Source organism: Polypterus senegalus, chromosome 2 (genome assembly GCF_016835505.1).
Source record: "Polypterus senegalus isolate Bchr_013 chromosome 2, ASM1683550v1, whole genome shotgun sequence".
Taxonomy (NCBI): Eukaryota; Metazoa; Chordata; class Cladistia; order Polypteriformes; family Polypteridae; genus Polypterus; species Polypterus senegalus.
The window spans coordinates 304246121-304318209 of NC_053155.1; positions in this window are offsets into that span (position 1 = coordinate 304246121).

The window sequence follows — 72089 nt, forward strand, 5'->3', positions numbered from 1 at the left end:
CTGCTAATCTTTTTGTCTTTTAGTTGTACAGCACTTTGGTCATTGAAAGTTGTTTAAAGGTGCTTGATAAATAAAAAATAAAAAAAAAGAAAACTTTTCGAAGTGTGCAGCTCCCCTTCTTTATTGTTTGCCGTGGTTTATAGACCTCCTGTAATTAATGATACTTTCATTTCTGAATTCTCTGATCTCCTGGCTGATATTACCCTCTCCCATGACAAAGTATTTATTGTTGGTGATTTTAACATTCACGTTTGTTGTCAATTGAAACCTTTGGTTAATGACTTTTTATCACTATTGGACTCATTTGTTTTTATCCAGCATATTAATATGCCAACTCACGCTCTCGGTCACACCCTTGATCTCGTTCTTACACGTGATATTTCAGTTAATAATATTGATTTATGCAATGCTTCATTCACTGATCACTTTTCTATAATGATGGATTTGAATATTACTGTTGATGTCCCGACTACTAGATGTCCCCCATGCTGCTCTCGCTTTCTAAATTCTTCTATTATATCCGATTTTAAAACCATATTCTTTTGTCTTGATGTACATGTCCAATTTGATGGTATCGGTGATTCTGTCTTAAAATTTAATTCTTCTTGTAAAACGATTTTAGACTCAATTGCTCCGCTCAAGATAAGCTGTAATAAGGGAAGACTTGTTCCCTGGCTAAATGAAACTATGCGATTGCTGTGCCGCACCTGTCGAACTGCGGAATGGCCTTGGAAAAAAGATGGTCTGATTGTTTCTAAACAGATTTTTAGGACTTCTCTATTCAACTTCCAGGCTGCAGTAAAGAAAACTAAACAAGATTTCTTTGCCGATTTAGTATCCCGTCATTCTAAGAATCCTAGGGTCTTATTTAATTCAATTAATGCGGCCATTTACCCTCATTCTGTGATGGGATTAAATAGCACTGTTCATTCATGTGAGCAGTTTCTATCATTCTTTGTCAGCAAAATTGATACTATCCGCTGTGGCATTGTTCAAACTGGCTATGAACTTCCTACTGTTAAAAAGGGCATTGTCTTAGAATCCTTTGATCTTGTCTCATTTTCACAGTTAAAAAAGAACTATTGACACCCTTAAACCAGCTCCCAGCCCCCTCGATATAGTAACACCACACCTCTTTGATGTTTTGAGCCCATCCTTACCAGCCATTATCAATGATTCCTATAAGTGCAGGGGTTGTGCCCTCATTTTTTAAACATGCTGCGGACCGTCCCCGTCTAAAAAAGGCAAAATTAGACTGTGGAGTTTTAGCCAATTTTCGCCAATTCTGGCTAAAATTTTAGAAAGAATTATTTATAATTAATTGGTCGATCACCTTGACTGCAATAATTTATTTGAGATCTACCAATCTGGCTTTAGGCGTTATCACTGTGTTGAGATGGCCCTCCTGAAAGTATTCAATGACATCTCTGTTATTACTGACTCAGGTTGCGCTGCAGTCCTTGTCCTCCTTGACCTGTCCACTGCCTTTTACACTTTTGACCATGAGATATTGCTGATGCAGCTTGAACATCTTGTTGGGCTTAAAGGGGCTACTCTTAACTGGTTCAGGTCATATTTAACTGGTAGACACTTTTCGGTGACTTTAAATTCCTCTTTTTTGTCTACTGCTCCTCTTAAATATGGTGTTCCTCAGGGATCCATTTTGGGTCCTATTTTATTCTCTATATACCTTCATCCTATTGGAGCTATTTTAAGGAAAATTAACATTTCTTTTCACTGCTATGCGGATGATACTCAGGTTTATATTCCTGTCTGCAACTCTGCAATAAATCAAATGCACAACTGTCTTTCTGAACTAAAATCTTGGATGGCTAATAATTTTCTTGATCTGAATCAAAATAAAATGTAGGTGCTTATAGTGGATTCATCAGCTAAAGTCCAAATTGGTCTTGAAATTCTCAGCTCTTTCTCTGTCTTTTGCAAACCTCAAGTCCGCAATCTTGGTGTTATTTTTGACAGTAATCTCTCTTTTCAGAAACAAGTAAATTCTGTAGTCAAGAGTTGCTTTTTCTAGCTTCGTCTATTAGGTAAGATCAAGACTTTTTTTAATCTTCTAGGGATATTGAGAAAGCTACTAATGCGTTTAATCTTTTGTCGCCTTGATTGCTGCAACTCGCTATATTCTGGGATTAGCAAATCCCTGATACGCAGGTTACAGTTGGTCCAGAACGCTGCTGCTCGCTTTCTGGTTGGAGCAAGAAAGTCTGATTTTGTTTCTCCTATTTTAGCTTCTTTACACTGGCTGCACATCAGTTTTCGAATTGATTTTAAAATCTTGTTGCTAGTTTTTAAATCTTTACATGGGCTTGCTCCTGCCTATTTATCCGAATTGTGTGCTTTATACCAGCCATCCAGAGTGCTTAGATCTTCTGGTCAGTAGTCTCTTGTTGTCCCTCATACTAAGTGTAAAACTAAGGGGGACAGAGCGTTTGCAGCTGCTGCTCCTCGCCTGTGGAACTCTTTACCTCATCACATAAAGGAGTCGTCTACAATTGAACTGTTCAAAACGAGATTAAAGACTCATTTCTATTCACTTGCATTCTGTGGCCTTCAGTAATACTGATGGTTTCCTCATTGTGATTATGTAACATTATATATATATATATTGCATAGTCTTACTGTCAAATAATGCAAAGTGTACTCAAAACGTGTTTCACCCTAATTATGGCCTCATCAGGCATACACACTCACTGCACCCTCTCTTGGGGATCGAACCTCGGATGTCAGCGGCGAAGCCTCTTTATGTTGCGCCACGGTGTGTGGTTCATTTGTTTTGACAGCATCGGATCAGGGTAATTACATTCATAATATTCGTAGTCTGAATCACTTGTCGTGTCGTGTGAACTTTGCATTATTTTACAGATGGGCACTGCGAACTGAAGAGGGCACCGTGGCGGATGTTTGCGGACTTGCAGACCAACCACAAGCATTACCTGGTAGGTAACCACCCATACAATCAGATTATGATTCAGACTACGAATGCCATGAATATATATATATATATATATATATACTATATATATATATATATATATATATATATATATATATATCCACCCTAATGAAAGGATAACTGTCTGTGTGTCAATCCAGTTGCCTTGTCTCTGTCATTCCAAAAGATGGTCCATCATAAACATTAACACTGCTTTTAAGAATCCCATACCAAATGGCACATAACAAAGACAAATACACTGCATGGCGCATTGCAAATATTAACACTGAGAACTAAGTTGATTACTTAGATTTCAACCCATCTTAGACAGGTGGCACAGCTGTTACTATACATATACATCCACCCTAACAAAAGGATGTGTCTGTGTGTCTGTCCGTGTGTCAGTCTGGTTACTATGTCTCTGTCATTCCAAAAGGTGGCATATCACAAGCATTTTTAGGAAAGGAATGAATTTCATTAGTCATTTTAAAATATGGCGCATAACAAACATTAACACTGCTTTTACAAATCCCATACCAAATGGCATAAAACAGAGACATATGCATTGCATGGGGCACTGCAAACATTAATGCCGAGATCTATGTTAATTACATAGATTTCAAAACATCTTAGATGAGTAGCACTAGTTTATATATGTATATATTTAGCCTTTTTCTTTCTGTGTCTCTCCTCTCCTCTCCATCCAATACACTGGAACGTGTTCTTTGTAGCAAAGTCTCTTTCTTTCTTCTACAGAACAGACTGCTTGATTCCAATCAGTTTGGATTCAAGAAAGACCACTCCACTAAGATGGCTCTACTCATTGTTGTCAACACAATATGACAGGCCAGAACTACCAACATGTCATCTGTGCTCATCTTTCCAGATTGCTTAGTAATGGTGCAGTTGACAGTAGCACCTTTAATTTAAGACATTTTTTGCCCCGATATTTACTGTGTCCTGAACCACCAGAGTAGTACTTATTTATTAATATGGATGAAAAGAGTAAAGCAGAAAGACAGGAGGAGATTCTCAATCATATTTCCATAGGGAGACATGCTGGTACACCATAGCTTCAAAACCATTTGATTTTTTCCCCCAGAGAAACAGAAAATTATGAAAGTTAAACCTCCATCTCTGTTTTTTTAAGAGGCAGAGATTTTACAGTCAAGTAAATTTCTCAATCCTAAAAAGCATAGTTATGTGTATTTTAAAAAAGGATGTAGTTACAATATGTAACTGGGCATTACACTAGAGAGTGGATTATATGAGAAGACACTCGGGTTTGGTTTATGATGGGCTTTGTTTTGTATAATGTTATATGCTCTTTTATTATTAAATTTTCTATTTCTGTAATATAATTTCTGTAATAATAAACTCTTTATCTTGAATAATCGTGCTCTGTCAGTTACAAACTACTCAAAAATAAAAACTGGGAAACCCTTAAAGAGCTGTAAGATTTTAATAATAATAATAATAATATATCATGGCTGTCTGTTGATCCATTTGTCCATCTCCGTTACTAAGCCTTCTGGTGGGAGAGCAGGCCAGTTCAAGAAAGGCAGATGTGGGGGCACGATGTGACATAGCAATTGAAAATTCATATTACTGTATTATACAATACTATATATTACTATACTTTGCAAAGATTTAGGGATTAAGACGCCTAACGTTCAAGGTGCTCTTAAAATTTGAAATATTATGGTATTCATCCTACTACATGTTGTAGTATTGCTTAGAATTATTTAAAGATGCATATCATTACCATAAAGAGATATTTGCAATTCTGTACTTTTTGCACCCTTGTAATTCTTGCTTATTTTTGCAAATAAAAAGTGGCCAAACAGCAATAGCCACTTGATTTGAGGACATTTGGCAGCTCTTGTAAATTTAAATGGGTCATAATTTATATACTTGTGTTGAACTGATGCGTTAAAATGGGAAAACAATACTTTAATATACCGAATGTAATTATTATACTCATGACACCATGTGACACAAATTTTCAAATAATCTAACAGGAGCTTTTATCAAGTCCAAGCACAGAAATATCTCAGGGGATTTAGATGAGAATTCAGATGCTACAATGTTCTCATTTGACCCATATAGTACCTTTGCCAACACCCTGGCATCTGTTTGTAAAAGTGACACTGGCCTCTAAGATTCACGCTTTAAGGGCTTTTAATTTGGTTTTGTTTCAGAGAAAGGCATACATAGATACCTGATGTACAATCAGTACCTTTTAATTTTGGTAGCCTAATGTCATTTGTAATTTTAGAGAGTTGACATCCGATCCAACTCATTCAAAACTTTGGTATATCTAAATAATTTAGAATTAAATTGTAAATGAAACTTTCATTTCATTACATTTGTTATTAATTGCTCTATTTTATGGATTGCAGTAGTATAAAACTGAATCTGTAGTCCTCAGAAAGAAAAACGATTTCTTGGTACACAGTGTTTTAGGTAAACTGTCTCCATTCGCTAGATGTAATGCACCGGCATGATGGTAAATCATGCCATTAATCCTAAAACAATACAGGACAAAACCTGGTGGAGATGTGATCCTGACATCCACAGATGCAAATGTTAAGGAGGTATTGATTGATCTTAAATTTTCTATAAAACGTTTTGTAAATATTTGGAATACGGTCATTAACTGTCGGTTGAAATTGTCTGTTCTTTGTGCTTATTGTTGCCTTCATTGATCAGATATTCTAGCCCTTGCATTACACTCTCTTTGTGCTTCTTGCTGTCTCTGTTTATTCAACATTCCAGCAAGTCTTTCTGTTTCTTGTTCCATTCATTTTTAACTTGCTTCTTATGATCTAATAGATCCTCATCTGAAGCAGAATTCAACCTAGGTTTTGTTAATTCCCGACGGGATTAATTCAGAATAATTACTTCTTAAAAGATATCAACAAGGACGCCGGGCGACTGCTGCAATGTTTACACCTGGGCACGGACAGATTTTGGACAGCTTACCATGTTACCCTTGGGTACAGATGGATGCTGGATGTTTTGTCTTTTTATTTATAAAGAGAAGAGAAGATCATATAATGGTTATGAATACTGTGTGTCAGATGAAGCAACATAAGGTCAATACATGTGTTTAGTTTTTTGTGTAAAATGTTTAATCTATACTAATAAAAGGCAAAGCCCTCATTGACTGACTGACTGACTGACTCACTCATCACTAATTCTCCAACTTCCTGTGTAGGTAGAAGGCTGAAATTTGGCAGGCTCATTCCATACAGCTTACTTACAAAATTTAAGTAGGTTTCATTTCGAAATTCTATGCGTAACGGTCATAACGGTTGACAACGTTCGCCATGTTTAACTTTCTTATTTATGGCCACATATTCACGAAATTTGGTAGGCGGCTTACCTGTGCTAACCGAAACCGATGTACGTACTTATTTCGGTAGTATGACACCACTGTCGGCCTCCATATTGAACTTTCCAACGTCACTAATTCTCCAATTTCCCGTGTAGGTAGAAGGCTGAAATTTGACAGGCTTATTCCTTACATCTTACTTACAAAAGTTAAGCAGGTTTCATTTTGAAATTCTATGCGTAACGGTCATAACGGTCAACGACGTCCGGCATGTTGAACTTTCTTATTTATAGCCCCATCTTCATGAAATTTGGTAGGCGGCTTCCCTGCGCTAACCGAAACCAATGTATGTACTTATTTCGGTGGTATGACGGCACTGTCGGCCGTCTTTTTGAACTTTCCAACGGCCTCCCACGTTGTTGGCTGCCTGCCTATATAAGGCCGTCCGTCACTCCAGTCTCTACATTCCCTTCTTTGCTTTGCCACGGGATTCACGTCTCCCTGCTGATAACTACAGCCTTTTTATTTAATCCACGGCTTCTCCACTGTTTTATTGTTTGTTTATTATGATTATAGTTATTGTGTAGGTATTTTAGACTTACTTTACATTGTTAAGGTACCCATTTCCTTTATCATTCCAACCGTACCCCTATTAACAAGTCTATCGAGGTGATCACCATCGATTAAAGAACTGTCACTTACCGAGTGGTTTCCATGCCCGGAGATGGCACCTGCCTTTTCCATTCTCTGTGTTACATATTGCACGGCCATATCAGGCTCACTCTTGATATCCGGAGGAACATTGTGTCTTATGTATTGAATGACTGGGACAGGTTCAAGGTGTGGACTGATGACGGTACAGGAGATAATTATACTACACAGGAGCACTAGAAGAGTGAAATGCTTAAGCCCTTCACCTATGGTTCTGCATGTGAGTTGATGGCTGCCGCTGAATTGTTCGGTTGTCGCTTTCAAGTGTACCGAAATGGCCAAATATTTTACACCTTTCGACAACCGCCAATGCCTCTTAAACATCTTAGATTCACAGGTGACGATTTCAGTAGTGGACACTTTGATGTTTATGAATGTTTAAATTCTCAAAAGCTGGATGCAAAGTTATCGATGAAACCGGCTGTATGCTTACAACGCTTGACAAATGTCGAATGTCACTTCAACACAAGTCCTGCAAATACTGTCGTAATTGAAACAAACCATGAAACTCAAACCGATTATGACAGTAGCAATCCAATCTGTGAGATTTGAGACAAGATTACTGTTCACATGGCCAATTGTACATTGTATGCTCAAGAGTAAGCTCAGCGCACAGCTTGGTCATATTACAACTAGAGGGCCGAACTCACAATGTGGTATACAAAGAGATCCTTAACAAATAATTATTGGTATATTTTCCCTCAGTTTAAAAAGATTTAATTTTCTTCTAAATAAAAATTTTAAGGCAGTTCTTCGCCGCTGCAAAGCATGGGTATTTTGCTAATTTCTTAATATATCAGCAGTTTCGACCCACTGGATGTAGTAGAGGAAACATTTATAAAGACAAAGTTGAGGGAAATAATGAACATTATTGCAAATCCCATCTCTGACACAATGACATGGAGGACTTCCATCCGAGGAATCATTTAGCAGAAGTGTGTCAAGAAACACGACCAGGGCTCCTTTATAACCAATGGCAATACGCCTGCATTATGCCTCACTGGGACTGGAACTGCTCTCTTATCTTTAGTCAGGCCAGATGTTTGTTTTTATTTTTTTATAATCCTGGCATGTTTTTGAGGGGATTGTTTCTGTTATTTTTTGTTCAGATATTTCTTGCACTTCTGTAACGAGCTATACTTCTCCACCGGGACAAAGAAAGATCTATCTATCTATCTATCTATCTATCTATCTATCTATCTATCTATCTATCTATCTATCTATCGTCACACACGTGCACTTGGAGGGACAACTTCAGGGCTCGTCAACTGGTAATTCCATGAGTCAAGGGTAGGCACTGTCACCTAATGCTTCTCCTCTTCTTCTGTCTGCAGATCTAACAAATAAAACATGACGATATCTGATACCACTTCTGGGTTCCAGCCACATGAGCTTACCCCTTTTGTCGCTTCCACTTCATAACCGGCTTGGCAGCCATTTTGAAGTAGTCTATTGTCTGATTTGCATCTGGAAAGATGTTTTCACATCTATTTTGTTAATTCACATTTATTTTTTTGTCTCATTGTCTTAATTATACAAGGATCACCTGCTAGTACCGCAAACCTTTATGATCTTATCTGTGTGTTACACTATCTATCTATCTATCTATCTATCTATCTATCTATCTATCTATCTATCTATCTATCTATCTATCTATCTATCTATCTATCTATCTATCTGTTTTCTTAAAGTACTTTGTATCCTCAAGGATGTTGAACAGCTATGTTTTGTTTCCCTGGCTTTCAGCCTCACTGGATAGAGAAGACCATTTGTGAGTGACTGTATTTTGTTGAATATTCTTTCTAATATCCTGGTAAATAAATTGAAAATAATAATATTAAACCAAAATATTTACACAACCTTCATTTGTGCCTTTCGTGCCATCCCAAGAAATGTGCAGATTTCTCCTACAATTTTCCACATCAATAATTGTATTCTGCAGAATTGTGTGTGTCCTAGTCTGGGCTTAGCTGGAAGTGTCCAAATCAGTAATTATTTCAACTGTGTTTTTAAAAGCACCTTTCTAGTTACTGTGTGCAGTTAGCATAGCAGTTAACTCTTCAGGATCACTTTGTTCTTTTTTGTGTTTGTCTTATTCATATTCATCTCATGCTTTACCTTTTAAAACTGCTGTTTCAACTTGACCTTGGATCAACTGTATGAGTTTTCTCTCCATTGCCTGGTCAAACTTTGAGAAGGTAACTTTTGCAACTCTGTCTCCAGAGCTCTTTGAGACCAACCTCATTAGGATTTGTGTCGGTTGGCAGTGGTCTGAAGAGCCACCCTGCATTTTTCAACTATAGAAGTTAATACATATTTCTTGGATAGTAATGAGATTTTTACATTGCTAGCAATCCCCAATAGCACCTATACAGTAAAAAGCCTAACAATATATTAAAAATACATTTTCAAACAGTGGAGTAACCTCACACAATTCCTGTTACACTGAGATAAGACCATTCTAGTTTGTAATAAATGAGACAGAACTATAGGAAATACAACAGTACCGTGTCATGTATGTGCATTGGAGGATCATCTTCCAGGCTCATCTGAGGTATGTAATGCCACCCCAGGGCATGAGGGGGGGATCTTCCTAACCATGTCATCTCATTCTCCCTCCACAGTCCAAGTCACGTCAAGTCAATTTTATTTATACAGCACATTTAAATACAACAGAAGTCAACCAAAGTGCTGTACAGCTTCCTTAAATACACCAATACACATACATACAGTAAATAAATTCACCAAAAGTAAATGCACACATACAAGTTTAAAAAGCTAGTAGCTAGGGCAAAAGAATAAGCTATAAAGTGGGATTTAAGAAATGACCAAAGTGTAACGGTTGTCACATATTACGTTTTTTGTGTACTTTTTAGCTGGATGTGCCTCTGTGGTGTTATGGGTCCACAGCTCGTTGAGAAAAGGCCATTCATTTTAAATAAATAATCGATGTGCTCGCGGCTTAGTGAGGGGACGTTGGGCCATAGTGGGCCGCGGGACGATCCGTAGGGTGTGGCCGTTTCTCACCTAGTGCACAGGTGAGGAACTGCCCACATTCATGATTGTCCCGTGGCTAATGCTGCAGCTGCTGTGGCCCTCGTCATTTTAAAAAGAAGCGCGAGTCGGTTTTAAAGGGTGTAAAAAACGATCGGAGAGAAAAAGGAAAGGAGAGGACGGAGGTTACCGGGAGCAAGAGAGGAAGCAGGCGGTGCGTGAGTGTGGTGAGCGCGCGATCGAGCGCTCGTGGACAGCTGCGTGGAAGCTGGGTGTTAGGCCGACACCCAGGCGTTTGTGTTGATGTTGCTCCCGCTGAGCGATCAGGTAGCGGGAGTGACCAGGGAAGGCGACTGGCCGCAGAGAGGCCATTGAAAGGCAGCGGAAGTCAGGAGACTTGGTGGTGGGAATCCCCAACGTGAGCGACCTGGCCGTTGTGGGAAACCAAGTTCTCCGGGACTGGGATGAGTGCCATACCGGAGCCAGGGATCGGGAGGTCTCCAGTCTCGAATGTGTGATGTAGGAGGGCAGCTGCAGAGAGCGTCTTGCCTGCTGCGAAGCCCAAACGGGATAAGCAGGTGAGACGCTAACAGAGACGCTACCAGAAAAGCACCGGATTTGTTAGTGTTTTAAGACTGCTTCCATAAGAAGATTTAACCTCTGGTTTTAAAGGATTGTTTTTTCTTATTGTTGTTTTAACCTCCACGTTTTTTTCTTTTTATGGATTATTTATTTAATGAACTTTGAGGAACTGCACTATTTATGGAACACTGTTTTTGTTGGTTTTTAAATAAAAGCACTTTTGCACTTTCTACCTTCCCCTTGCTCAGTAATTTGCCTCCATTGACTAGCTCACTCGGTTACATTATCGACGGTGTTGGGTTCAAGTGCTTCCAACAGCCATGGGAGTGTGGAGCCAGAACCCACATCGTCACAGCCTCTTGCTTCTTTCAGAGGGGTCCTAGAAAATAACTTACTGGGGATATCTCTTTAAGCGGAGTTAGGGGGCCAAACTATGCCTGTGGGTCCTTGCTATACGGTACGTTGGTGTGACGTAAAGGATAACTGACTTTAAAAAGGCAAGGAGGCGCGTATGGAAAAAAAAACAACAACAAGAAAAGAGACGGAGTAGAAGGTGAAGAAGAGAAAAGGAGATGGGAAGGCGTATAACAAGGAGCTGCAAGCAGTAAAGCAATCAAGACAGACTCTGGAATAAGGACTGTTGGGTGCACGGATAGGTTTTCCTTTTAACCTAAAAGGACCTTCGGAGTTCACGTCTTGTCTTGGCTGTATTGAAGCGGACTTCGGCCATGGACGAACGCTAGCGCGGAGACTCCCGGGTGTGACGGATTTTCATCCCTCCTCAAAAGAACTGACACTAAGCCGGTGAGATCTCTTCTTGTTATCCGATGTTCAGTAAAAGTCGCAGCGGCATCACTTCAGGATTGGTCGCTAGTGCTACTGCAGTTTTCCCTGGCCGAGTGAAGATAAACTTTTAAACAAAGTTAATAGAAAAGGGACTGGGGTACATTGTGGGGATTATATGTATGCATCCGTTGGTGTAAGTGTAATATAGATCTATGTAATTGGGAAGATATGCTGAGGCTTTAGAGCAGGGGCTCGATGGTGATGGAGGACTGCAGGCCGAAGAGTCCATGGTCTTGGGTCCACACGTCACTGTCAGGGCCTGTGAGAGTGTCAGAGAAGTCACGGGCATGTTGCAACGTTTGTATGAGGATGATACCCTGGGAACCAACACATCAGGCACTGGTCTGCCATCTCCGGTGACAGAGCTATTCGATAGGGTCCAAAGAATCGAAGAAAGGTTGGATCAGATGGTGGACACCCTGATGGCACGAGAGGAATCTCTTCGAGAGTATATGGATGCAACTTTTTCTTACCTTGAAGAGTCTATAGACTCACGGGCGGAGGACATTCTTAAAGAAACTGTGGCCTGTTTTGAACGGAGAGATAAGAAGTGGCAGTCAGAGTTGCAGGAAGTGGTTCGTCAGAGTATCCAAGGAGGGTGGCGTCCATTTAGCCATTTAACCCCATCGGGACAGTCCCTTTTGAGACCAGCAGTGTTGCCTGTCCCATCGGCAGCGTTGCGCATGGACTTTCCCAAGATCGGGGAAGCATATACAACTGATGACATTCTACAATTGGTAGAGCAGGGGGACGCCTTTATGGAGGTGCATTCCCTGACACCCAGTGAACTTATGGGGGTTTTGAATGCCTCTCTACAATGAGCAGTTGGTTGTTGGTGGCAGGCTGCGAAGCGGACTATTAATGATTGGGCTTCATTCGAGAAGGCCTTTTTGGATGCTTTTCTCCCCTCCGATTACTATGAAGAATTGGAACAAAGATTGCGGGAAATGGAGCAGCAGCCAGGGCAGGCCATTCGGGACTTTGCATACGAGTTTCAGGCTTTATGTCTGAAGTGGAAACCAGACATAACTGATGAAGAAATCTTGCGTCACTTATTGGGAGCATGCAACTCGAGACTGGCTGGGACACTCAGGGGCATGGTTCGAACGGTGGATGATCTAGTCAAACTTGGATCAATGGTGGAATGAGACTGGGCTACTAAAAGAGGGTTTAGGCCAACTAAAACAAAGCCGGGTGAACCAGCCAGCACAGACAGTAAATACCAAAAGAAGAAAGAACCAGTAGAAGGCCAGCTAGCAACTGTGGTTGGCCAACCTTCTCTTCTGGTGATTCCAGCCAAGCTGAGAGACTTATGGGCAGAAGCCATAGTGGATACAGGAAGTACTTTTACCCTCATGCGCCTCAGTATGTGGCAACAGATTAAGACCTCAGATGATCATCCCATTATATAAAAAGGGAGACAGGGTAGATGCAAGCAACTATAGGCCAGTAAGCTTAAAAAGCATCACAGGAAAATTAATGGAAGGAATTATTAAGGATAAGATTGAGCAACACATGGCAAGGACAGGAGTTATTCTGAACAGTCAGCATTGGTTCAGAAGAGGGAGGTCGTGTTTTACTAACATGTTGGAATTCTATAAGGAGGCAACAAAAGGATACGATCAAAGTGGAGCTTTGATAAGGTGCCACATGAGAGGTTGGGCATCAAGTTAAAAGAAGTGGCATTTCAGGGTGATGTTTTTAGATGGGTGCAGAATTGGCTCAGACACAGGAAGCAGAGGGTGATGGTGTGAGGAACCTCATCAGAACTGGCCGATGTTAAGCGTGGTGACCAGCAGGGGTCAGTGCTAGGGCCGCTGCTATTTTTAATATATATAAATGATTTAGATAGGAATATAAGTAAGAAGCTGGTTAAGTTTGCAGATGATACCAAGATAGGTGGATTAGCAGATAATTTGGAATCCTTTATATCATTACAGAAGGACTTGGATAGCATACAGGCTTGGGCAGATTTGTGGCAGATGAAATTTAATGTCAGTAAATGTAAAGTATTACACATAGGAAGTAAAAATATTAGGTTTGAATACACAATGGGCGGTCGGAAAATCGAGAGTACACCTTATGAGAAGGATTTAGGAGTCATAGTGGACTCCAAGCTATCAACTTCCAGACAGTGTTCAGAAGCCATTAAGAAGGCTAACAGAATGTTAGGTTATATAGCACGATCTGTGGAGTACAAGTCCAAGGAGGTTATGCTCAACCTTTATAATGCACTGGTGAGGCCTCATCTTGAGTACTGTGTGCAGTTTTGGTCTCCAGGCTACAAAAAGGACATAGCAGCACTAGAAAAGGTCCAGAGAAGAGCGACTAGGCTGATTCAGGTCTACAGGGGTTGAATTATGAGGAAAGATTAAAAGAGCTGAGCCTTTACAGTTTAAGCAAAAGAAGATTAAGAGGTGACATGATTGAAGTGTTTAAAATTATGAAGGGAATTAGTCCAGTAGATCAAGACTTGTATTTTAAAATGAGCTCATCAAGAACACGGGGACACAGTTGGAAACTTGTTAAGGGTAAATTTCGCACAAACATTAGGAAGTTTTACTTTACACAAAGAACGATAGACACTTGGAATAAGCTACCAAGTAGTGTGGTAGACAGACGTTAGGGACTTTCAAAACTCGACTTGATGTTTTCTTGGAGGAAACAAGTGGATAGGACTGGCAAGCTTTGTTGGGCTGAATGGCCTGTTCTCGTCTAGATTGTTCTAATGTTTCTAATGACGAACTGAAAGGGTCCACATCGGTCAGATTTATATTGGCAGATGGCAGAAGAGGTGTCGCTCTAGGGAAGGTCCAAGTCAAATACCAACTGCAGCAGATGGTATGGAGGACAGACACCTTCATATTGGATGATGCCCATCTGGCCATGCCTTTACTGTTGGGACTGGATTCCATAGGGGCTGCACAGATGTCTATTTGCCCTTATAGAGGAGAGTATACCTTGCCTGGTGGTGGGGTGTTTCAGTTTAAAAGTAAAGGATCGGAAGAGCTGGGTCAACCAATCTCCCAGTTTTATTTAGCAGTGGCAAAGTTAATGGACAAGGACGTGGAACCGCGTATAAGTTGCCAACCAGAAGCAGTACAACCATTATTATGCAGCTGGCCATCGGTATGGACCAACCAGTTGGGGACTACCCAGGCTGTAACCCATAATATTTATACAACAGATGAGATGCCCATTAAACATCGGGCATATAGAGCCTCTCCCCAAAAGATCAAAATCATTAGGGAAGAATGGACTAAAATGTTGCAAGAAGGCATAATTGAGCCGTCCTCTTCTCCTTGGGCTTCACCAGTGGTGTTAGTTCGGAAAGGGGATGGGACACATCGGTTCTGTGTGGACTATCGTGCTCTAAATGCAAAAACCTGAGTGGATGCATACCCGATGCCCATAATTCATAACATTCTTGAATCTCTCCACGGAGCGACAGTGTTTTCCACTTTGGACCTACACTCCGGATATTGGCAGGTATGGATGGGTGAAAACAGTGTACAAAAGACTGCTGTGATAACCCCTGATGGGTTATACCAGTTTCGGGTTATGCCTTTTGGATTGCTCAATGCCGGGGCTACATTTCAGAGGCTTATGGAGCAAATATTAAAGGGGCTACTACGAAAGATTTGTTTTGTCTATATAGACGACATCATTGTTTTCTCTCCAACCCTAGATCAGCACCTTCAGGATTTAGAAACTGTCTTCCGTCGTCTCCATCAGGAAAACCTGACATTGCATCTAAAGAAATGTCACCTGATGCAGTTTCAATTGACCTTCCTGGGCCATGTTGTCTCGGCATGAGGGGTGGAAGTGGATCCTGAAAAAACCATCGCCATACGGGACTATCCAACTCCTACCAATGTGAAAAGCTTGCAGAGATTTTTGGGGATGATAGGGTGTATCATAAATTTATACCAAACATGGCAGACATGGCAGCCCCTTTGTATCAACTCACCAAGAAGGGAGCCCAGTAGCAATGGTCACACAAATGCCAGGAGGCAGTAGCAAGGCTGAAGACCACTTTGCAGGAGCCGCCCATCTTGGCACAGCTGGATCCACAACTCCAGTTTCGGGTAAATACCGACGCAAATAATGTGGGACTGGGGGTGGTGCTTACACAGTGTGATAACAGCGGGGAGCATGTCATCGCTTACGCCTCAAGGAAATTAAGGGGACCTGAGCTTAACTACTCAGCCAGTGAAAAGGAATGTTTGGCTGTAATTTGGGCTGTGGAGAAGTGGCGGCACTATTTAGAGGGAACAGTATTCAGCATCTATACTGATCATAATGCTTTGACCTGGGCTTTCAAGTGCTCAAAAATTTCTTCTAGGCTTACGAGATGGGTGCTTCGGCTCCAAGAATTCAAGTTCCAGGTTTACTACCGGAAGGGTCATGGGAATATAGTGCCAGATGCATTGTCCTGGATTCCTGAAGAGTCCCAAGAGGCACTTGTGGCTGTGGGCAAACCCTCTGGATCTGAACTGCCCCTAGACTTGCAGGTAATTGCTCGAGCTCAAGCAACTTGTTTTGTTTGTCAGGGGTGCAGGGAAGGTTCAGGGAGTAGACCTGGGCATATCAAATATGAAGAACTTCAAGGGGTGCTGTATCGGGTAATCCCGTCGAGACATGGAGGCCACAAGTATCAGCTAGTGGTTCCCCAAGAGCTAAGTTCCGCATTTCTCCAGTACTTCCATGACAGTCCTTTTGGGGGGCACCTGGGGAAGACCAAGACCTTGTTGCGAATCCTGGAGGTAGCCTGGTGGCCCACCATCCGTAAGGATGTTTGGCACCATGTTAAAAACTGTCAGATATGCCAACAGTATAAGATTTCCCAAGGAAAACCGGCTGGTTTATGTCAATCCACCGTGGGGAAGGAACCAGGAGAAATGGTGGGGGTGGATTTGATGGGACCATTCCCTAGGTCCAAGAACAAAAAGACTGTACTATTGGTAGTGGTGGATTACTACTCTAAATGGGTGGAACTGTTTGCTTTGCCTAATGCAAAAGCAGGGAAGATATGCTCCATTCTAAGGGAAGACATCTTCACTCATTGGGAAATACCAAAATACATGGTGTCTGACAGAGGACCACAGTTTACCTGTGATATGATGGAAAACCTATGTTCCAGGTGGGGGGTGATTAGAAAACTTACAACAGCCTATCATCCCCAAACGAATATGACTGAACGGGTAAACAAGACCCTTAAAACTACAGTATGATTGCATCATATGTGGGGAAGAACCATCAAGACTGGGATCGCTGGCTGCCGGAGCTTCGATTTGCGCTTAATACTGCAGTACACGAAGTTATCGGAGAGACCCCTGCTCTGTTGGCTGTTGGTAGGCAGATCAAGGGACCCCTTGAGCGTCTCTTTAAAGCCCCACACCCTAATTCGGTGTCATATCTTACGATACACCAGCTAACCACCTTAAAGGAGCAAGTGGAGAGTCGTGTGGCGAAGGCCAAAGCCAGACAAGCCAGATCTTACGATAAACGTAGAAAAGAGGCTCACTACACTGTAGGGGATCTAGTCTGGATTAGGTCTTGCCCACAACCTTCAAAAATAGATCAGTTTGCTTCCAAGCTAGCGCCAAAATATATTGGTCCAGCAAAAATAATAAAAATATTAGGACTTAATAATTACAGGGTTCAGTTTGGTAGGGGAACAGAACTGAAAAGTGACACCATGCATGTGGTAAACCTAAAGCCTTACTTTGGACCCTCTATGGGGGGAGTGGGGACTATGTAATGGTTGTCACATATTATGTTTTTTGTGCACTTTTTAGCTGGATATGCCTTATGCTTCTTTCAGAGGGGTCCTAGAAAATAACTTACTTGGAATATCTCTTTAAGGGGAGTTGGGGGGCCAAACTACGCCTGTGGGTCCTTGCCATATGGTACGTTGGTGTGACGTAAAGGTTAACTGACTTTAAAAAGGCAAGGAAGCAGGTATGGAAAAAAAAACCAACAACAACAAGAAAAGAGACGGAGTAGAAGGTGAAGAAGAGAAAAGGAGCTGGGAAGGTGTATAACAAGGAGCTGCAAGCAGTAAAGCAATCAAGACAGACAATGGAATAAGGACTGTTGGGTGCACGGATAGGTTTTCCTTTTAACCTAAAAGGACCTTCGGAGTTCACGTCTTGTCTTGGCTGTATTGAAGCGGGCGTCGGCCATGGATAAACGCTAGCACGGAGACTCCCGGGTGTGACGGATTTTTATCCCTCCTCAAAAGAACTGACACTAAGCTGGTGAGATCTCTTCTTGTTATCCGAAGTTCGGTAAAAGTCGCAGCGGCATCACTTCAGGATTGGTCGCTAGTGCTACTGCAGTTTTCCCTGGCCGAGTGAAGATAAACTTTTTAACAAAGTTAATAGAAAAGGGACTGGGGTACATTGCAGGGATTATATGTATGCATCCGTTGGTTATTTATGTATACATAAGTGTAATATAGATCTATGTAATTGGGAAGATATGTGGGTTATTTAGAAATAGGAGGTGTCTTTTTTCATTTTTTCCTTCTTTCTTTCTGGCTTTCTTGTTTTATTTGCTGCTGCAAATTGTTTATAGGGGGTTTATTATTGTTTAAGATATAATATATATTGCTTTTGTGATTGATGAAAAGATTGATTGGGTGATTATTTCCCTAGTATAAATTCACAAAAGTACATTTCATCTGGGAAGTCCAAATTGAGGCTTAGGTTTTGTCAGTAGCCGTTCCTGATAGAATTATTTTTTTTTTTCTAAGAGTAGGAGATATTTTGTGTGTGAGGGCTCCTCATCCAACAAAAAGGGGAGTTTGCTACATAAGTGCTGGCCCATACGGGGACCGATTCGAACCTGGGGTTTAATTTATTTAATTTCCTGGTGTGTGAGGGCTCCTCATCCAACAAAAAGGGGAGTTCACTACAAAAGTACAGAAAAAAACACCCATTGAGGGAAACTGAGTCTATCCCTTCTGTCTGGGGCTCCATAAAACCCGAGTTTTCTGGAAGAAGATGGAGTCAATGATTAGGTCAACCAGTAGGACAGAGCTACTTACAAGCAAAGAACAGAGATCAGGTTTGAGTCAGGAAGGGCTAACTTTTCATTTTCGACTTTGAACTTGTCTTACTGTGTTTATTTACTTTAAAAAGGGAATTAAATAGGAATGACCAAGTTGGCGCCCCAACATTTACTTTGTGTGCTCCTTCCCTTGCATGATGGCATCTGCTAATGAGTTTCTGGTTGCATTAAACACAAGGTGGGTTAAGGCTGCTTGTGTTTCCACCCAATTGGAAGCAACTTGCACAAGGTAGATGCACATGTCCAATATTTGTTTTTTTAACTTTGGTGCCTTTTTATTTTGGCCTGTAGTAATAAAGATAATCACAGTAATCACGGTTTTGAATTACAGTGTAAGAAGACAACTGGTTTTAAAAGCACTGGAGTAGTTTTTACAGGAGGTTTATTCTGCCCCATTTATCTGTTTGGAAAACAGAGAAAGTGTTTAAAATCTTCCTTATTCACTTCACTGCTGGAGAAAACGTTATTGATACCATATTATTAAAATAATTAGGAAATTAAGTGAAAATCACATTAAAGTTTAAATGTTGTTCAGGAATTCCATTTGTACTGGTGTGATTAAATCTAAGCACTAACATAGGACAAACGTCTTTCTTTATGTGTCCTAATTTTACATTTTGGTGCATCTTTAGCTGCACAAATAACTAAACAATTAATTAGAGTTAAAGAAAATTTAACTTTAGTAATAGGCCTAGCATTCTGGAGGTTGGTGGAAATTCCACTGTAATTATGCTGTTAGATTTAAGCATAGCATTTGACACCATTGACCATTATATTTTACTATACAAAATGACATTTGCTCATGGGGAACTGTCCTTGCCTAGTTTAGTTCTTATTTATCAAATTGATTTCAGTACATAGAGAAATTTGCTGACTGTACTCCTTCATTATACTCAGAAATTAAATATGGTGTTCCACAAGGCACAGTACTGGGAACTTTATTGCTTTCACTTTACATATTTCCATTGGGAACTATCTTTAATTTTCATTCGTATGCAGATGACACCCAGTTATACCTTTCATTTAGACCAAATGACATTTCTCTGATGCTGTACTTAATTAGATGTGTTAGTGAGTTATAGTAGTGGATGGTCACCACCCAATGAAGTTAACAGAACCATATCATCTGGAAAAAGCAGAGATGCAATCCTGAGGTCACCAACTGGACCCCTTGGCTATGCCCTTAAATTCTGCTAATAAAAATAATGAGTAGGTTTGGTGACAAAAGGCAAGACTTCACCAGGGAACAAGTCTGTGTTACTGCTGACAATGCACACTAAGCTCTTGCAGCAGACTCAGTGCCTCATATTCCTAAAGCCAACCTCAACAGGAAACCCTGAGGAACATATGCCTATTCCATGTCCACAAAACACATGTAGACTGGTTTGACATACTCCCATGTACCCTCCAGAATTCCAGGACCAGTGTACCACAACCAGGACAAAATCTGCATTATTCATCCTCCAAGGTTCGGCCACTTAAGAGATGTTTTTTCTAGCATCCTCGAATAACCCTTTCCAGGGAGGCTGAGTAGTATAATCCCTATAAAGTTAGATCACACCCTCTGGTCCCCTTATTTTAGAAATAGGGATCACCATCCCAGTTTACCGATCAAAATGCGCTGTCCCACAATTCCATGCAATGTTAAAAAAGTGTATAAACCAAGAAAGCCCAGCAACATCCACAGCTCTGAGGAACTTTGGGTAAATACCATCCACTTGCGTATCCTTGCCATCAAGGAGCTTCTTCACTACATCAATGAACTCAGCTCCAGTAATGGGTGAGTGCCCTGCTGGTGATGCTAGTCTTTAATAATTGTGGAATTTATTGAGATCAGGTGTTACTTAGTCTTTGCCATTCTCACATGATTTTGATTCATAGTTATTAGCCTTGGGCCTCCGAGTAGATGTTGGATATTTAACTTTGTTACGTTACACCAAAGTCGGCACATTGGAACAGTGGTAGTGCTGCTGCCCTACAGTAAGGATGCCAGGGTTCACATCCTTGGTCCTTCCCATGTCGAGTTAGCATGTTCTTCCCGTGTCTACGTAAGTTTCCTCCCACAGTCAAAAGGCATGCAGATTAGGTGGATTGGTAATGCTAAATTGGCTCTGATGTGTGTGCAGTTTTTGAGTATTTGCTCTGCACTGAAATAGTGTCTTGTCCAGGGTTTGTTCCTGCTTTGCACCCTGTACTAGCTGGGATAGGCTCCAGCACCTCTGCATCCCTGTTCAGGACTAAGTGGGTAAGAAAAAGGACTGACTGACATCTTCTTCTTTCGGCTGCTCCTGTTAGGGGTTGCCACAGCGGATCATTTTCTTGCATATCTTTCTGCATCTTGCTCTGTTACATCCGCCACCTGCATGTCCTCTCTCAGCACATCCATAAACCTCCTCTTAGGCCTTCCTTTTTTCCTCTTGCCTGGCAGCTCTATCGTTAACATCCTTTTTTCCAATATACGCAGCATCTCTCTTCTGCACATATCCAAACCAATGGAATCTCGCCTCTCTGACTTTGTCTCTGAACGGCCTCTTGTAGTCATTTCTAATTCTGTCCATCCTTGTCAAAACCGATGCAAATCTTAACATCTTTAACTCTGCCACCTCCAGTTCCGTCTCATGCTTTCTGGTCAGTGCCACTGATTCCAACCCATATTATATAGCTGGTCTCACTACTGTACTGTAGACATTTCACTTTTGCTGTTACCCACCTGTCGCAAATCGCCCCTGACACTCTTCTCCACCCATTCCACCCTGCCTGCACCTCTCTTTCACAATCCCTATTACTCTGTACTGTTGATCCCAAGTATTTAAACTCATCCACCTTCGCCAACTCTACTCCCTGAATCCTCACCATTCCTCTCACCTCCCTCTCATTCACACACATGTATTCTTTCTTGTTCCTACTGATCTTCATTCCTCTCCTCTCCTGAGCATATCTCCACCTCTGCAGGGTCTCTTTAACCTGCTCTCTACTCTCGCTACAGATCACAATGTCATCAGCAAACATCATAGTCCACGGGGACTCCTGTCTAATCACGTCTGCTAACCTGTCCATCACCTTTGCAAATAAGAAAGGGCTCAAAACTGATCCTTAATGTAATCACACCTCCACGTTAAATGCATCCGTCACTCCTATTGCAGTTCTCACCACTGTTACACTTCCCTTGTACATATCCTGTACCACTCTTACATACTTCTCTGCCACTCCCGACTTCCTCATACAATACCACAACTCCTCGCGAGGCACCCTGTCATATGCCTTCTCCAAATCCACAAAGATGCAATGCAACTCCGACCTTCCCTATACTTTTCCGTCAAAACCCTCAGAGCAAACATTGCATCTGTGGTGCTCTTTCCTGGCATGAAACCATCCTGCTGCTCTCTAATCATTACCTCCCTTCTTAACCCAGCTACCACTACTCTTTCCCATAACTTCATGCTGTGGCTCATCAGTTTTATTCCCCTGTAGTTACTACAGCTCTGCACATCCCTCTTATTCTTAAAAATCGTTACCAGTACACTTCTTCTCCACTCCTCGGGCCTCCTCTCATTTTCCAAGATTCCATTAAACAATCTGGTTTAAAACTCTACTGCCATCTCTCCTAAACACCTCAATGTTTCCACAGGTATATCATTTGGACCAACGACTTTTCAATTCTTCATCTTCTTCATAGCTGTCCTTACTTCCACCTTGCTAATTTGTTGCACTTCCTTATTCACTATTTCCACATCATACAACTTTTTCTCTTTCATTCTCTTCATTCATCAGCCTCTCAAAGTACTCTTTCCATCTGCTCAACGCACCCTCCTCACTTGTGAGTACGTTTCCATCTTTATCCTTTATCACCCTAACCTGCTGAACATCTTCCCCAGCTCGGTCCCTCTGTCTAGCCAATTGATACAGGTCCTTTCCTCCCTCCCTAGTGTCCAACCTCTCATACAACTCATCATACGGTTTTTCTTTAGCCTCACCACCTCTCTCTTCACCTTGCACCTTATCTCCTTGTACTCTTGTCTACTTTCTGCATCTCTCTAACTATCTCACTTCTTCTTTGCCATCCTCTTCCTCTGTATACTCTCCTGTACTTCCCCATTCCACCACCAGGTTTCCATTTCCTCCTTCCTCTGTCCAGATGTCATGCCAAGCACCCTTCTTGCTGTCACTCTTACTACTTCTGCTGCAGTTGCCCAGCTGTCTGGAAACTCTTCACTGCCACCCAATGCCTGTCTTACCTCCTCCCTAAACTCAACCTTGCAGTCTTCCTTTTACAACTTCCATCATTTGATCCTTTGCTCTGCCCTCTATCTCCTCCTCTTCTTCCTGATCTCCAACATCATCCTACAAACCACCATCTTATGCCACCTAATTACACATTACCCTGCCACCACTTTGCAGTCTTCAATCTCCTTCAGATTGACTGTTCTGCATAGGATATAATCTACCTGTGTGCATCTTCCTTCTACACCCTATGTTCCTCCCTCTTCTGAAAATACATTTTCACCACAGCCATGCCCATCCTTTTTGCAAAATCCACTATCCTGTGACCTTCTTCATTCTTCTACTTGACACCATACCTACCCATGGCCTCCTCATCTCCTCTATTCCCTTCACCAACATGTCCATTGAAATCTGCTCCAAATCAGCACTTTCTGTCACTTGGTACACTGTCCATCACCTAATTCAACTCACTCCAGAAATCTTCCTTTCCATCCATTGGACACCCAAGTTGCGGGACATATGCACTAACAACATTCATCATCACACCTTCAGACTCCAGCTTCATAATCATTATTCTGTCTGACACTGCTTTCACCTCCAAAAAACTCCTGACATACTGTTCCTTCAGAATAACCCCTACTCCATTTCTCCTCCCATCCACACCATGATAGAACAATCTGAATTCACCTTTGGTCCACCTGGCCTTACTCCCCTTACATTTAGTCTCTTGTGCACAATACTGTATATCAACCTTCTTTCTCTCCATCATATCATCTAACTCTCTTCCCTTACCAGTCATACTGCCAACATTTAAAGTTCCTGCCCTCAGTTCCACTCTCTTTACCTTCCCCCCTCCTTCTGTCTCCGGACACATCTCCCCCCTCTTCTTCTATGTCTTTGGCCAACAGTAGCCCAATTTCTGCCAGCACCCTGTTGGTGGCTGTTGTTAACACAGGCCTCAACCAATCCAGTATGGAAACTTCCCCTTGGGGATTAATAAAGTATCTATCTATCTAAATTTGTATTGTCCGTATAATGATCTGGCAAAATTTTACACCGGATGCCCTTCCTGGCATAACCATTCCCCATTTATCCGGGCTTGGAAATGGCATGAAGAAACACACTGGTTTGTGCATCCTCTGTGGCTGGGTTAGAAAAGGACTGACTGACATCACACCAAAATTGGGAACATTAATACATGAGACTGGATCACAAGTTAGCCAATATCAGATGGAGAAGTGAATGGAGCTTATTGTGGAAAAAATCCCTCTATTTTCAAAGCAGTCATTCACAGAGTCCAGATGAGAATTCAGAACAATTCTTTATCTACAAATAGATATGCAGAAATGTCTCAGACCATGGAGTGAACAATCAATAATACAATTTCACTTGCTTCTATACTTTTACTACTACCTCATCTAATACATCACATCATCTGACTCTTAATAAGAATAGCTTTATTATTTCATCCAGTCATCTGTAGCCACCTGTATTTTCTGACTCCTTTCGACTCTCCCATTTACCTGAATGCCATCTCATAAATAGGGGCGAACTGCAGATTGTTAGCATAGCTTCATAGGAGTGGCGTTTGGGCTTTCCCATTAGTTTATCCTTGTTTTCTAGAGGGGTGTTCCTTGCTCATTTACCTCATTCTAACTTTGGAAAATTAAGCTGATGGTTTCTCTGAGACCTCATGTGCTCAAGCTTTAAGCCGTGTTTAGTTAAACCTTTAGTTACCTTCAGTCTTTTTCCTTATTTTTTAATAATTCATGTAAGTGTATACTGTAATAATTTATAAATGATTTTATATTAAATAAAAAATCCATTAGCTTTTTTTTCATCCAGATGTTGCCAGCTACTTTAGCTCAATATCTGTTACTAATTTCTTACATATTATTATTAATAAAAGCTTTAAGAATTTAACTAAAGTAAGAAAGGTGTGTCTGTTAATGTACAGTATATATGTGTTTTTTTGTGCTTTTGATTTAATTTTTTAGACCGAGAAGTTGTATAAGCAAAAAGAAATGCTGAATAAAAATACACTGAAAATTGAATTTGTTTTTAAGTCATACCATTATCCTTCCCACACACTATCAGAATAAAATTAAATTTGCATCTGAACTGAAATGCAAATAAAACGTGAAAAATTACATATGGGAACTGTAATTAAACTTGGAAGACCATAGCAATGTCAATTAAGTAATTTGAACGACACTCCATAAAATCATATTGTATTCATCATTCACAGCAATCGCAGATTATCTGAGATACTAAAACTAGTGCTGTATAACATAAAACTAGAAACACCTCTTTATTATACTTGAGTAAGTGTTGAGAATATTTCTAATTTATCTATAGATTAGTTCTATACTAATTCTATTAGTATTCTGTAGATTTTCAAATACAAATGGCTACTATTACTCTGACACATTTTGCTAGACGTTTTCAGTACTGCAATTTGAAACCGGAAAACAATACAGCTATGCAAATGCAATACTTTAGTCGGTCAATTAAAATACAGATTTATATTACTTTAGAGTAATTTTTTTTGCTGTATACAAAGAATCTTGGATGATTTTCGTAAGAAATTTGACAAATGAGAGGAGTCCATTCAGTCCATTTGTTGCTCAAATAGCTAAGCTGTCCTGATATCTGATATCAGGAGGAGGAGTACAGAAAGTTAATCAAAGACTTTGTTAAATGGTGCGACTCAAACCACTTACACCTTAACACCAGCAAGACCAAGGAGCTGGTGGTGGATTTTAGGAGGCCTAGGCCCCTCATGGACCCTGTGATCATCAGAGGTGACTGTGTGCAGAGGGTGCAGACCTTTAAATATCTGGGAGTGCAGCTGGATGACAAATTGGACTGGACTGCCAATACTGATGCTCTATGTAAGAAAGGTCAAAGCAGACTATACTTTCTGAGAAGGTTGGCATCCTTCAACATCTGCAGTAAGATGCTGCAGATGTTCTACCAGACGGTTGTGGCGAGTGCCCTCTTCTACGCGGTGGTGTGCTGGGGTGGCAGCATAAAGATGAAAGACGCCTCACGCCTGGACAAACTTGTTAAGAAGGCAGGCTCCATTGTAGGATTAAAGTTGGACAGTTTAACATCTGTGGCAGAGCGACGGGCACTAAGCAAACTCCTGTCAATCATGGAGAATCCACTGCATCCACTTAACAGTGTCATCTCCAGGCAGAGGAGTAGCTTCAGTGACAGACTTTTGTCACTGTCCTGCTCCACTGACAGACTGAGGAGATCGTTCCTCCCCCACACTATGCGACTCTTCAATTCCACCCGGGGGAGTAAATGCGAACATTAATTTTATTTTAATTTTTTTTCTTTTTATTACTATTTAATTTAATATTGTTTCTTTGTATCAGTATACTGCTGCTGGATTATGTGAATTTCCCTTGGGATTAATAAAGTATCTATCTATCTATCTATCTATCTATCTATCTATCTATCTATCTATCTATCTATCTATCTATCTATCTATCTATCTATCTATCTATCTATCTATCTATCTATCTATCTATCTATCTATCTATCATCTCATCCAGGTACTTCTTAAAGGTTTCAGCTTCTACTCCATGCAATACCATGTTGCTTGCATGAGATTCCAGCAACACTTTGCATCAGAAGTGCTTCATGGCTTCAGTTCTAAATGCACTTCCTCTTAATTTCCCCTGGTGTCTTTGAGTACGTGATTGTTTTATAGTGTCTTATTGCCTTTTATATGTCTTATGGTGGTCTTATTTTCTCCTTTTATGCTCTTTATTGTGTAGACATTAATACAATGTCGAACATCTCATACACTTTCCACCCCATTTCTACATCTCTAACCTCAGGCAATTAGACAGACTAAAGAAACATGCAGGAATTAACTTACACATTTAATTACTGGTAAAAATGCCCCAAAATATTAAGGAAACAGAATACTATGCGAATATTGATAAACCAATACTCGTACAACCTATGTAGCAGTGCATCTTGTGTCCTTAGGCGGCTCTTGGCTTATCTTTAGTACAGCTTGCTTTATAACCACATGGCCTTTGGATGGTGTATTGAAGCAGGCCACATGTCTGTCTCAGTATGGCCGCTGAGATAGTTGTTTTCATCATGGTTTTCATTTCATAGCCAGATGGTGAGAAAGTGAGGTAAAGGCAAGGTAACTGACTTTATACCATCGTTAAACCAATGGAATGTTTAATATAGAATTGATTCTGATTCAGAACCCGTCATGAACAGCCATACTTTAGACCAATAGAATAAATTCCGCCGTTACATGATCAGCATGGAGCTGCCAGATCTAAACACTCATGTGGCGAATTGCTTGTGTACTGAAGTGACTTTAGCTGCAGGTGGAAGTCCAATTTTACTAATGGTGCCAAGTAGAGTTGGGTTGCATTACATCAGTCTATTAGCTGGTGAAAGCACTGTGAGAAAGATGTATGTTGCTATGGCACTGCCTTTGTTCAGTCTGATAGTGGTCACGGGACATTGTATCTTTGATTGCCGGTACAACAAATAGTTCTGAGCAGGCATCAGCCACAGTGCTGTTCTTATGAAAAGAATGGAGATGAACAGCTTCAACTGAGAGGGGGAGAGGCAAGTTCATTGTACCACATGAATGTCACTGAGAGAATAAAACTGAATAATAAAAAAGCAAGCACTAATAGCAGCTCACTACTCAAAATGCGGAGTGCCTGGACTCAAACCTGGAACCTTTGAGTTATAAGGCAGCAGTCCTTTCCTCTGCACCATTCCAGAATACATATAAACTTCCTGTCGATTGACATTTGAGCTTAAGGCTGCTTGTGCTGATCAACACATTTACAAAACAAAAGACGCTGATGGAGAGGTGCGAAGGGATTTAAGGTGGGCTGGGATTACAAGTTTTTCGAAGGATTCAGGGATTCTAGTGTTAAAGGTGGGGGGATTGGATAGGTAAAAATCAAAGCACTGCTGTTCTCATCAATAAAGTTAAACATGCCCTCTGAAACACTATTCTGAAAGAATAATTTGGAGGGAACAATATTTAAATATGTTGGTTTGCAGTGCACATTGAAAAACATTTGTTTTATAAAAGTCATCAAGAGAACTACTGAAACGGTTAAGTGAATAAAAGACAAGAATGTACTAGGAGAATGGTTGATATAATGTACAAAATGTACCAGGAGATGATTAAGAGATCAGCAGAAGTCCTGTAAACAACAAGACTGGACAGTTGTCACATACACAGAGGTTTCAAGGATAATAGCTGAACATAAGAGATATGAGAAGAACAAGAGTGTAGTAGAATAGACTTTTATTTGGATGAGTTATTTGAGTATTAGCCAACAAACCAGAGTAAATGTATGCATTAATAAGCACTGTTATGTAAATCGAGTTGTTTAGAAAATTGAACTCTGCCCTTATTTTGATCATTCTGTTACAGACTACTGTAAAGAATGTTCCCTCATCAGCATGGATGAAATGGACAAGCTTCCTCCTGCCTGTTTCCTGACTCAGAGAGGTCCTAGTTGAGGACAAGATTTCTTTCTTTAATATATTTCCAATTTAATATCTACCACAATATCAAATATTATATTTGCTTTGTCTGGTTTACAAATAAAGACATGCAAAATATTTATCCACTTATCAAAGTCAAAGTCAAAAAAAGTCAAAGTGAACTTTATTGTCATCTCAACCATATACAAGTATACAGATAGACGAAATTGCGAAGCTCAGGGTCCACAGTGTAACAACATGATGTGCAAATAGTAAATTAAAAATAGAATAAAAATTTTAAAATTTATAATTAAAACACAAACAAACAAGACAAGACATTGTGCAAAGATAGGACAAACAAGTAGCAGCAATATTGATGTGTAAGATATGTAATATAATAAGTAAATAAATAATAAATAATAGATATAGATAATACAGAAATTATCAGTGTATGATAATAGTTGTTTAAGACGTGTGTAAACAATGACAGGTCAGAATGTTTCATAAATCCTTAGAGGTCAGTATGAGATTTTCAGTTCTTTGCAGGATAGTGGTTTTCATATATAAAAGTTCTGTTTTGTAGAGGAGGCTGAGGCTGTGTGGAAGGTCCCAGGGGGCAGCCTGGTGTTAAGGAGTCTAACAGCTTGGGGGTAAAAACTCTCCTGCAGCCTCGCAGATTTGGCTTTGATGCTGCAATATCTTCTCTTGGATGGCAGAAGTGTGAAAAGTCCATGTGAGGGGTGTAAGGGGTCCTGCACAATGCTGCAGGCCTTGTGGACACAGCGTTTGTAAAATATGTCTTGTAGTGAAGGGAGAGGCACCCCAATAATGTTCTCTGCTGTCTTCACTATCCTTTGCAGGCGCTTGCGTCGGATATGTTGCAGTTGCCATACCAGACAGTGATGCAGCTGGTCAGGACACTCTCTATGATGCCTCTGTAGAACATGGTGAGGATGGAAGGGGGAAGACGTGCTTGATTCAGCCGCCTCAGGAAGTGTAGTCTCTGCTGGGCTTTCTTGATTAGTGATGAGGTGTTATGTGTCCACGTAAGTTCCTCAGTTAAGTGCACACCGAGGAACTTGGTACTCCTAACAATCTCCACATCTAAACCGTTGATGCTGAGCGGGATGTGGGCAGGACGTGATTTTCTGAAGTCCACGATTATCTCTTTTGTTTTGTCGACATTGAGAGATAGATTGTTGTCTTCACACCATGCGGACAGCCATTTCACCTCATCTCTGTATGCTCTTTCATCATCCCTGCTTATCAGTCCCAGCACCGTCGTATCATCCGCAAACTTGATGATGTGATTGGTGTTGTGCGTGGCTGTGCAGTCGTGAGTCAGCAGGGTGAAGAGCAGTGGACTAAGCACACAGCCCTGCGGTGCTCCAGTGCTCAGTGTGATGATGCTGGAAGTGTTGTAGCCCATCCGAACTGACTGGGGCCTCTCTGTCAAGAAGTCCAGGATCCAATTGCAGAGGGTGGTGTTTAGGCCCAACCTGCTCAGTTTTACAACCAGCTTTGGAGGGATGATTGTGTTGAAGGCAGAGCTAAAGTCTATGAATAGCATCCTGACATATGCGTCTTTTTTATGCTAGAAATCACACTACCACCCCTTTGGCATTAACATTTGATCATCTACACAGTCATTCCAAATATACCTTGTCAAACTCTGTTAAACAGGCTCAAGTTTGATATTTGGGGTGGGGCTGGATGTCGGAGATACATAATCCCATTCTCAGATGTTTCCACAGCTGACACTGTCCTCACGATGGCCTGCTTAACAGGTGAAGGGCTAAAAAACGTAGGGTTTAGCAAGGTGTACTTGTATGCATTCACGTGCTGTGATTCACTCACCTTGACATTATTGTGATTGTTGTTCTTTATTAATTTTTTCTTCACTTTTAAGAAAAGTTTTTGGGACTTCTTGATGGCTATTCTGTGGTTGAATTTGATTAATGCATTTATTTCAACCTATCCTAGTTGCTAACTAAGTTGGAATTTGTTAGCAACTTATCACGGAACCATTTTGAATATTAAAAGGGTGGGCCCGTTTTGTGAATTTCACTCCGAAGTTCTTAGAAGAGTGTTCATGTGAGGTCATTGACGTGACCCTTTAAAAAGATAATTTATAGGCATTCAGGTATCTGTGTATTGGATAAAACTAAAAGACTTAATTAGCACCTCTCTGTGTTTTTCTTCTCAGTTTTCTGCCTTATTTTCTGGATTAGGATTCTGATTCTTGTCTCATATTTCTCGCTTAGTTTTTACCCTGATGCATGCTCTATTGTGTTCTTACTTCATCTTGTGGTCCCAAAATAAAAATCTTTCTGTTTTAGTAGAACAGACACATTTGTTGCTGTCATATATTTTCACATTACCATGGGCATCATGGCTCAAAGCCAGATCATGAAATAGCTGGAAAAGCCCAATTCCTTTAAATGTGAAACTAGATGTGATAAGAGTCTAGGTAAATCACTTTATTAAACTTTATTATTATCTTATTATTAAACAAATTCTCTAAATATCCACATAATTCAGTGTGATTTGAACAACAGTGGTATCATTTTGGAAGTCAGAACACTTAAAAGTGTTTTTCCTTTAAACCGATTGTAGTCAGATGTTTGAATTATGAAAATTCACTTTTGCAAGGAGGTTTCATGAATGGGTTATTTTGTTCTTAAAGCGGAGGATTTCTGTATGCCTCTTTTATTAGCACCCTTCACACTGAATTAGAATACAACCATTAGATTTGATTAGAACAGATTAAATTGTTATTAATCCCATGGTGACGTTCATATGTATACAGCAGCAGAAACACAAAAAACAAGGATACAGACTCACAAGACAGATAATCCAGCCAATCAAACAAGCAATCGATAAGTTTATTTTTTCATATTTATTCATTTACTTATCAAGCACATAGAATCATCTACTAATTCTTTAATGTGATCAATTCTATGACTTTACCCCTGGGACCAATCATCTTTGAAAAGCATGCTAACAGATTTCCGTTTCCAAAGTCAACATTAAGAGGCTTTGCCCCTTCGTATAGCTGATCATGGAGGAGTTTCAAAGCACATGTGTATGTATGTTTAGATCAGTGATGGTTGCTTGGCACTCTATTGAATGAAGAGAGTCCATATAGGGGTTACATTTTGCATAACATGCACCGTCTGTAGCCAACAAGATTTCATATACTTTTTCTGATTTAATAATCCCAATTTTTGCAGAGATTGTTCACAAGCTCAGAATGGCTGTCTCCTCCTGATTTCCAGGCCATCATTAAACAGACACTGTGGATCAGGTAAAGAGTGTCCTGGGTGGAAGCATTGAATTGCCTGATATCAGTGAGCAGAAAAGTCCCCCAGAGACGCTCCTTACCACACTGTCGAGGAACAAGCTTGTGAGCTAAATACAGTATACTCCAAGAGAGCGCCCTCTGGAGGGGATGGAGGAGGTTTTTCATGATGGCATCCAATCAACATCTTTTCCACAACAGTTTTGTTAAGATGTCCAAGTTGCAGCTAAGTGGCTCATACTTTAGTGATTGTAATATGACAAATACAAACAGAAGCTGAACTATTTTAAGTTTCCAAGAAATGTTTTGTGTTATAAATAAAAAAAAGGAGACATCCTACATTTAGTAGTGCATTTCACAGATTAGTACACTTCAATATTGGATACTTTAAAACCTCTACTAGAGTAGTTTACTCATATGCAAATTTTACTTTTACTTGAGTAACATTTTAGAAAGGTACCATTACTTTATTTAAATATGACTGTTGAGTACCTTATACAATTTAAACAAAACCATAAACTACTTTTAAACTAAGTGCAGAGTAAAAATAAAATAACATGACAACTTATCTGTAATGTTTGGTAAGGCTGGTGGCTGGAGAAGTGAGTAATGATGATGCCCTAAAGGGCAGAGTATAAAAGATGGCACGGCACAAATAAAAAGTACTTGTGCACCATAGGTCAACTACAATAAAGATACAAAATCCACCCTAGTTTTATTGGCTAATAACAAATGCCCTTTATTTTGGTTAATTTTAATCTGACCTTATTACGCTCTTCTGTAATCTTGTTATTACATACAACAGGAAGCTGCCTTGTCCTTGCAGTAGATCAAGTAAAGACCTTTTATTTCAGTAATAACATTTTAAAATATGATTCAATGAAACCAAAGATTGCTATATGACCCCAATACATCATAAGTAGTATTTATTAATCTTGTATAAAAATCAATAGATTTTGCTTTATGAAAAACAATACAAATAACAAAACACTAAATTATTGATGAAGAATATCCTTTATCATTAAAGCTTGATCAAAGGACTTAGAGTTAGAAAACACCATTTTAAAGGTAACCAATCTAATAATGTACAATTGGTTAATCAAGATAAATTGATCTCTTTCTTTTTAGTATTATACAGTATCTCTGAATTAATGCACAACACTAAATCTAAGCTGTAAAACTTATTCTAAAATATAAAGTTAAAGCATGAATAGTACATATCAAGTAATATATGAATAACAACAAATATTTACATTTTAATTTAATTCTAAACTTACTTTTCACGTCCAGGCCATACAGTACCATCAGGTAGCCTAGATTAGATTATACTTATTTGTCCCCAAAGAGAAATTAAAATTTTATGGAAACTCCCTAAACATAAAAAAATAAAAACAACGATAGCCCACCCCACACTCCAAAAGCATTCACATTAAAAATTCTGGTTTGGATCACAGAGAGCTGCTGTTATCAATATCAGGCCTGTAGATGGCATTAAGATGTGGTCAGACCTGCTCGGATTGTACCACAGATTTATATTTAAAGTCGTTAAGGACAGAATATGAAATGAGACAATCAGAGGTGCAATAAGAAAGCTAAGAAAGCGCAGGAAAGTAGGTTGATGGGGTATGAACATGTGATGAGGAGACACAATGAATATTTGGGCATGGAGTAATGGGAATGGAAGTACAGGGGAAGAGAAAGTGAGGAAGGCTGAAGCAGTGGTGGATGGAAAAAGTTAAAGAAGATATTAAGGAAGAGGGTGTGACGGGTGAGGAGGTGCAGGACCGAACTGTATGGAGAACATTGATCAAGCACATCAGATCTACATAGAAGTGAGAAAAGATGAAGAGGAACCAAGAGAAGAAAGTCAAGTTTGTAGTGTCCACGAATGGAACATGCCAAATAGACACCTGATTCCTCGTTTGAAGTCACCAGCATTCAGAATGATTCATCATTACGACATTGGTACAGATTGAATCATTTCTGTTAGGATGATGTAACTGACTTTCATGGACTAATTCAATCCACTTTTTAATGTCTTGATAACACATTTTAGTTTTAATTGTAACTGTGTTCCCTTTTTCACCATTGCATATTCACAAAAATCTCCAGTCCCCCTTCTGCTTTTTCCAATCAGTCGGATGAAATCTGCCTAGCATTAAAATAGTGTCTGCAATAAGAGGTTTAAGCCGATTCTCAGCAGTCCCCAAAAAAATCTCAGTGTCTGAAGTCACTTTGAGATTCAACAGTTCAAACACCTATATTTAGACTATAAGGATGCTTTATGTGTTTTGATATCGTCTTGTGAGCTCAATTTACCTTTACAGTTATTTGCTTAACAAAAATGGTCAACATAATGGATAAATACCAGTTCTGAGGACTTTTAGCAACTAATGTGTTACATGATAAGGTTACAAAATTGATCATTACAAATGAAGAGCTCAGATCAAAGTACAAGCGAGTTACAATTCCTAGGTTACACAAACTTAACAAGACCATTCTCAATTAGACAGCACCACAAGGATTATTCTCACCTGGACAAATTTGGCAGCACTGTAGGATTCTGTTGTTTGATTTCTCTAGTACTTATGATACCATTAAGCCACCACTGTTAACGGGTAAGCTCGAGAGATATGCAGGAGAATGAGCCTACTGTGTCCTGTCAAGTAGACCTTAATTTGTGAGATTCAAGGACTGGACATCTAATACAGATGTGAGCAACACTGGAACACCATAAGGAACAGGCCTGTCTCCTTTTGTCGTCACTCTGTACGTCTCGAATAATATAACCCCAGGTCATGTCACTTACAGAAATTCTCAGATGATTCTACACTTTTGGGGTGTATTGATAAGGGGAAAGAGACAGAGGAGAGAAGTCAGGTAGAGAAAGTTTGAGAAAGAACAACATCTTAACATCAGCAAAACCAAGGAAGTGGTTATGGACTATTGCTGCACTAAAGAACCTTTATATCCAGTCACTATTCAAGGAGTGGATGTATAGGTGGTTCACTTCTACAAGTACTTGGGGGTCCACATTAATAACAGGTTGGACTGGTTTCCAAACACGGGCTAAATATATAAAATGGGCAGAGCAGGCTGTTCTTCGATAGGAGAGTGTGTTCCTTTAATGCTGGAAGTGACATCCTTCACACCTTCTACAACTCTGTGGTGGTGTGATGGATATGTTTTGTTTAGCCCAAGCAAACTTGTTTAATTCTGTAGTTTTATGCTTTGCTCTTGTTTAAATGTACAACTGTTTCAGTTCAAGAATATTGTTCCTTAAGCTATTGATCAATTGGTTGTTTCTGTATTGGAATGACCTCAACAGGATCATCAGCTTGATTGATTATTTATTCTTGGCAACAAGGAATAACAGAAGTCCTCGGCATGGTGACACATTCATGATAAAGTTTCTGTGGAAAGAGCCATGAGTCAAGGTTCCTGTTATTATTCTTCCTTTTCCAGGTAAGTAAATAGTTATTATTATTTTTTTTAATTTTATTGATTTTATTGTAATCATTCCATACAAATAGATCACTTTTTACAAAAATATGGGGAAAATAGTTAATATTATAAATAAACATAGAAATTATTATAGTATATTGTACATATTTCAGAAAAGATTTTGAAAGTTTCAGTATATCTTTCTGAAATCCTGTATTGATAGTGTAATAACGTGAAAACCACTAAATGCACTCTTTAATGTGAAACACATACTATCCTTGCATGGTATTATGCTTGTTCATTAGCACTTTTAATATTGTTCATTAAGTGTCATGTTAATTATTTAGTATTTATTATTTAGTTTTCTCAGTATAAATTACCAAAGGTAAATAAAAATGTAAATGGAGACATTTCTGCTGCTTTAATTGTATCGGGTTAAAGTGATAGGCAGTGAAATGATACAATAGCGTAGTAAGATTAGATGCCGTTTATCTCAGATGAGATGGCTGTAATTGAATCTGTAAAGGTTTTAACTTGTGGAAATGTGATTTATAGTGCAAAGTATAGCATTAATTAATAATGGAATACAGTAAAGACAGAAACTATAAATGTAAGTTAATGTTAAGGAAATAATGATTATTTTATGAGATTTAAATTTTTTACTATTAAATTTGTTTATGTGTGTATATATTGATTTCTGATGAAGCTTCTGCAGAAAGAGCCATGCTATAGGGTTTCTGTTATCATTCTTCCTTTTCCAGACTTGGAAGGGTGTAACAGTGGACAGTGCAACTTTCTACACTGTGGAATTTTGGGCTGGTAACATCATGTCGAGTGAGGCCCACTAAATCAACAGGCTGATTAAAAGGGCAGACTCAGTTATAGGACACAGTTTGAAACTCCTAGCTGTCTTGGCAAAGGAGAGAATTAAAACAAAACTGAGTGCCACTTTGAACATTGCTGCATATTCTCTCTCTGACACAACAACACTGAGGACTTTCTGCCAATGAATTACTCAGCAGAAGTGTGTCAAGAAACACAATGAGGGTCCTTTATACCAACAGTAAAATGCCTATATATATATATATATAGTGCCGCACTGGGACTGTGACTGCCAAGTCAGAAGTTTTTGTTCTTTTTTTAATTTTCTTGCTTTTTACTTATTCTGGTGTGTGGTGAAATAGATAGATAGATAGCTAGATAGATATACACACTTATCTATCTATCTATCTATCTATCTATCTATCTATCTATCTATCTATCTATCTATCTATCTATCTATCTATCTATCTATCTATCTATCTATCTATCTATCTAATCTAATCTAATCTAAAGAGCTTCTAAGTGCCAGGTAAGGTCATAGCTAATCTTCAACAGGATCTGTGATCACTTGCTCACCTACTCTACCTTAGACCATAGCAGTCTGGTTTTATACCTAAGAAGTCTACCATCGACTGCATCCTGGCACTGAGGGTTCTCATGGAGCGCAAACGTGAACATTGGCAGAGTTTATTTGCAGCCTTTGTCGATTTTCATGAAGCATTCTACTCAGTTGATTAAGATGCCCTGTGGGACATCCTGAGACTTCATGGGAGCCCCCCAAAGTTGCTGGATATGATGGCAGCCTGTACACTGGTACAGTGAGTGCTATGCAGAGTGGAGTCAGAACCTCTGCTTTTTCCCCAGTTGATTCTGGGGTTCATCAGCATTGTGTTTTTGCTCCTACTCTGTTTAATGCTTGTATGGACTGGGTGTTGGGCAGGGTAATGGGGTCCAGCAGCTGTGAGACATCTGTTGGTGAGGAAAGATTTATTGATGTTGACTTTGCTGACGATGCTGTGATCTTCGTGGAGTCAATGGAGGCTCTGATCGGGGCTCTCAAGAGACTGAGTGAGGAGTCTGAGTGTCTGGGCTTGCGAGTGTCCTGATAAAAACCAAAATCCAGGTATTTAATGACCACTTAGGCACAGCCATTAGCAGTGTGTCTGTTTGCGGAGAGAGTGTTGACCTTGTTAAGAAGTTTACTTACCTCGGCAGTTACAGTCATATCTCTGGTGACTCTTCCTATGATGTCAGTATATGAATTAGGAGAGCATGGGGGCGCCATGGGGTCGCTGGAAAGGGGTATGTGGTGCTTCTGCTATCTATGCAAAAGGACGAAGGTCCAAGTTTTAGAGTCCTGCTGCTTCCTGTTTTGGTATATGGATGTGAGACATGGATGCTGTCCAGTGACCTGAGACTAAGACTGGACTCTTTTGGCACTGTGTCTCTTCGGAGGATCCTTGGGTACCGTTGGTTTGACTTTGTGTTGAAGAAGCGATTGCTCATGGTGTCTTGAATAAAGCATTTTACCTGCATTGTGAGGGAGCATCAGTTACGGCACTACCGCCATGTGGTGCGATTCCCGAAGAGTGATCCGGCTAACAGGACCTGAGCTGCTGGGCCAGGCCAAGGGGAAGCCCATGTACCACCTGGCTGCGGGAGATAGATGGTCATTTCGAGATGGTGGGACTGGACCGCGTGTCTGCCTTGGATGCCAACCAGGATCCCAAGCTGTTTCGTAATGGAATAGTTGTGGCAATGCACTGTACCAGGTCATGCTCCCCAGACTGTTCTGACCTGACCTGTAAAAAGCCAAAGGGGAGAAATAAGTTTCTATCTAAATATCTTTCTATTTACTACTGCTACTACTCTTGAGCCACAGCAGTTTCAGTATTTGTGTCGTTTCTAAATCACTACATTAACAAGTAACTATATGTAGGTTTATTCAAAGCACCTTTTCTCAGCATACTGTACAGTTAAAACCTCTCTAGAAGACTGCCAACCATCAAACAACAATCTTGTGTATGTTACCGTTGCTTCAGGCCCTGCCATCAAGGGCTGGCTATATGGTTAAAGAATTTTGCTAGAGAGTCAAATAAGTACAGAGAAATATTAAGATAGACTAATACATCTAACAGCTTTCAACTTCTGAATATAAATATGCCTTCTATCTCCTGAATCCTACTTAAATGAAAACCGCAATAGGTAGATGCTGCTCAGTAGTGCCGATCCCACACATTGCTTTTAATTTAACTTGACACTGAATTAATAAAAATGACAGCACAGAGCTCAAAGGTGTGAATGACAGATCAAATTCATAGAACTCTTCATGTGTAACAAAAAACACAGGTTTTCTAGAGCTTTTTTGATCGTTTAGATACTTGTCAAAATCTTAAGACAGACTCAAACAAATAATACCAATGAATATGTGAGGCTTAGGCATAATCAACAATGCAGCCCACAAGCAGAAAATAATAAACAGGTTAGCACTGCTAGCTAGCTAGCTAGATACTGTAGATAGATAGATATTTTTGATCCCAAGGGAAATTTTACAATTACAAAGTGAAAACCTGTTTTTAGAAAGGTTTGCAAATTTATTAAATATCAAAAACTAAAATCTCGAAGTATTCAGACCCTATGCTGTGGTGCTCCAAATTGTGGTCATCTGCATCCTGTTTGCTTCAATTCCCCTTGAAATGTGTGTAGAACCTAGTTTTACTTCACCTGAGGAAACTGAATTAATTGGACATAATTTTAGAAAGGCATATAAGGTCCAACAATTCACACTACCTGACAGAACAAAATCCAAGCCATGAAGTCCAAGGAACTCTCCAGAGACCTTGATATTACAATTGCGGTGAGGTATAGATCAGGACAAGGGTGTAAAATGCTTACTGAAGCTTTAAGTGTATGCAGTGGTTCAGAAATTGAGAAATGAAAGAACCACCAGGATTCTTTTTGGAGTTTGCTGTGTAGCTATTGTGAGTAAATAGGCAAGAAATAATTTTAGTCAGGGATGAGACAAAAAGCCAAATGGTCACTCCAACAGAGCTTCAGAAAGTCTCTGCTCAGATGGGAGACATTGTCGAAAGGAAAGCCAACTCAGCAGCACTCCATCAATCAGAATTAGTTGATAGCAAGCTTAGCGTTTACCAAACAGCATTTAAAGGACTCTGAGAGTATGATGAAAAATATTCTGTGGTGTTATGTGAGAAAAACCGAACTCTTTGGGCCGTACTCCAAGCACTAGGTCTAGTGAAGACCAGGCACTGCTCATCACCTGACCAATAATAACCCTGAAGTGAAGCATGGTGTTGTCAGCACTATCCTATTGTTGTGTTTCTCAGGTTCAGGGACAGGAAGATCAGTCAAAATTGAAAGAAGGATGAACCGAGCCAAATACAAAGAGGTCCATTAAGAAAGCCTACACCAGAATGCATTCAGCAAAGACACGAGACTGAGGCAACAGCTTAACTTTGAGCACAACAATGATCTGAAGCACACAGCCATGACAATGCTGGTTTTGGGACAAGTCTCTAACTGTCCTTGAGTTAAAGGCCAGACTTAAACCCCATAGGACATGGGTGGGGAAACTGTAAGATGGCAGTTTACAGACACTTCCCATACAATCTAATGGAACTGGAGTGATTCTTCCAGGAAGAATGGGTGTGCAAAGCTTTCAGACACATACATGAGAAGACTGGAATTGCTGTCAAAGGGGCTTCAACAAATTACTAGATTAAGGATCTATAGGCTTTGTAAGAAAGTAAACAGTTCTCATAAAGTTTTAGGGCCCCTAGTAGGCAAACCCCTTATAACTGAAATGAAATAAAACGTGATTTATCAATTGGTACCAAGTCCAAATCTTAACAGCACAAGAAAGTGGATCTTGTGCTTGGTTTTCCTTAAAGGAAGAAGTGGGCCAAGGTGGGAGAACACTGGAAATTATGATATTTGCGTTAAAGACGTCAGTCTTTGGTCTTGCAGAAGGACTAAAAGTAAAATAGATAGTAAACAGCACCAACCTGTGGAGCGGAGGAAAATTTCCATCACTAGAACCCTTAAGCTGTTCCCAATGCACAGGCGCGTCACAGCTTATATGAATGAGAGACTTCAGTTTTGGATTTTTAATACATTTGCAGAACGTTCTGAAAACATGTTGTCACTTTGTCATTATGGATTATTGAGGAGGAAGATTGACGGGCAAAAATGGCAAATGTATCCACATAAAATAAACCAACAATACAATAAAGTGTGCAGGAAGTGAAGGGGTCTGAATACATTCTGATTTCACCGTACTTTATAAATAAAGTTTTCAATACCACATAATGCAAAATATCAACTTTTTTTGCTTAGTTAAGACTTATGTTTAGACAGCTTGTCAAGCAATGAGCAGCGCTAACATGCTACTTCTTTATTTCTTGAGGACTGCAAAGTTAATTATGGCTAAGGCTCATATATCCATTGGTTTTGTTTGTCAAAGTCTACATTAAGATGTTGGCGAGTATCTAACAGATGAAAAGTGTTGTCATTCCTACATACTGTGACTGAAATGTATGCAAGTCCCCTTAAATGAAAGTCCGCTAGGTGCCCTTTAATCACAAGCCTGAATTATTTGATTTTCAATTTTGAACTGTGGAGCAGAGGGGTTGTGGTTAAGTGAGGTCTGCAGCTGATTGCCTTGTTAAATAAATAATTTAAGGAGGGGGTGTGGTAGTATGGCGAGAGCAGTTCCTGGGCGCGATGTGGCGTGGGTGTTTCCACACTTAGGTGCACAAATGCGGGGTCACCCATGGCCGTAATTGATGCCGGGGATGCTAATCACCACACCAGTGCCATGTCCCCATATAAAAAGGACAAGCACGAGTACAGAAGGGAGAAAAAAAAATGAGGAAAGACATGGATTGAGGTCAAAGAGAGAAGGCGGCAGGAGGCGCTAAGAGCCGGTGCAGGAGCAAGCAAGAGAGAGCAGGTTCAGTGGAGAATGCAGGCAGCTGGAAGAAGAGCTCCAGAAAACAGCGTTTCGCCAACACTCGGGGGGGCTGTGAGAAGCAGTCACTCCACCTTAGTGGGTCAGAGGAGCTGGCGTGACCTGAAGTGTGAACGACTTGCTGCGTAAGGCCGGGAATGCAGTGGGAGTCGAGGAGGCTTGGAAGGGAGAGCCCCAGTGTGAGCACCCTGGTCACTGGAGACCAGAGTTTCGGTCTGGCATGGGAGCTGTACATAGCCAGAGGACAGAAAGCAACCGGACCAGAGGAAGGTCGGCTGCACCTGCGGATGGGGTGACGCCCAGGTTGTAAGGCCCACATGGGAGAAGCAGGGGAGCCGCCAGTTAAAAGGAAAAGGCTCCAGGTTTTTTTTTAATTTTGTTTTAACAGAATTTATTTATTGGGGATATTAACCTCCACTTTTTCACATGTTCTTAAGATATTTATGAATGATTTTTGGAACACTGCACTATTTATTTGAGCACTGTTTTGTTTTGGTTTGTTTTAATAAAAGCACTGAACACTATTACACCATCCCCTTGCTCCTAGTGTGTTTTATCCCCATCTGCCAGTTCATCTGGTTACGTTATCGACGATGTCGGGTTCAAGAGGCTCCCAAAACAAAAAGAGGGAGCATGTGGTAGGACCTGCACCGTCACAGGGGTACATCAAGAAAATACGTGTCTTTATTCCAAACATTATGGTGGGCACTTGGAGGGCTGAAAGCTGCTTGGCTTATCAGTCTGCCTGATACCTCTATCCACTATACTGTATATATAAAGAGAGGACATCAATTTAGAAATAGGGTTAAGTCTGTAAAGCAAAAAATAATTTACTGGAAGAAGTAATTCACTCCATCTTAATATTAATGGTTCTGTACAGACAATGCCATTGTACTATTATTGTATTTTTTTTTTTAATTGGCCAAACAGCTTTATAACTGATCATTTTCTTTATTCACATCACATCCAGAAAAAACTTTTAAAAAAGTCTTAAATTTACTATCAATGGCAAATGACCATCCAGTAATCAAAGCATGTCTGACAGAAAAAGTAAATTAGTAGGCGCATTTGAAATCCTTCCTAAAATTGCAGCAAAATCAAAAAAGTGTACAAATGTATAGACGTACACAAACATTTTTCTTTTTTCTTCATCTGGTACTTTAAAGGAAAACCCACTCTAGTTACTGCCTTACATTGTTTTTCCACTTTTTTGGAGAATCTGATTCAATGCTCAGAATAACTCTGGAAGTTGAGTTATTCTAAAACCTTGATGGTTGGTTGCATCTATTCAATACTTTTTATATATCCACAAATGATTTAGGACCTTACGTAATAGCAGTTGCAAAATAAATTAGTGTTATTCCTTCAAGTCACTGAACGAAAGTGAGTGGAGACTGGTGGAATAGTTAACTAACCATTGGTGAGGTTTAACATTACATCAGCTTCCTTCCTTGTCAGATGTATTTTCCACTACCCTATAATTTCTTGATTATAGCTTAAATGATGAAAATCCACTGCTAAAAACTCCTCCGTGAGTATAAATATGTGAAAAAATACATATATATATACAGTATATATAAATTTAGATAGATAGAGATTGATATATATATATATATATATATATATATATATATATATATATATATATATATATATATATCTGCAGCTGGAGATCCACAAAGGGAGAAAATGAATCACGTATCATAAAGTAGTTTTTCCTGAGCTTTCAATGCTCCTCCCCTACCAGGGTCTTCGTCAGAAGGATAATGTTTAGACTTACAAGAGCGAAAGACAATATATAGCAATAAATTCCACTGCTAGTCCCTTCTCCGGCGGAAAAACGGAAAGGTCCCCGAGACACCAGCGCCCCTGCCCTTGTGCGGCGTGAGGGTGTATAACCGCTGATATGTGTCAGGTAAAAAATATTGGTTCCCCTTCCATATATATATACCTAGTCCCCCATACACAGGTAACCAACAAATGTGCTTTAACCACTGTTGCGGTAAGACAAAGCGGCGAGCAACAATGGTAATGTTGCTGCGGAATCAAACAAAGCCACCACGGCGTGCCCATTTAGCAACACCATCCGGACTCGCCAAGGGATGCGGCGGGTACAATATGATGTCCAGCTGCAGTCCATAGGCTCCGGGCGATGTGATGGGGGCAGTTTGGCAGCAGGTGGCGGTCTCGCCACACTTGAAACAGCGCGCGGACCCGGCCTCTCTTTGGCTCTGGCTGGCGCTTCTATCGAGGGCTCGGGGTGGCCGCCCGTCCCTGCGGTTCCCGCGAGCAGGCTTTTCTGACCCCCAAGTCGGAGGACCGCCAATCCATCGAGGAGGCCCGACATGTTTGATAGGCGTGCCCGGACCTGCTGGGCGAGGGAACTGGGCATGCGTTGACCAGGCCTTCACAGGCCATACTTTCCGCCCGTCGGGGCTCTCGGGCGTAGCCACGTGGAAGGGGTGGGAGGGTTGCTAAGTCCGTGTTGACGGTTATTGGGTGTAAAGTCTTGTTTATTATGAATAAGTTCTTCTTAAGTTTGCATATGCTGGATTTATCTCCAAGTGTCTGTTAATGGCGTTCTCATTTGATAACCAGGATTCAGCCAGCTCTCTGGCACTTTTAGTACTGTGTGAGTGACACGTTAGATGGGTGGGTGTCCCAGCCAGGAATTAAGTTTGGCTTCTGGCCAGAAAGGACAGAGAGTGTCTGCCACCCAAAGCCATGTTCTCCCTCTGTACACACTTTGGCAGCATCACACTGATGGGGCACCCATAGGAATATCCACAGGGCATGCTGGGAATTGTAGTCCCATGGCATAGCCCTTTTAGTTTTCTTTAGTGGTGCCAAGGGGAGATGCAGAGGTTCACTACAAACTCTTTAAAAGACTGACCCAGAAGTGCTTCCAGTGTGGCACCGGAAGTACTCATAGGTGTGAGATAAAAGAAGCAAAGTTTCCTGTAATGGCAACCGAAGTCAGGAAGAAGGTGCAGAAGGAAGACAGTGATTTTTTTGTTGTGTTATATGGCTGCTGGAGAGAATTTAGAGAATGGTCAGAGGTATTGTCAATAAAGAAGATCTCATGTTTGAACTTGGAACTGTGTTGTGCAGTTGTTTTGGGGGTTTGGGGCACTTCTACACCCCATGATGGTCACTATATATTATTCTTGAATGTGGATGTGTGTTTGTGTGCTCTGCAATGTGCTGGCATTCAATCCAGGGTTGATTCCTTCCGTGCACCTTATGGTTCCAGGATAGGCTCAAACATAAACCCTAAATTTGAACTTTGTTTTGTAAAATTTGAGTTGCTTGTATGGAATGTTATTTGCTCTTAAATAAATTCAATAAAATGTTATAAAAAAGCTGATCAAAGTAAATACAGAATAGTTTTTTTGGGAAAATATGCAGTTCTAGTTTCCTTAACCTTCCTCAAACAAAATGTGTATGGAGCATTTTTAAGGGTCTTGAGAATTCCTGAAAACTGATAAAAGATTTCACCCATGAAGGCTGGCAGTAAATTCTTTGGAGTCAGGCGACATCACATAAGTTCTAAATAGAAGTCGGTAGATCCGCCCCTTCAGGTCATGTGACTCTCAGAACAGCAGTGGAATGTGGAGACTTCCCAGTTGGTCACTGCAGGTGACAGCATTTTTTAACTTTTTTTTTCTTGATAGCTGGGGATGTTTGACAGTGTCATATTAATACCCTTGGGATTAATAAACTATCTATCTATCTATCTATCTATCTATCTATCTATCTATCTATCTATCTATCTATCTATCTATCTATCTATCTATCTATCTATCTATCTATCTATCTATCTATCTATCTATTTATTTAATAAGGCAGGTGGTTAAGGCTTTGGACTTTAAATCCCGAGGTTGTGGGAGTGTGTTACTTCACTTGCCTGTGCTCCATTTGAAAAAATAAAAGAAATGAAAGCAATTGAATCACAAATGTTCTAAGTGACCTTGGATAAAGGTGTCAGCACTAAAATGATCACTAACAAAACTAACTTTAGACATTTTCCTAAAGCAGCATTTCTATTTAAAATAAGAGTACTTCTGTTCTGACAATTTAGGGAAGAAGTGAAAATTCCTGATTATTTTGCTTCCTTGTTTTTAATTTGTAAATGGAAAAAAACAATAAATCCTCCAGAGGCCTGGGATTACTAATTTTATCCTGGTTAGTATAGCTTCACTGAGTGGTGAGCACCCTTTACCCGTATATATAGATGTATACAGAAAATACACTTGTGTCTCATTTAATGGTTCCGACCACAGCATCATTGGAGGATTTCATTGTTAAAAGTGCTAATGTATACTGAGGGGGGTGGGAGTGTACCTCTGTGTCTAATGTCATTTTCACACTGCTTACTTTGGATATAAAGCTTTGCATCTCTGTTGCTGCATTCCATACATAGCTAGCAGCGAACACCCAGTATGCACTGGCAGCATGAGGGGACATAGTTCTATGTCTGATATAATTTTTGCCATGCTGAGTTTGGATAAAAGTAGCCACGTCTGCATCACTGCATTATGTGTGCAGCAGGCGGTGAAAACCAAGCCGTGTGCCACCTCTGTGTCATTTTTGCCACAATGATGCATCACTGACACAATGTATACACCTGACCTGACCTTAGCTAATCTAACCTCAAGTAACCTAATCTAACAATAAGATAATGCATACATAACATCAGCAGCCCTACCACCTGCACTAAGCATGTTCAGGCCTGGCCAATACTTGCATGGGAGATTATCTAGGAAAAACCTTGGGTTGCTGCTGGAAGAGGTGTTGGTGAGGCCATCAAGGGGAGCTTACCCTGTGGTCTGTGTGTGGATACCAATGCCCCAGTGCAGTGACAGGGACACTGAGCTTTAAATATGGCGTTGTCCTTTAGATGAGAATCAAAACTGAGTTCCTCACTCTCAGTGGTCAAAAAAAAGATCCCAGGGCATCTTTCCAAAAGAGCAGGGTGTATCCCGATGTCTTGGATAAACTACCTATCACAGCTCCATCCATTCTGGCCCCCTAATCATCCTCTGTCTCTAATTGGCTATCACTATCTCGCACCCCTTCACCACGTAACAGCAAATGTGTGGTGATGGTATTGGCACGAAAATTGTTGCTGTTGCATCATCCAAGTGGGTGCTACACATTGGTGGTGTATGAAATGGTTCCCCTGTGTCTATGTAAAGTGCTTTGAGTAGCAAGAAAAGTACTATATAAAAATGTAAAGAATTATTATTATTAAATTACTGGGCGGCACGGTGGCGCAGTGGGTAGCACTGCTGCCTTGCAGGGAGTTTGCATGTTCTCCCCGTGTCTGCGTGGGTTTCCTCCGGGTATTCCGGTTTCCTCTCACAGTCCAAAGACATGCAGGTTAGGTGGACTGGCGATTCTAAATTGTCCAAAATGTGTGCTTGGTGTGTGGGTGTGGGTGTGGGTGTGTGTGTCCTGCAGTGGGTTGGTGCCCTGCCCGGAATTGGTTTCGCCTTGCGCCCTGTGTTGGCTGGGTTTGGCTCCAGCAGACTCCCATGACCCTATGTTTCAGATTCAACGGGTTGGAAAATGGATAGATGGATTATTAAATTACTATTAATTGTTGAAATACAGCAATAAAAATTCATTAATAACAATATTAATACAGTAATACGACTGCTTCCGTCAATGGTTTGACGCTATTCAATTTAATTTATTAAATTATTATTATTATTAAATTACTAATTGTTGAAATACAGTAATAAAATATATTAATTACAATATTAATACCGTAATATGACTGCTTACATCAACGTTTTGACACTATTCAATTTCATTTATTGTGTTAGTTGGGATGTTGTTAACCGAGTCATGACTGTATATGTACAGTATATACTGTACAGTGGATACAGAAAAGAATCACCTCTCCCCCTTCAAAATATTCCCATTTGCTTCTTTGTAGGCTGAAATGAAGACACACAGAAAAAAAAGTATTTTTCAAGCTTTATTTACTTAACCCAAATTGAATAGCCAAGTGAAAGATGTAATAGCAACAGTTAAAAAAAAAAAAAACAGAATTCATCAGATGGTTAAATGATCCCCCTCCCTGTGTCAGTAGTTTGTGGGACCACCTTTAATTACGGCCTTGAGTCTGTTGGGTTGCTTCTCTACCAACTTTACACATCATCTTCTTCTTTTGGCTGCTCCTGTTAGGGGTTGCTACAGCAGATCATCTTCTTCCATATCTTTCTGTCCTCTGCATCTTGTTCTGTCACCCCCATCACCTGAATGTCCTCTCTCACCACATCCATAAAATTTCTCTTAGGCCTTCCTCTTTTCCTCTTCCCTGGCAGATCTATCCTTAGCATCCTTCTCCCAATATACTCAGCATCGCTCTTCTGCACATGTCCAAACCAACGCAAGCTCGCCTCCCTGACTTTGTCTCCCAACCGTCCAACTTGAGCTGACCCTCTAATGTACTCATTTCTAATCCTGTCCATCCTTGTCACACCCAGTGCAAATCTTAGCATCTCTAACTCTGCCACCTAAAGCACTGTCTCCTGCTTACTGGTCAGCGCCACTGTCTACAACCCATATAACATAGCTGGTCTCACTATTTTCCTGTAGGCCTTCCCTTTCACTCTTGCTGATACCCGTCTGTCACAAATCACTCCTGACAGTCTTCTCCACTCACTCCACCCTGCACTCCCTTTTTCACTTCTCTTCCACACTCCCCATTACTCTATACTGTTGATCCCAAGTATTTAAACTCCTCCACCTTCACCAACTCTACTCCCTGCATCCTCACCATTCCACTGACCTCCCTCTCATTTACACACATGTATTCTGTCTTGTTCCTACTGACCTTCATTCCTCTCCTCTCTAGAGCATATCTCCACCTCTCCAGGGTCTCCTCAACCTGCTCCCTACTATCGCTACAGATCACAATGTCATCAGCAAACATCATAGTCCACGGGGTCTCCTGTATAATCTTGTCTGTTAACCTGTCCATCACCATTGCAAATAAGAAAGGACCCAGAGCTCATCCCTGATGTAATCCCACCTCCACCTTGAATGCATCCATCACACCTACCGCAGACCTCACCACTGTCACACTTCCCTCGTACATATCCTGTACAACTCTTACATACTTCTCTTCCACTCCCGACTTCCTCATACAATACCACAACTCCTCTCGAGACACTCTCATATGCTTTCTCCAGGTCCATGAAGACGCAATGCAACTCCTTCTGGCCTTCTCTATACTTCTTCATCCACACTCTCAGAGCAAACATCTCATCTGTGGTGCTCTTTCTTGGCATGAAACCATACTGCTGCTCACTAATCATCACCTCACTTCTAAACCTAGCTTCCACTACTCTTTCCCATAACTTCATGCTGTGGCTCATCAATTTTATTCCCCTGTAGTTTCTGCGGTCCTGCACATCCCCCTTATTCTTAAATATCGGCACCAGTGCACTTCTTCTCCACTCCTAATGCATCCTCTCAGTTTCCAAGATTCCATTAAACAATCTGGTTAAAAACTCCACCGCCATCTCTCCTAAACACCTCCATGCTTCCATAGGTATGTCATCTTGTCCAACGGCTTTTCCATTCTTCATCCTCTTCATAGCTGTCCTTACTTCCTCCTTACTAATCCATTGCGCTTCCAGATTCACTATCTCCACATCATCCAACCTTTCTCTCTCTCGTTCTCTTCATTCATTAGCCTCTCAAAGTACTCTTTCCATTTGCTCAACACACCCCCCTTGTGAGTACGTTTCCATCTTTATCCTTTATTACCCTAACCTGCTGCACATCTTTCCCAGCTCGGTCCCTCTGTCTAGCCAATTGGTACAGGTCCTTTTCTTCCTCCTTAGTGTCCAACTTCTCTTACAACTCATCATACGCCTTTTCTTTAGCCTTCGCCACCTCTCTCTTCACCTTGCGCCTTATCTCCTTGTACTCTTGTCTACTTTCTGCATCTCTCTGACTATCCCACTTTTTCTTTGCCACCTTCTTCCTCTGTATACTATCCTGTACTTCCCCATCTCACCACCTGGCTTCCTTTTCTTCCTTTCCCTGTCCAGATGTCACCAACTTTACACATCTAATTGTGCAATATTTGCTCCTCGTCTTTACAGAACTGTTCAAACTCAGTCAAATTGGATGCCGACTGTTGGAGGGCTGCAGTCTTGAAGTCATTCCGCCGATTTTCAATTGGGGTTAAATCTGCTCTGATTAGGCCGCCACACAAAGACATACAGAGGCTAAAGGTGAAAAAGGTGAGTCTGAATGAGTTAAATAATGAACTACTAGCTAACTGCTTAAAGTTAAATGCATAGAAAACTGAGATTTTTATTTTTGACCCTCTGTGGTAAAGTGAGGTCTGCAGCAGATTGGCGGTTTGAATAAATAATTGCCACGGTTGCTTTTTTGTGGTTTGGGTGTAGCATAGCGAGAGCTTTTCCAGTGTACGATATTTGTGCCAGGCGGTCCTGCATGGTTCGCAGGTGTAGGATTGCCTGCCTCTAATTGTGCGAGTTGGGAAACAGAAAGGACAGAACGAACAAGGATCGGAGGTTAAAGGATGGAGAGAAAGGCGGAAGCAGTTATGAGCCAGTGCTTTGGAGAGAAGCAGGTGGACAGGTATGGTGCCTCAGGAGTAGTGCACAGCCAGCCCTAAGGAAGGGGGCATGAGAATCACTCCTGCTGAGCATCCAGGGAGAAGGAGGGATTATTTTGCTCAGGAGGATTCTCTCGCCAGGTTGAGCCTGTGACTGACAGCGGAGGGAGGATGGCACGATTTCGCCGGGTGGAGCCTGAATTGGCAGCGGTGGGCACTGGAGCAGGGTCCGGTGGCTCCATGTGGATTGCCATGGATTGGGTGGTGGGGACACGGGCCAAGATTGATGAGTGTCTAGATTCCACGTAAGTCTGCAGTGGATTCATCCATCCATCCATTATCCAACCCGCTATATCCGAACTACAGGGTCAAAGGGGTCTGCTGGAGCCAATCCTAGCCGGCACAGAATACAGTGGGGAAAAAGGCTCTCTCACTCAACATCTCAGAAAAGGAGTGGAAGGTAGTAATACACAGAATTCATTCAAGCTATGCCTGTTGGTAGACGTCTCTCCGTGCTGCGAGGTCCTAGAAGGATAAGCCGGAGGGGTGTGGGGTTTTAAAAAGGAAGCACCGGGGACTTAGCATTTTAAAGACGACTCCTCTCTGAATTTTAATCTCATTTTTTTTTTTATATTCACTGATTTTAACCACCATTTTTTTTTTATATTATATATTTATTGAACTTTTTGAGCACTGCACTTTTTGGACACTATTTGGATTTTTTTAAAAGCACTTACACTTTTCACCATCCCATTGCTTTGTGTGTTTTGTCCTCATCAGCTCAGCTCATTCAGTTATTTTGTCAATGGTATCGGGTTCAAGAGGCTGAAAATGTGAACACATTTATTGTTGCATACGTGTTTTGTTTCAGTCATCTCTTATTTCGTGACACTTTACATATCAGTGAATTACTGTCCAAGGAAAATTCCACATTTCACATATTTTGCCAAAACGTATTTTTTATTCATTTCACTTTTATCACGTTTTTTATTACATAAAACATTTGTATTAAAATGAATTTCCTCTTGGGATGAATAAACTTTATCCAGTCTAATCTAAACCAAAATGTATATGAATATATACACCCTTTTTAAGAAATCGTTTTGGGGGATGCTGGCCCCTGAAGAAACAAATCTACCAGAAATCAATTTTCTTCTGAGAGTGCGGTTAGCGAATATCCATTAAACATTTTTAAATGGCCTAGGCCACTTTGTGGAAAAGAAGGTCATGTGTATCAGAGCATTTTCATTTTTTATAAATGAAACAAAGTCAAGGGATTTCTTCGTTCAGATTAGGTGTTGTCGGGCACACTATATCACTTGCAGTGGTCTTATCGTCTTCTATGTTACTGGACTGCACACTGCTGCTAGGTGTCATAATATCATAATTATGCTCTGCTCACGTGTTTTATTTTTGATTCTTCTAGCATTAAAGCAAGCTATTTTTAATGTGTTAACTTGTTTTACTTTTGTACTTAAATGTTGGGTTAGAACCATATGAGAGACTGGGCTACATTAGATGTTGGACATCAAACTAAAAGAAGTGGGAGTTCAGGGTGTGGTGAGTAGATGGCTGCAGAATTGGCTGAGACACAGGAAGCAGAGAGTGATGGTGTGAGGACCCTTATAAGAATTGGCTGACATTAAGAGTGGTGTCCAGCAGGGGTCAGTGCTGGGGCCCCTGCTATTTTTAATATATATAAATAATTTGGATAGGAATATACAGTAAATAGCAAGCTGGTTAAGTCTACAGAAGATACCAAGTTAGGTGTATTGGCAGATTATCTATAATGTGTTGAATCATTACAGAGGGACAGCATAACAGGCTTGGACAGATTTGTCATGTCATGTCAGTCATTGTCCAACTTGCTATATCCTAACACAGGGTCACGGGGGACAGCTGGAGCTAATCCCAGCCAACACAGGGCACAAGGCAGGAACAAATGCCGGGCAGGGTGCCAGCCCACCGCAGGGCACATACAAACCCACACACTAAGCACACACTAGGGACAATCTAGGATCGCCAATGCACCTAACCTGCATGTCTTTGGACTGTGGGAGGAAACTGGAGTACCCGGAGGAAACCCACGCAGACACGGGGAGAACATGCAAACTCCACGCAGGGAGGACCCGGGAAGCAAACCCGAGTCTCCTTACTGCGAGGCAGCAGCGCTACCCAATGCGCCACTGCAAGTTGAGCAGATTGTATAACTTGGAAACATGTTGAGAATTTTGATGAAATATAAAACACAAATATGACTAATTGATTACTATCTTTCTCTTGTAAAATAGTGCAATCATTCAGTCCATCTCCTCTTCATCCATCCATCCACTTCTTTCATATTATACACTACCATAAGTTGATTTACAATGTAACCAAAAATGTGCTTGATTAGTGATTAGATAAGGTACAGCACAAGATCTTGTAATTAATGATGAATTACAGCAAAATAAACTTTTTAGATTCCACATAAGTCGGCAGTGGATTCATCCATCCATCCATTATCCAACCCGCTATATCCGAACTACAGGGTCACAGGGGTCTGCTGGAGCCAATCCCAGCCGGCACAGAATACAGTGGGGAAAAAGGCTCTCTCACTCAACATCTCAGAAAAGGAGTGGAAGGTAGTAATACACAGAATTCATTCAAGCTCCATAAAGCATACAATTATTCCATTTAAAATCATTTATCAAGCACATCTATCTCGTTTAAAATTGTCCAAAATGTTTCCAGGACTAGATCCAACCTGCAAATGTTGCAATCGAGCTCCACCCTCACTGGGCCACATGTTTTGGGCCTGCACCAAATTAACATCATTCTGGACCAAAATCTTTAAGTGCCTTTCAGACAGCCTTGGCGTCACAATCCCTCCTAATCCAGTAACAGCTGTGTTTGGTGGGCTCACAGAGGGGCTTAAAGTGGAGAAGGACAAACAAACCGTATTTGCCTTTACTACACTATTGGCACGTAGACTTATCTGGCTCAACTGGAAGAATCTTAGCCCACTTCTTTTAAGTCAGTGGATAACTGATGTTATATATTATCTGAAATTGGAAAAAAATCTAATTCTCACTTAGAGGATCAGTACAAAACTTTTTCAAAATCTGGCAGGATTTAATCAATAACATTTTAGAAAAAGCATTTAAATTGAGGAAGCAGATTACCTTCCCTCTTGTTTTTACTCTGATTATTTTTATTCATTTATTAATTTATCTGATTTCTTATTTTTACTAGTTTAAAGTTTTACTTTGCTGGCCTAGCTCTCTTTGTCATAAGTGGGGATTGATTTATTTTGATACTTGATTTATTTGTATGGAATGTTATTTGATGTTAATAAAGTAAATATAAAAAAGACAAGAGAACAAAGGTGAAGAGTTGGGGAATCCACCCATACAATGCAAGAGCAAACTGCAACAGCAATAAAAGAGTAATCATACAAGACTGAGTCAATATGAGTGACTGAATAGCAGAGTGAAGGCTTGGGTTTTTATAGGTGGAGAACGGGAAGGGGTGGGATCTCAGGTGGAAATGAGGTCTGCAGGAGGGCGTGAAGGAACAGCGGAAGTGGGCGGAGTCCTAACTGGGCTTTTCTTCTGGTGGTCTGTGGAAGAAGGAGAAAAGGCATTAGTACCATTTATCAACTCTCAGCTCTGCATCTTACTCCCAGTTTAGCCCTTAGACTGCCTTGCACGTGCGTGACACATGGTTACTCAGATAGACTGAAGAGCCAACTCATGGAAGAGTTCTGGTGGTTCCAAACCTCTTCCATCTCATAGTTATTGTGGTTACTGTGTTCACTGTAGCACTCAAAGCCTTTAGAAATGGTTTTATCTCCTTTCCCTGATCGATGCCTTACCTCAGTCTGATTGCGGAGGTCTACAGAGAGTTCCTTGGACTTCACGGCTTGCTTTTTATCCTGACATGCAGTGTGAATTGCGGGCCATCATATACACAGATGTGTGTCTTTCTAGATGATGTTCCATCAGGTGGACTCCAATCCAGTTCTAGACACAACTCAAGGAGAATTAAAGCAAACAGGATATGCCTGACCACAACCTGAAGCAGAGGGTGTGAATACTTTCACAAATTAGAGAGTTCTGTTTTTGATTTTTAATACATTTGTAGACCTTTCTGAAAATATGTTTTCACTTTGTCATTAGGGGTTATTGAGTGCTGTTCATGGGCAAAAGCAACAAATGTATCAATTGGAAATTAAATCTACAGTATAGTAAAGCATGCAGAAATGTGAAGGGGTATAAATACTTTCCACCCTTTAACATTGAAAGCCTTATGGTGCATAAAATAAGTTATTGAACTCAAGGCACAAGGACCGAGTTGTAAGCCTAAACTGATTAAAACATTTTGGTTAATATTATTTTTATTATAGCACTAGAGGGCTTTACCCCCTGCTCATTTTGTTCGCCAACCCCCGGGCCTGCTCTATGCACTAGCATCTTTGTGGTTCTGGGGATATGGAATTTTTACAGCAAGTAATTAACCATTTTCAAAAATAGTAAAACGTAATAATTTGAAAGGAAATTATGTTTCATGTTGCTTTTGCGTAATACAATTTCATTCTGTTTGGCTTTGAAATTAACATGCAAATACTTTTTAAACTTACACTTTTACTGTAAAACTTCAGTAAAAACTATTTTTTTAATTAAATTTTCGTCAATATCGCATTGAATTTTGATTCTGTGACTTTCATTGTGACAATGCAACGTATAACTGCCCGTGATTGAATTTCATTTCTTTCTCTTGTAAAATACGCAAGAGGAGACAGCATAAAGTTTTGGGGTCTGCCAGCCCCGTATATTGTACAGAAATTATATCTTTTAACAGGTCAATTATAAACAAAAAATCATTCATAACACGACGCCGAACCATGGCGTCCGCGGCCATTTTATTGTGGAGGAGCCGGAAGTGGAGGAATGCTGGGAAGGACCGTGAGGGAGGCTGGGATTGGTGACTTCAGGGCAAGATGGCGGAGGAAGGGCGGAAGTGCCGCACTGCGGTCAAAACCCGGCTATGACGGAGGGAGGTCCTTTTTCCTATGAGAAAGCAGAGGGAGAAAGTTAGTACCCCACCATTCCCTGCCGGCGAATCAGTCCGCGGCCTCCTACTCGCGCGTGCGTGACACTCTCTATTAAATAAAATGACTTTTTTGAATTCTAATATTATGCATGGAAGATGTACTACATTGCCTTTCTTGGATATATCCTTCTTTCTACAGTAATTTGTGCGGTAGAAGGCGATCACCACCAAATGTTTAAGCATAGTCTATTAATACGCATTTAACAAATTTGATGTGTAACTGATCAACATGTTTGCCGTTAATTCGTTTGACTTCATCGTTTCTCTGTGCTAGGATTGCCCGTGTACTCATTCTGTTGATAACCATCCACCCATCCATTATCCAATCATAAAATTTGTAAGAGCTAAGAGAGCAGAAGTGTGTCTGTCAAAAGCATTCACATGAATGGAAGGTGAGTGGACCATGGGCGTGGGCCGTACCCATAAATGGTTGAGAGGAGGGCGGGATTTAAAAAAATCTCATGGCAAAAGTCTTGTCTCGCAGGACTTGAAAAAATCTCTTTGAAAAAGTCTCATCATGGGATTTTTTTTATATAATAGATAAAATGTGTCTATAAATAAATAAAGTATGCCTATAAGGAGTACACAGTAGTAGAAGTCAATTTTGATCTAAAAGGGGGTGCACACATGAGCAAGCATGGGGTTTGCAGGACACCCTGTTATGGCACCCATCACACATTCTCGTGACCCTCTTTACGTGTAACGCAGTGTGACTTGTTCACACAGTGCATGTTAGGGTTATGTTAATCCCTCATTAGAACTCCTACTACCATTATTGCTACTCAGTTCCTTTCCTTGTCCTGTCTACAGAGGTGACATGCAGAGAATAATAAGACATGGCAGAAGCTGAACAATTTGGCTGATGACAGCTCTTGTTGAATAACAGCAGGGAGGAAAGGAGGGAAGATTAGTGAAGTGTTGCAATGTTACGTGACTGTTCCATGGCATTTTCTCCAAAATATTTTATACATTTTTAAGTTGTTTTGTCTAGACTATGGCATAGTTTTAAATTTTATTTTAATTGTCAGACTTTAGTCCTTTTCAGGGACTGCTTCATAAAGATTATATTTTTATATACCAAAGATGCTGTGTGCTATTTTGATATGCCTGATGTAACCTAGAAATACAGTCTTAATAAAGAGAGAAAAGGAAAAAATATATGCCATATATAGTGCCTTGGAAGCATACTTGTTCCCTCTATTATTGCAAAATTATAATGCCAGATGTTCCAGGTCTTCAAATAAATTCAGTAGATAAAGGACACCTGAGTGAACCAATAATACGCGTTGTCTTGTTTCATTTATTTAATGGATCAAATAACCCAAATACAAGCAGCACTGTGTGAAAAAGTAATCATCCCCATACACTTTAAAACTAATTGCAACGCTTTTACCTACAATGACTGCAACCTAAACACTTCCTATTATTCAATGTGACTTGCATGTTGCTACGTTGTTTTTTTCACTCAGGTGCCTGTTTTTCTAATTATACATTTTGGTTGAAGATCTAAAAATATGTGGTGTCAAATGTTTGCAGTGATTGAGTAAGTCAGAAAGAGGGCACATAGTTTTCACAACATTATAAATAAAAAAAGGAAAATGGGATGAAAATAAAGCTGAGCTCACCAGAAACCAAGTAAGAGAGCAAGCACAGAGTCAGAAGGGCTTCCTGAATTGTCTAGCGGCAAGGGACTCTCTTGCAGACTGATTATAGATAGTGTAAGCCCAGCCGGGACGCCCCTGAGATGGTAGAACAGGGGAAGTCGGCTTTTGTAGGACACTGCCTACCCCAAGACGCTAGATGGCAGGTCCCCTGATCTGCAGCGGAGCCCTGGATTCCTACATGGCACTATGGGCCCTGCTGGGTACCGTGGATGCCGCCAGGGGACACTGCAAAAGGACCAGAGGAGTTCTATTTCATCCAAGTACTCCCAGGTCACGAGGACAGAGTCTCCGAAGTACTTCCAGGCTGAAGAAAACTCAAGTCTGCCATCTGACCCGGAAGTGCTGGCAAATCACATGGGAGAAAGAACTGAAGCACTTCCAGGTCAATGACTTTATATCTTTTATATAAAGGACTGCTGTGAACCCAGCAAGGGAGCCGGAGTCAGGAGGTGTGGGACAGAGCTTGCTGGGAGGTGTGGAGGAGAGAATTGAAATTATTGTGAATATTATTGTGTTTATTTAATTATCTCTTGGTGGCTGTGGTGCTTGAATGGCACTGTGAAAGAAGAAACCTTAATAAATATCTTCTTAGTGCTTTTACCTTGGGTCCTGTGCATCTGTTTGTTGGGTTTATGGGACAACAGTGCCAACTAGCGTCCACAATAGATAGATAGATAGATGTTGTTGGGTGGTTGGGAGTATGCTCTGATAGCACGTTGCTGCCCCCACTACACCACGAACCACCTGGATTGGGACCCAAGTGCATTGGGTGACACTTCAGCACCACAAACTGGAACAGTGAAATTTTTTTTCCGTGGCTGGAGTGCTAATCCTGCCACTATCTTACAAGTTTTTCCTGTACGTTGGAGGCTGGATGCAGATTAATGTCATACCCAGGATGAAGCAATTGCAATATGAAACAAGAATTGCCATGAATCAAAAATCAAAAAAGGTACTATAAAATACATAGAAAAGGCACTATACAAGGGGTCCCCAACTCCAGTTCTGGACGGCCGTAGTGGGTGCAGGTTATCCTTCTAACCCTTTTCTTAATTAGTGACCTGTTTTTACTGCTAATTAACTTCTTTTGAATTCATTTTAATTGACTTGCTCTTGAAGACTCAAACTCCTTAATTGTTTCTTTTTCCTTAATTAGCAGCCAACCAATAATGAGATATAAAGTGAGCGAAAACATGACCAGCAAACTGTGACCATCACACACACAAATAAAGAAAGATGAAGGTCTCGGGAATGTCGATCTGCTCAGGACCACAAAACATTTTAACTGTACTCTTATAAAAGAGCAAATCAGCTCTTTCAGAAATGTCTGCCATTGCACAATGAGAACAGCAACAAGCCATGGAATTAAAGAACGGGTTTAATTAACAACAAGAGTTAGCGCCTAATTAAGCAACTGGTTGGAGTTTGAGGTCTTCTGTTGACTCACTCATTCACATTTGATTTCTGTTTAGGTGCCATTTAAGGAAAGAAATGAAGTAATAAAGAGGAACGATGAAGAAATTTCGGGGAACAAATCTTAAAAAACAAGTCCATTAAAATGAAAGAAAAAGAAGTTAATTCAAGCCCACTGCACTATACGATAGATAGATAGATAGATAGATAGATAGATAGATAGATAGATAGATAGATAGATAGATAGATAGATAGATAGGTGAAAAGAAGAACTTGAGACAACACGCTCATAAAGGTTTCGGCTGTTAGCCCCGTGTACTGTCAGGTCCAGAATAGTCTTTCCTGGCTTATGCATTCAGCAAAATGAATTATCCATCCAACCATCCATTATCCAACCCGCTATATCCTAACTACAGGGTCATGGGGGTCTGCTGGAGCCAATCCCAGCCAGCACAGGGCGCAAGGCAGGAAACAAACCCCAGGCAGGGCGCCAGCCCACCACAGAAAATGAGTCATACAGCAGATAACATTGCAATGCATGAGAGGCTTTTATACAGTAAGACTGGCAGGAAATTGAATACAGAGGGAATGCTGGGAAGAAGGTCGAGTGGAAATGATGTGGAATGTTGAGGCCAGAAGTGCAGTCATCAGGTGAGGTTGGAAGTGATGGACTTGTTAACAGGTGTGTTGAATCGTCTGACAGTCTTCCAACGGTATGTTTTATTCTTCACTTTTTCTGTTGAACGAGAGAGAGAGACGTTAGTGCCCTGTACAAAACCCACTTTCTTTGTGCTATCCCACGTTGTTGAGCCTGTTAGCTGCTCCCCAAGCATGTGTGTGTGATGATAGATAGATAGATAGATAGATAGATAGATAGATAGATAGATAGATAGATAGATAGATAGATAGATAGATAGATAGATAGATAGTATTTGATTGTGATTTCTGTCATTTTTCAAATGACAAAACCTAATTGTGGCCTGTGAGCTGATTGTCATTCAACAAAGTGTAATTAATGAGATGTGCTGATGTCACCAGACCATTGTAACTGTTCGACAAACATGTAAAGTGGCTGAACATTATATTGAGAGATTATCTATAATATGTGCCAAAAAGTAATATTCTGTTCAGTAAAGGTTTTACAGAACACCTGAGATGTTTTGTTATATTTTCTGAAGGAAAAATAAAATTATCTTCCTTAGATAAGCCTATTTGTTTTGTTTTCTGTCTTGTCTCTTCACTTCCAGCACTCATTTGGAGTGAAATAGCATCCATTTCTTATGTTTTTTTTCCCTTTTAACCCACTTAAATATAGCAGGTGGTTACCTTTGAGGGTTTCATAGAATCCCCAAGTTGTGGCTTTTAAATCACAGGTTCTTTCTTGACTGAAATTGGATTGGATCTGTGAGCCATTATTAACCACATGCCAGCAAGCAGCTGTTCTGTCAATTATTTCCCTTGTTGGTTGGCAGGATCTTTTCCTTTTTTCCTGATAAGAAAACACATCACTTTATTTTTTAACTTGCTTATACATTTTCAAAGCATTTCAAATAATTTTTAAAACATTTTATTAATAGAAATAATCAGTACAACACAGTCCACTGGTTCATTTCAGTATAAATATGCTAAGAACATAAGAAACTGTACAATTTGAATGATTTTAAAATCAACAGTTTCGTCTGCTTAAGGCAGCCGCCTTCCATCACTCTTTCTTCTATCAATTTTCCTTTCTTTTTTATTTTACTTGGCAGGTACAGATGGTGTCTTCAATGAAAAGTGTTTAAATGATGTCTCCAGTATTTATTTTATAGAGTCTCATGTTTAGTTCTTTTCAAAACAATTATAGCAATTGTAACAATAAATTACCCATGGTATGTCCATAAACGGCAGAATTTGTAAAGATAGACAGAATAAATCAGAACATACTGTACAGCTTTTGTTTAGTTATATTATGAAATACGCACACACACACACAAGCACACACACACATTGTCACATGCAAGCATTAGGGGACAGTTTAAGAGCTCTGGTGACGGGAGTTGGCTCTCTGTGATAATGCTTTTTCATTTTCTCCCTACGCAGACTGGAAGATTGATGGCTTTTCAACTGCTGTTGCCACTTGCTGTGCCCGTCCACCTGGACCTGCCTGTTCCTGTGAGAAAATTTCATAGCCGGAAGAACTGCTATCTTTGACAGTCAAAACCAGACCCACATCTGAAAAGACATCACGTAACGGTCTTACTCGTGTTCTTTTTTCTCTTTTTTGAGACTCCGATTGTATGGGGTTTGCCTATGGGTGCCCTAACACTTCTTACCATTTCTGATTGTGTATTAAAATACATATATAGTGAATAATGTTAAGGGGTGGGATATATTAGGCAGCAATTGAACAGTCAGTTATTGAAGGTGATGTGTTGGGAGCAGGAAATATAGACAAGCGTAAAGATTTGACAGACTTTGACTGGGCCAAATTGTGATGACTAGACAATTGGGTCAGAGCATCTCCAAAATGGAAGGTCTTGTTGGGTGTTCCCAGTTTACAGTGGTTACAGTAGTACCTCCTTAAAGTTTTCCAAGAAAGGATAACCGGTAAACCAGTGATAAGGTCATGGGATCCCAAGGATCACTGACGCACTTGAAGTGTCAAGCAAGGCAAGCCTGTTCGGTCCGGTCCTACAGAAAAGCTACTGTAGCACACATTGCTGAAAAACTTAATGCTGACCATGAGAGGAAGGTGTTAGCACTTGCTGCTTATGGGACAGCATAGCCAACAACCGGTCATTGTACCAATGTTCATCCTTATGCAGAGCCAAAAGTTCCTTCAATGGGCATGTGAGCATCAGACCTGGACCATGGGGCAGTGGAAGAAGGTGGTCTGGTCTGATGAACCACATTTTATTTTATTTCATGTGAACAACGGGATGCATGTGCAATTGTTTACATGATCAAAAAAAGGCAGCATGATACATTATGGGACAAAGGCAAGTTGGCAGAGTCAGTGTAAATTTTTTGACAATGGTTTCCTTTCATGTGGAGGCTACTTTGACATGTGCCTCTACCTAATCAATTTTGCCGACCACATACAACTCCTTATGGCAATGCTATTCCCTAATGACAGTGGCTTCCTTAAGCAGGATTATGCACTCTGTACACACTGCAAAAAAATGTTCAAAAAGGTTTTGAGGAACTTAATAAAGAGTTCAAGGTGTTCACTTGATCTCCAAATTCCCCTGATCTCAATCCGACTGAGCATCTGTGGGATATTTTGAAAAAACAAGTCTGATCCATGATGACCCCACCTCACAACTTAAAATACAATACAATTTATTTTTGTATAGCCCCAAATCACACAAGAAGTGTCACAATGGCCTTTAACAGGATCTGCTTCTTGACAACCACCCAGCCTTGACTCTATAAGAAGACAAAGAAAAACTCCCAAAAAAAAAAACCCTTGTAGGAAAAAAAATGGAAGAAAACTCAGGAAAGGCAGTTCAAAGAGAGACCCCTTTCCAGGTAGGTTCGGCGTGCAGTGGGTGTCAAAAAGAAGGGGGTCAACACAATACAGTGCAGTACACACAACAGAACAAATCCTCATTACAGTATAAAAATAAGAATTTTATAAGTACGGAGCAGAATTTAGCAGTAGATGATATCACATAATATGATTTGGATTTGTTTAGAGTCCTGGGGCCTCATGTATAACACCGTGCGTAGAACTCGCACTATAACATGGTGTAAGCACAAAAGCCGAAATGTGTTTACGCACAGAAAAATCCAGATGCAGGAATCTGTGCGTACTCCAACTTCCACGTTCTTCCGCTACATAAATCCTGATCAGCGTGAAAACTAACGCTTGTGCACGTGCATTATGTAACGCCCCAAATCCTCCCAGAATTACCCCTATTTGAATATGCAAACCAATATAAATCGCCCTTAAGCGCAGCCTTCTGTGAAAAGACGATGGGAAAAACACGGGGAAAATATAAGAATTTCAGCGAATACCAAGTGGAGGCAAAGGAAAAACATACTATTTGTTCAAATAAACCGTGGTATAATCAACAAAATGAAGTTGATCGAGTGACATAGCGTGTTGGAGAAACTTGAAAGCTCACATTCACAGAATCGCACAGTGCTGGAAATAAAAAAGAAATCACATATCAAAGTTTCCGTGAAAAGAAGAGTTGTAAGCCCACTGTCTGAGTGTCATATGAAAGTTTATTAGGGTACAGAGAAAAAAGGCACACGGTGGGGAAAAAGCACGAAATGTCAACTTCAATCTCGACATTTCCACTTTAATCACGTAGTTTATTTTGTCATTTAGTAGAACATTATAAACTTCATCTTAAAATCGTTTAATTAACCAGTTTCTCAAATCACATTGTAATTAAAGTAGCACGTTAAATGCTTTGTTTTGTATTTGATCTTCTACTCGTATGTGCTCTATGTGTGTGAATCACTACTTGCTTCTTAAACTGGCTCTCTTCCTCCAACTGGACACAGAGTCCATTACATTCGTGATATTACAGCTCTCTGAATAACTAAAATACTGAGATGTATACGTGATGTCATTTTCATGATGATAGGAGTTAAAGCACATTATTAAACATGTGTTTCACTTCGATGAAATAATTTATTGCAGCAGTACTCAGGGGCGGCTCTAGGCTTGTGGTGGCACTGGGCAGAAGAAGAATCGGTGGCTCCTTCGTCGGCCAATGTCAATATGTTATCTTATGCACGGTGGATGGCCACGTCCGTTGCGGACACTGCATAGCAGCCTCGTGCTCATGACAAGCATTTATCTTTTGTCGAAATTTGTCGCTGCGTTTTTAGCTGTGTTGTTATTTTCTCTTTCTGTTTTATATTCAATATATATTATTGGTAGCGCCCAAGAGTCTTTGCTTTTCTTTCCCCAAGTAACCGATCGCCATACAATCAGCTCTGTAATAGACGTTAAGCCATCTGTAAGCTTAGCGCCAATTCTTCAAAACGTTTAAAGAACATTGAAATATCTTCGTAGTACATTTTTAAATATTCTATCCTTCACGACACTCCCAGTGAAAAATATAGATTATTTAAATGAAGTTAAAGTTTTATGTGTATAATTTAACAAACATATTTTGCTGCATTTCACCTTAAAAATGATATTGTCATCATATGTAAATACGCGCTTTATAAAGTGGCCCAGGTTGTAAGATATTATAACTTTGGTGCAAGTTTACAGTGGGGTGATTGTACTTATAAGTACAAACCGTTCTACAAGGAGCAATTGATTGAGTGCATTTAAAGTTCTTGGGATTAAACTGTTTCTGAACCGCGAGGTCTGTACAGGAAAGGCTTTAAAACGTTTTGCAGTGGCTGAGACAGCATGTCCTTAAAGCTGTATACCGATAATTCTCTTTCCGATCAGCTGCTGCTGTGATTCACACTCAGATACAGTGATATAAATACTCTGAGTCGTGCAGTGAGAGAAATATGGAAAAAGATGATCCGCTGTGGCAACTCCTAACGGGAGGAGCTGAAAGAAGAAGAAGAAGAAGAAGAAGAAGAAGAAGAAGAAGAAGAAGAAGAAGAAGGAGAGTAACAACGCTAAAGCAGTTATGGTATTTGGAATACTATGGCTGTTCCCTGGACCATTATATTGTTACAAGTTAATTACAATCAGATGCATTACACTAATAAACAATATGCGGTTAGTTTCAGTGTATTTATAAAGCCGCGTCATGAAAATAATGAGTAATCACACAAGAACAGTACCATTGCTTTGACGCTGGGTGCCGCCAGTTTGCAAAACCGAGCGGAGAACTTGCGTAAGACAAGGCATGAGGTACCGTGGAAAAGTGCGTGGCTTTACGCCAAGTGTAGGTTTTATACATCGCGATTTGAACGTGGAAAAGTTCTTACGCAACATTTCTGTTTGTACGCACCGTTTATACATGAGGCTCCTGGAGACTTCAGCCATCAACCTGAAAAAGCGCTAGGCCAGCTAATCCAATGAAAGGACCCCTCTACCCCACGATTCCTGTGATCCTCTATCAGAGATGACTTTACCTTAGGCAGGCAAAACCACTTGCCGTGGTGGGCCGTGGCACCAAGTGCCACATTTGAGTACCGAGAAGAGAAACAGAATAGGTGAGGGTTAGTAATAAATTATAACTATCCTGTTACTTATGTTTTAGTGCCAATGACTAACAACAGAAATGCAGTCTGTACAGTTAATCAGCAGCTCTAGTCAGGGTGTGCTAAACTGATGTGGTGAGTCTTCAGCCGGGATTTAAAAGCTGAGACTGAAGGGGCACCTCTTTTAGTAACAGGCAGACCATCCCACAATTTAGGGACCCTGTAACTAAAAGCTTGACCTCCCACTGTTATTTTATTAATCCTTGGAATCATAAGCAGACTGGCATCTTGAGATCTTAATGTGCCCTCTGGTTTGTAAGTCATGATACGTTCAGACAAGTAAGCCGGACCTTGGCCATTTAATGCTTTATATGTTAAAAGGAGGATTTTGAAATCTGCGCTAAGCTTAACCGGGAGCCAGTGTAAGGATTTAAGAACTGGAGTTATGTGTTCATATTTTCTTGTTCTTGTAATAATTCTTGCAGCAGCATTTTGGATTAACTGGAGGCTTTATAAAGAACAGTTTGAACATCCAATTAACACCGCATTACAGTAGTCAATCCATGAATTAATTTTTCACAATCCTGTTTATTTAGAAAGCGCCTTAATTTCCCAACATTTTCAAGGTGGAAGAAACATGATTGGGACAACTTTGTAATATGCTCTTTAAATGACATGCTAGAGTCAAAGATAACTCCTAGATTGCGGGCTGATTCAGTCAAATTAATGGCAATTCCAATTAAGTTAAATGATGACAAACTATTGTTGTGATCAGTGTCATTCCCTCCAACAATTAACATCTCTGTTTTATTGGATTTACAGGATCTGTTGCTAACGTCTTGGCATCAGATACCACAGGACAGTTTCAGAGTTCTTGAAGAGCTCATGTCTCATAAAAGGTCTGAGCTGTTTTGGTGGCATGAGAGAGACAAACACAATAGTAGGGAGGTACCGTATATACTCACGTTTAAGTTCTACCGCGGATAGGTCAGGGCTTGATTTTACCATATAATTTCCAGTATTTTATAATATTGGTCACATAAGTTGAATACAGAAAACTCTGTTCTACTATTGGTCCAAGACATTATGATATCCTAAAGCCCATCTGAGAGAGTAACCACGGAGCACACATCCTTTTTTTTTTCTATGTATTGTGCTTACGTGACCACATGGTAATACCTGAACTATTCCGAAATGACATTTGCACTGTTTTGTGTTTTTTGTATTTCACACCCTCATACACCTTAATCATAAGAGCATCCCTTATCTACAATGGAGCGTTCGATCAGAAGAAAATATGAAGCTGGTTTTAAATTAGAAGTTGTTGAAGTGGTGAAAGAAATTGGTAACTGATCTGCTGCAGCAAAATTCAATGTGTCTGAGAAACTGGTGCGAGATTGGAGGAAGCAAGAAAATGTCCAAAAAAAAAAAAAAAATTTAAGTGTCATATTTTTGAACGGGCATATAAGTCGGGGTCTGATTTTATGACCGATTTTTCGGGTTTCATTGTAGCTAATCTGTGTACATACAGTATATTCATACACATTATATACATATATACATTATACAAAGGTAAATCAAAAAACTAAAGGCAATTTGAAAATTATGCGGTAACTGCAACAGATAGAGCTGATGGAATACGATGGCATATGGGTAGTTTGAATACACAAAGCGCTCTGTCATTAGTCTAGTTGAAGCCAAGGTCAGATGAACATGGACGCTTCACTGTAGGATTGCATTGTTTCATGGAATCATGAGGCAGCAGAACAGGAAATTATAAAATATTATTTCTTGCTCCCTTTCTGACCACATAGTGGTATAGTTGCTAATACTTGTGCTGATGCCTCTAAGACCCCTGGTTTTGCTCCCAGCCCAGTCACTGTCTCTAAATGGCACTTTGGTTTATTTCACATCACAGATAGTTGTAGGTAAGGATAATTTATATTTTTACATATTTCTGGTACATGCCTCCCTTCTGTTCAAGGGCATACAAAGCACACTGTATCAAAAAGACATACGATCTGATAGCAACACAAGTATTACACTGGAAAACACATTTTTCTTACTGAAAAATATTTGGTGATTATGATAGGCAGCATCTAGCAAAAAAGAAAAAACAATGTCAGCCTGAGTGTTTTATGAAGGTATCTGGAGAAACACGAAATGAACTTTATTGAATTTAACATGTTGAATTGCTTAATGATACTGACACACTGCATTAGTTCAATTAGGTTAAAAATGTTTTGCTGCAGATTTTCATTTGTTTTCGGCATCGGGTGGTTCTCATTTCAGCGTCAATAGTCAGCCAGCTTTAATGATTCCATGTGTCCTGATGCACTGAGAGCAAATGTCCTTGATACAGAAAAGTAAAGAAAACTAATTTGAGTGTTCACTCAAAATATTGTGTATAAGGAAGTATCTCCTGCTAAAATATAACCATACAAGTATATATACAACAAGCATTTAAGAATACATGTTGTAAAATAAACAGAAGGAGACAGAAAAAGGATTGGGGTAACCACCCTGTAAACATGAAGGTTGAAAAAGATAAAAAGAAAATCAATATCAGGTCTTTACAGACTTGAGTCCAAAACAGAACTGAGGTGCAGTGGCAAAGATGGCCGATATATAGTCAATGGACAGGAAGAGGCGGGAGTAGAGCCGGAAATGATATCTGTAGGAGGCAGGTTCTGTGAAGCCAGAAGAGGAAATGACATTTTTATGATATTCGTTTGCTGTTCTGCAGAGGGAAAGACGAGAAAGAGTTAGCATACAGAACCAACCCCTGTTCAGGCAGAAAAACACATTTAATCGAGCCTGTAAACTGTCTCCCATGCGCAAGTGTGTGACAACATATAAACAGAAGCATGGAAGTGTACCAATTATTTATCCATTTCCTCCTCTTGTGCACCCATCCAATATTACGTGCCTTCTCTCTACAGATGGCAGGATGCGCTGTTACTGCTGGTGTTTTAATATTTGTGAAAATATTTTACCATTGTTAATAACATTGTACTAAAGTGTTTACTAACTCCTAATAACAGATTTATAATGAACTAGCCAACCCGCGGCGTAGCATACGCCGCATAATCAGGCCGCTTTTTATATGATTTTTAAGCACAGAGGAAAAAATAAACATTTGAAAAATCCGTAATTTAATAAACCACCAAGAAAAGTTGTCCGTGACTGAAAACCGGAGGAGCGCCGTGGCGCTTTCTCCTTCCAAAGCGAAGGACGGGGTTGAACGGCGCGTTCAGTACGCACTGCCCGCTTATGTGCCCGCCCCCAACTCCCTACCTGAGTCGCTTTCGTCTGTGTACAGTCCACACGCACCTGTGAGTCACGTTGACTGTTAATTTTCCAAACACCGCCTCAGTCGGTTTCCACGTTGAGTTTTCATTGTTCTTTGCGGTTCTGGGTGCTTTTTTATATATAATCCACCAAGTTACCCGACCATGGGGGGCTTTACAAAGGGCAGGAACGTAATCAGTGCGAGCGTATGACCCGCACGTACTGGGAATTTCTCGTTCGTGGGGAACAATTGCAAGCCACGGTCTCCATCACGAATGGGGTTCAACGGCTTACCCACGCCGGGTAGACACACGTTGATCCATTCAGTGTAGCGCGCGTGCAGTACCGGACATACAAGTGCGTCACAGACCCGTTAATGCTCAATCTCACGTGCCTGAAAGCCACTTGTCCCTCTAAGAATTTGGACGCCGACTGCTTATTTGTTTGTATTAAAAGTGGTAACCCCACCTGTGACTCACGTAGACTTTTCATTGCTTTGTGCGGTTTTGGCTGCCTTTCTATATATAATCCACCAAGACACCCGACCACGGTGGGAGGGCGGTGTGTACAAAGTGCAGGAGCATCGAAGAAGACGCATGTTTGTTGCGGATGCGAATTGCTGTATGTAGCGTGTAAAACAGTTTGCTATGAGCAACAGTTTCGTCAATGACATTTCTCCAAAAAAACCCGACTGACAGAAACAAACAGTTACCTGAAGCAGGAATTTCTATAACATTGAAAGAAGTGTTGTTTCCATGAAATACATTTGAAGCGGCAGCCATGGAGGGCAAAAGAATAGTCAATGTGGCTCACAGCTGGGTTTGGACCGCAGCACAGACCAAAGCGAGTGAGTATGTGTTTGATTTGGCGGGCAGTGGTCTGAGGTGCGTTCCTGAGCACGTGGGAGGAGGGGTAGAGTTTGTGGGCGGGGCTTCGTTGTTCCTTTCGCATGGTTGTTCATGGTGGACGCGGTTGGTGTCGAAACCGAAAAGAATAATGAAAAGTCAACGTGGCTTAGACGTGCATGTGGACTCCTAGCACAGACGAAAGGGGCTAACTGGGTGGTCGGTGAGTTTTTGCGTCCGGGCACATGGGCAGGCAGTGTGAATGTCTAGAGAGCGAGGGTAGATGCGGGCCGGTGAAAAAGGAGTGTTGGTGGGCAGGAAAAGTCTTCCGTGTTCCTGCAGGAGCATCTAAGAAGACGCATGTTTGTCACGGATGGGAATTGCTGTATGTAGCGTGTAAAACAGTTTGCTATGGTGCAAGCGGTCATGCGTTGTAACCAAAAACTCGTAGACTGCTTACTTCATTGTGTTTTAACCTCAGTTGTAAAGGATTGTTTTAAAGATCCCATGAGATACCCCTCGCAAACCGTTTCATACGCTGCATATGGCGATTCACCTCCGCAAGAAACATGCCTCTATGAACAGTCAACCTAGCTCGGAGGTGCATGACATGAACATGGCAGTAACCTGACCTGCACCGCATGTGGCCTCCACAACAGACGAATATAAATGACGCCACTTTTTCTGTGTCCTCGCGTCCGACTTGGTGGGCGTGGCCCTGCGAGTTGTCATCATATCCAATGGGCTTGGAGTTGGTGGGCGTGGCTCCTTCCTGCGTGCGCCATAGGTGTCTCACTTGTCGGCGACTTAGTGAATCCACGCCCCTTCCGGCATGCTTTTCATGGTTGTCTTACCTTAGTGAATTATATATATAGATACTTAAAGTTTGACTATTAGGCCTTTACCATTCCTATTTTAGCTACTTTATGGTAAAAGTCATTTATTATATCCCTTTGTTTTTTTTATTCATTTTCTATGTGTTATATCAACACATTTTTATACATGCATTGTATGTTGTCACAGACATGCACTTAGGGGGCAGCCAAAGGGCCCAAAGGAACGTGAAAGAACGAAAGATAGAGGTTTGGAACAGAGTGCTAACACTTTTTTCCCCCTTTCGACAGATTATCAGAAGAACAATAAACCGCTGGTACCTCAATCGCACACCCAAATACCACTTCTGGCTCCCTGTGATAACTTCACTTCCTATCCCTCTCCTAATGACATAATTTCCTGTCATCATTATATAAAAAGATCTCCATAGAAACCCATGGCTGTTAAATGTCTTTGTTGCAAATTTTGACCTTAGTATCTGTCTGTAGTGACTAGTCATCTTTCAAAGACATTATACGGCGAATTCCCTCATCCTTTGATCTTATTTCTGTGCTTATTCCTTCACAATGTATTTTGTGTTTTTTAGCATGAGAATTATGTTTCTGGGGTTTATAATTTTTTTTTATTTAACTTTACAAAGTTTATTTCCATTCACGTCTTGTTTTTCTTTGTTTATGCAATGCAGGTAAGAAGCGGATATGAACGGAATTTCTTTTTCATTAGGGCTGTACTTGAGCCCTAATGTTGATTCTTTGTTTTTTATACTCAGAGAATTCAACTATTTGAAAATATCCTTGATTGGAGTCTTCTTCAGTCACACAATACTCCTGATACCTTCTTCCAATTGTTCCACCCTCATTGTAGTCTGTTGGTTATTTCTGTATCTACTTTTCAATCTTGGGCTACCACTGATCCAAGATATTTAAATTTATCCACTCTTTTCAATAGTTGCAGGTTGATTTCTCATTCCTGATCCTCATTAAACCTCATATATTCTGTCTTCTTCTTATTTATCTTTAGCCCTCTGTCTTCCAAAGTCCTTCTTCATTCTTCCACCTTCCTCTCCACTTCCTCTTTTCTGGTGCTACATAACAAAATATCATCAGCACAAAAGCCTCTGCCAGGTGGTTTGGTCTTTTACCCCGTGGTCCAGCACATCCATAACCAGATCTAAGACTTAGGCCTTCAAGAAGATCCCCGGTGCGGATCTACTTTAGCTGTGATTTTGTCTGACACCCCAACACCGCTTTTAACCCAAGGCCTCACTCCCTAATACACATCCTGCACGATCCTCACACACTACTTTAGTCCACTTTTCTTTCACATGCACCTCCAGACCTCTTGACATGGCACTCCGTCATAGACCTTATCCAAATCAGTAACCATCATATGTAAACCGTATTTCTCAGTGCTTCTCTATTATATAATGTGTCTCAATGCAAAGACTGCACCAGTTGTTACTCTCCTTGGCATAAAACCAAACTTCTCCTCCAATATGGTGGTCTATTCCCTAAACCTTCTCTCTATAACCCTTTCCCAAATTTTCATTGTGTATGACGTTGGTTTTATCCCTCTATAGTTTCCACAGTTCTGAATATTGCCCTTCTCCTTAGAAATGGTTTCAATCACACTGTTCCTCCTCTCCTCTGACATTCTCTCCTGTTCAGATATCTTCTGCATTAGATCCCACAACACATGTACTCCCATTTCTCCTAAACTCTTCCACATTTCTGCTGGAATTTCATCCGGTTCTGTTGCCTTTCCATTTTTCATTCTTCTCACTGCTTTCATTACTTCCTCCCTCATTATTCGTGGTGTTAGTCTACCAGTTGGAGCTCTATCCCCAATTACTACCTTTGGAGTTTCTTCCTTCAAAAGTTTTACGAAGTACCTGTTCCACCTATTCTTGATCTTTCAATTTTCACTCAAAACCACATCTTGCTCATCTTTCATCTGCTTTTTTTGATGAAAATCTTTTCCAGCCTTGTTCCTAGTCTTCTCGCTATTCTAAAAACCATTCTCTCTCTCCCTCAATTGTCTCCAAATTTTAATATGCCTTGTCCAGAGCCTGTGTATTGGCTCTTGCCACTGCCCTTTTTATCTCCTTGGTTATGTGCCTATATACTTGTCTGAACTTATCATGACTTACAAACCTGAGCGCACATTAAGATCTCAAGATGCCAGTCTACTTATGATTCCAAGGATTAATAAAATAACAGTGGGAGGTCGAGCTTTTAGTTACAGGGTCCCTAAACTGTGGAATGGTCTTCCTGCTTCCATAAGAGATGCCCCTTCAGTCTCAGCCTTTAAATCCCGGCTGAAGACTCACTACTTCAGTTTAGCATATCCTGACTAGAGCTGCTGATTAACTGTACAGACTGCATCTCTGTTGTTAGTCATTAGCACTATAACATAAGTAACATGATAATTATATTTGAATACTAACCTTCACCTATTCTGTTTCTGTTCTCGGTACCCAAATGTGACAATTGGTGCCACGGCCCACCTGCCAAGTTGTTTGCCTGCCAATGGTAAAGTCATCCCTGATGGAGGATCACAGGAATCATGGGAAAGAGGGGTCCTTTCATCGGAGCAACGTTTCAGCCGTGGAATGGCCAAATGGGGAGGCAGCTTGATGGATGAGGTCTCCAGAACTCTAAAAATATCTAAATCTTATTATGTGATATCATCTACTGTTAAATTCTGCTCCGTACTTCTAAAATTTTTATTATTATGCTGTATTAAGGATTTGTTCTGTTCTGTGTATTGTGTTGTATTGACCCCATTCTTTTGACACCCACTGCACGCCCAACCTACCTAGAAAGGGGTCTCTCTTTAAACGTCCTTTCCCAAGGTTTCTTCCATTTTTCCCTACAAGGTTTTTTTGGGAGTTTTTCTTCTGTCTTCTCAGAGAGTCAAGGCTGGGGGGCTGTCAAGAGGCAGGGCCTGTTAAAGCCCATTGCGGCACTTCCTGTGTGATTTTGGGCTATACAAAAATAAACTGTATTGTATTGTATATATTTTTCTATCTTCTTCCCTCCCTGACTGAAGCCATGTCTTCTTTGTCTCCTCCTTAGCCTTTATCACCTCCTGCACCTCTCTATTCCACCACCTCCATGTCTCTTTGCACCCAGTTGGGACTTCATTAATATTTTTTCATTTAACATTTCTATTTCCTTTATTATCCAACTAGTAGTGATTTATATGACATTTTAAAGTATGATTAAGTGATTAGGTACTGTTTAGAAGTGATCCTTCTGCATTTTCCCTAATCTGGCACTCCTTAGATCCTAATGGTAGTGGATTAGTGAAGGTCTACCTCTGATTTCTTTGTGAATATCAAAAATGTGAAGGGATCCATTATGTAGTGTCAGCTTTCATTACTTGTCAAATGTAACTACAAACTACAAACATTAAGATTTAACACCCTACATTGAGTCAAGCATTGC